A 65,098-nucleotide genomic window follows, 5' to 3' on the forward strand; every position below is an offset into this window, starting at 1 on the left:
ATTTCCAGATGCACTTGGACTACAATGGCCATGCTGTCTAGGAATTCTGAGAGTGATAATCTAAACCAGGGTTTCTCAACCTCAGCAACTTTAAGATGTGTGGACTTCAATTCCCAGAATTCTCCAGCCAGCCTGATCTAAATGTTTGTAGCTCGAAAGCTGGTACATGATACAGTGAGTGTCTAGGGGTCAAATAGATCCATAATCTGGATTATTACAGTGATCCAAACTGAACAAGATCCTGCATCAGGGGTATTGGGTGGCATTGACACCAGGAAGACTCAGGTTCACATCCACCTTCAGCCACAGGAGGTCACCCTCTCTCTCAGCCAAACCCATCCCTCAAGGTTGTTGTGGGGTGTGGGGGGAGGAGTGTCACACATATTGTTTTAAACTCCTGAAGGCAAGGCAGGATATACTTCTAATAAAACAGTGCTCACAAGCCCAAATGGGAACTAAAAATATCAACAGTTCTTCCGGCATTGCTGACAGGTAAGTACCTCAGAAGATGTGGTGTATTAGACATTGTCAGTTTGTAACTGTTCTTTCCTTTCCTTAAGCTGAGGATGTGTGGGAGGGTGGAAGGACATGCACACGTGCGTTATTAATGCAGATGCAAAAGCTGCTATGCAGTTTTTAAGTTTTCTTTCTCTGCAAAAGAGGCTTCTGTTTTTCTATTTTATTGTCACGGTGCTTTAAAAAAATGACGTTGGATTTCTCTTGGTAGGGTTTTGTTTTTGCTTTTTTCGTTTTCTTGCTGGAGTTGGCCCTGAGACTGTTTTCTATGTATTTCCTTCTATTACTTGCAAGTCTCTCTGGCTGATCGCACTTTCCAACCCTCCTACCTCCTCGCCCCCAACAGGCGTTCCCTCCTGATGACTTTCATTGGGATGACTGTAGAAAGACAGAGTCACAGACACACCAACAGACACCCCCCAAAGGAAGTCCAAGAATACCGATTCTCGACTTCCTTCCACCCCTGAGATTCACTGAAATTCTCTTCTCCCTACAAAGACATTTCGAAAGCAAGTTCTCCTTCATCAAAACGAATGAGATAGGGTTAGGAAAAACTGCAGGATTTTTCAACCCAGCACTAATACAGATGTGATACTGAACTGTGCAGTTTTAACAAGCATTCAAAACCACACAGCACTGGCAGTCCTCTCTCCCCTTGCAAATTGTCTGTCTCTTCCTTGTGGGGTGAGGGTGGGGGGGAGATATCTTCCTCCCAGCGTTGTCTCCCTTTCAAGTGAAAACAATAAATATATGTATTTCTAGTTACCCTCTTATCAAATATCTTTACAACAGTGACATTTTAAGTGTCTTTCCCGCTGGGAACCTAAACAGGGCTGGAAATGAATTGGTTTGACTCAGTCAGCTCAGGACATACTCTGCAGGGTGTGGCCACCTCTGTTCCAGAAAGGTTTACGTGATGGGCCAGGTCTTTGAAGCAACCCAGGGGGAATTTTACTGATGACTCACCTGTACTGCAAATAAAAGGATCCACAAGTTAATGGTACATTGCAACACCCAAACGTTTCTGCTGTTTTCATGACCAATATATATGGGTGGTTCCTGTTTATGAATGGGCTACCCATGGAAAGAGTGATCCCTTGGAAGGGGATATTGGAGACAGCAACAGCCCTGCCCCACCCCAGGAAAGCTTATTTACTAGCTCCTTATCGTCAGTCATTGAGTCCCACTGTGTAAAAAGAAAGTCCATTAAAACATTCCTCAGGAGATGGCTCTCCGCCATCTGCTTGAACACACATTTGGTGAAGGGTTATCCACAAGACTTCAGGTAATCAATTCTGCTGTTAAATGTTGGCTGCATTTTTCAGGGATGCTGAGAGTTGTAGCGTAGCAGCCTACGTTTGATTATTACCCACGATTTAAAAACCAGTTTGTCTGCTGATGGAGTAGCCAGTTGTAGTATTTGCCATTCTGACCTCCATGCCGTACTCTGACTCATATTTAGTTTGAGATCAGCTACAACTTCAAGGTCTATTTCACCTGTGCTGTTGCCCAGCTGGATGTCACCTATCCTATGCCTGTGCATTTAATTTTTTTTTCTAACTGAACTTTGCATTTATCTCTGTTTAATCTCATGTTTTCAGCCCACTTCTTCAACCTCTCCAGATCATTTTGAGTTCTGTTTTTGTCTAAGTATTAATTGGGGCTGTGCAAAGCAGTTGAAAAGCAATGTATGAGAATGCACGCAAAGCACCTTTTCTGTTAAAGCAGCCAGAGTTTGCAAGGATTGTGCAGCTGTTTCAGAAGCTGCTTCCTGATTGCCTCCAGATGCATGTATGTGCACAACCACACCTCTTCACAAAAACAGCCATGAACAGCTTCTGAACCAGCAGTGCAAAACATGTGAATGACATGGCTGTTTTAACTTATTAAAAAGAAGGGTGCCCCATTTTTCTGTGTGCTGCAAAGGCTTTGCAACAACTCTGTTAGCCCAGTTTTGTGTCATTTGCAAAGTTGTTAAGTGGCTCATCCAAATTGTTAAGGAAAATGCAGAAAAATACTAAGCCCAGGACCCAATCTTGTGGCACCCCCTGCTGCATTCCAGCTTCCTGAGGAACCATCAGTGAGCATTTGGTGAGCAGCTTCCAAGGTGCTCTGGATCTAGTAACATCTATCTGAGGTTGCTGTTTGAGGGCATGGATAACCATATAAACTTTTTTCTGCCCAATTCATAACAGCTGGTCACACAAAGCAATATGTTCCATGTGATGAGAATCCGAGCAGAATTGCAGCTGAGACTTGCCAAGCCCCAATACAGATGTTTGTGAAGTACTGACTGTGACTAAAGGAACAGAAAAAATGGTGGGTTGAAAGGCAGAAGCTAAAGGAACAATGGATGGCACTGATACAGAGGAGAGATATGGAATATTAGAAAGTGGAAGACCATAGTTTGGAAGAGCAGGAGCCAATGAGCCCTAGGAGAAGAAATAATAAAATAATAATAATAATAATAATAATAATAATAATAATAATAGCAGCAGCAGCAGCAGCAGCAGCAGCAGCAGCAAAGATAGTACCAATAGTTATAGGCGCCTGAGGTGCAATCCCAAAACACCTGGAGCACCTCTTGAAGACCATCAGCATTGACAAAATCACCATCAGTCAATTGCAAAAGGCAGCTTTACTTGGAACAGCTTATATCCTGCGACAATATCTTTAACACCATCAAACAACATCTGCCTATCCCAGGTCCTTGGGAAGGACTCGATAGGTGGATAAAAATGCCAGATCCAGTCTAAACAACTGGCTGACTGTGTGACCAATCATAACAACAATAATTTTATTTTATTAAATTTATTATGGCGCCCAATTCCCAGGGACTCTGGGCAGTTCACAACATTAAAACATTAAAAATAAGAAAAATAATAAGAGAAAAAAAGAAGAGTAAAGATAGCAGGATGACAAAACCAGATGGGAACAAAGGAAAACCACCCACATAGTCTAAAAGGAGGCTTCAGCGATCCTCGCCAAAGGTCTGGGTGAAGAGCCAGGTCTTCAAGGCCTTTGGAAACACCAGTAAGATGGGGGCTGTTTGGATCTCAGGGGGAACCTCGCTCCAGAAGGCAGGCACTGCCACAGAGAAGGTGCACTTCTGAGGTCATTGTTTAATCAAAGGAATGCTAACGTTACAGCACGGATGTGGCAATGCTAAGGTGAAAATGAACACCAAGAGCAATATAAGGAAGCTGAACCCCTCCCCATACTTAGGGGTATTTAGGCATGCAACCACCGCCCTCCAAATCAGTAACGGCATGAAATGGTACTATCCAAGGAATGCTTAGTGTATACCCTGATTGCACAAATACCACCTTTTGGCTGCTACTAAGCTAACATGTAAAACTCCAGCAAAAAACCCCCCAAAAAACGTCAACTTGCAACGTTAAATGCAAATCATGCTGATTTGAAATGAACATGCTTAACTTCTTCTGGTTAGATGCCTCTAATGTGTATTTTTTTAATTTTTTTTTTGGTTCAACTTGTTTGAGCATGTCTGCCTAGCTGTGGCAGGTTACTGTCAGCCTACAACTGTAGAAGCAATGATCTGGACAGACAAATGCCCAAGATCACAGTTCATTAATGCTCTCTGAATGGTCAAATGGATTATTGTCACATCAAAGCTTCTTTCTTCCTTATCAAAGGATGAATGAGGCATATTTTATTAGATGTTTTCTCCCACAGATGGAGCAGTGAGGACATCTAGTGGCTATTGCCCTAAAATTGCAAGTGTTTTGAATGCTATTGAGATTTCAAAATTATTTTTTAATTTAACTTTATTTCATTGGGCTTATAGGCTGCTCGAATCACAAGCAACTGAGCAGCATACATCCCAACCTCCATAAATTGGATTACAAATAATACAAAAAGGAACAAATCAGTATTATGCAACCTACAGATAGCATGATGAGCAATTATCTGTATCAATACAAAAAAAACACACACACACACACAAAACCCTTCCCCTACCAGAGGGGACAAGATCACAGCATTCTAGTTCCCACAACCTGATGAAATAACCATATTTTATTGGGCTTCTTAAAAACTAGGAGGGAAGGGGCCATCGGGCAGCATCTGAAAAGGCTCATTTCTCTGGTCCCTGGAGTGAGGCATTCCCTGTGTGAGGGGACTTCAGGTGAACAGAACTGTTTCTGTTCTAGGAGAACAGAAGTGCACAGGTTAGGCCCAGTTCGGAAAGACTAAAACTTTGGCTCTTTATACACAAAATGGTACAAGGACGCAATGTATTTGTGTGATGGATGTGAGGGTGGCCTTGGAAGACGCCTAGGGAACAATCAGATAAAAGAGAAAGGAGTCTGCAACCGAGTAACTGTCAAAGAAAGAAACTTAGGAAGGACCCACCCTAACTACTCAGGCGGTAAATAGGGAAGGTGGGAGATTTGTGCTTTCAGACTAGTAAGATTCTGTTAATGTAGCCTTACAATGAAGTAGAATCAGGTCTAGTCTCATTTCCTGTCTGGTTTACCTAGGGGGGCTGACAATTTGTCAAGTTATGGATACTATTATTTTAAAACAAGTTTCTTCTTCAAAATACTGCCACCATCCCAAGAAACCCCCAATGTAGAAAGAAAGGTCCTCAACAAGATTTTCAAGATGCCTTGACCAAGTGAACACCACATTATGCAAAATGGGCCAAAAATGCGGCGTTACATTTCCTTAATTTATAACCTGAGGATGGGCAACCTTTTGGCACCCTGGAGCCACAATGAACCTGTTTCAGGAGCCCCCAAAGCAAGGCAATGATGCAAAAAAGGTGGAGCTGGTTGTGCAACAATGTTCATCTGTTTTCTGTTTCAAAATGGTGGAATTTTGCAATTGTCCAATTTTCAGCAATAGTTGTCAAAGGAGCTTCCAAAACACAAAGGACTCAGCTGCAGGAACTCCACCCCTTTTGAAGAGGATACACTGTTTTCTAAAGCAATTAATCCTATGTCCTTCTAGACATGGATTGTTGGATGAGGGAGAAAATTGTTTAAGGCACAAATGGAACCATCCTTGGAACGCTGCCTAAGTACCTGAAAACACTATTAGCAAGAAAGAAGAATTTGATGTCAATGTGTGCATTTAAACACCCCCTCCCCGTATCAACAAGTCCTGTAATTGGGGGGAAAAGGTTATTCACATATTGCAACCTCTGTAACCTCTGAAGCTGACACCTCCAGGAAAACCTCAGTTAACATTGGGTAAGACTTGAACTATGATGTGAGTTCTGAAAAGGCTGCAGGGCAGATCAAGCTCCATGCCCCAGTGTGGTCATTCACATCTAGTATGAATTATGAAAGGTTATTTGGGACTGCCTAATCATTTTGCAAACTCTCTTTTAAAACAGCACCCGTATTTCAGGTCAACATGAAGATAAAGGCTAATATTCCTTCCAGTAACAGCAAAAGCTCCCATGATAAGCAAAGCCATACTTCATGCTATGTGGAATGTGGGCTGGGGACTACTTTAGAAATAATGAATGCAGGGTATGCTGCATTAATTAATTTCCGTTAGGGCTGTCACCTAATTAAACAAATCTTTCATTGATTAATGGTATGAGTTTTAATTGAATATTTAATCACAACTGCATACATCTGCATATGAATGACAGTTCTGAAGAAAACCACTCCTTGGTTCTTGAATAACAAATGTCTGTATGCTACAACCGAGGGTCTCTCAATATGGAAGCTGTCTTTGACAATTTTTGCATGAAAAGTAATTAACTCTTTTTTAATGTGTTACCTGATTAATTAGGGTACCTTTTACAATTACACAAAGGTTCCAAATTGTTCAAGTTTCTCAAAAAGGTAAAGCAAGACAGAATTAAGTGAATGAGGAAGAAGAGCCATACTGCAGGTAGGAGATTCCAAGATCAATAATCGTGCAGGGCGGTGGACTATGACTCCTCTTTCAGGTCATGGCTATCTCCTCGCCTCTTTACACCTGCTGATTGTGGGGCTGGAAAAAGCCCTCTCAGCCACTATACTGTGTTCTTCTGTGGCATCTACATCATCAAGACAATCATGGTAGAAAGCATGACATCAGAAAAGAAGATGCTGCAAGAAACGCTCACTATTGCTTGTTTCAATGACCAAAAGCAAACTGATTCAGAACTCCAGATTCAAAATGCAGCAAAAGCTGAAGTACATCACTTTTATCAGTGCTGAGATTTTTCTAATAGTTTTATTAACTAGAGAAGCATAATATTGCATCTGTCATACAGCCAATACATTTGCAACTTCTACTTGAAATTCTCTATACAAAGTCAATGCAAATAGATAGATCGTGGATGGGATAAATAGCTTAAAATAACCAAGAAGTATAAAAACAAGTTTGCCAGCTTGCCCTGAGTAGAAATTTTGAAAAATAGAAAATCTGGATTTTCAGCGGTACAACCATAAACATGATTAAGAAGTCTGAGATGGCACGCCAAGTTCAGTAAAGCAGATTCATACTATCCCAGTTGCTCATGTGTATTTAAGAAGTTCCATGCTGGTAAAAGTTAAAATCAGTTGGGAATGGTGAATAATACAGACATTTCGCTACTGAATTTAGCAGACAATTCTATTTGTTTCATGTTGCATTTAAAGTTGGTACCAGCTCTGAAGCCCATCCCACTTTTAGTGCATTTTTAAAATAATAGGCATACATAAAAATTTTACATTAAAAAACTCCTGATGAGACATGCCCCAGTGCCCAGTAGAGCAGAGCATTAGAATCCTCCCTTTAGAATAATCAACATGATTTTGCTCATTTGGGCTGGACTCAAGCAAGGACAAGTTGGGTGACTGCATAAGTGGGGCCCCACCTCCAGGCTCCCTGAAATGCATAGGATCATTCAGTGTGAACTCCCCATTATTCTGAGAAGCTCAGACTAATCAGTGAGATGTCCAAGGAACAGACAAAGCAGTGATCCCACTAAGATCACCATCTAAAAATTTCTGGCTGGTGACAGCTTTCCACAAGTAGCCCACAAAAGGTTTGAAGGTGTGAACTATCTGGAGTTACAAGTTCAGCTTCTTTCTGCTGAGAGCAAGGTGGCAAAGACATTTTCTCTTTAAAACCTGGTTAAGAGATTAAGCAGAATGGAAGTAAAATATATCTTCCTGTAATAAACAAAATGGTATTTTACAATCCACCATCCTCACTCCATCACGGCTCACAGCAGGACAGTCTCAGTCTAGGGGCTGGGGATCTGCAATAGGCATGGTGTGAAGAACTTCATCTAGGAGCTGCAGGGCACGATGCAGATGAATTTCAATCCAACATGGAGTCTCTTTAATGCTCTGGCGTGGGTAATCAGGTCCCCATCCTTTGACAAAACTCATCCTGAGGATGCACAAACGTCGAAGATCATCCACGCCAATTCCAGCAGCTGCTGACAAACCTAACACAGAACAGGAACATTAAACATCCTTCTTAGCAACATCTTTTATAAAACCACTCGCTGGCATCAACCCTATTTTTAGAAGAATATTTAAAGCTGATAGAGGGGAGAACAATAAAGTCCATTGGAGTTGGGCAGCTAATACATTCAAATAAATAAATAAGAAAAAAAGAAGACCTTGAAATTTTCAAGCATTTTAAATCTCTGTGTATGTGCTATATGTCCCAGTAAAGATGCAGCCTCTCTTAAATGAGATTAAGATGAGCTTAAATGAAGCTCAATTATTTGCAATTATATGAATACATATCTAGTTTTTTCAGCAACTTTATGGAAATGGTCTGTCACTTCTTCCAAAATATACCTCATAGTCTAGTCTACTGCCTTGGGATCCCCTGGTGGTCTCCCATCTAAGTACTGACCAAGTCCAACACTGCTTAGTTTTTTCTAACATCAGTCAGGGCTGGCTAGATGCTACCATATGTTATGACTTCTGTACCAAGAGTTCTCTATATTTTTGTAACGTTTATATTTTCTGTTTAAAAAAATGTACAATAAATATGAGGTATTAACTTGCGTCTCTTTATGTCTGCACTCTGTTGACAACTAACATCTATTTAACTGGGCCTACAATTCAGGGAGCATTTAAAGAATAATTCCTAGCACAGCTGTATTTCAGAAGTCAAGATCCCTTCAAAAAAAGAAGTTCCTCATGATGCTCCTTTACTTGCATTCTTCATTGATACAGTTCATTCTTTTTTTAAAAGAAGGAAAAAGTTATGACTAAACATTTAATCAAGACAGAAAGAGCTGCTGCTTCATTTCAGTTGCAACCTCTGATTTCTGCTTCAAAATATTTGAAACATTTATCAAGAATCGCTACACCCACTTGGTGCCAGTGAAGAAAAAAAATTGCAAACGCTTTCAAAGCCAGAACTTCCGCCAACTTCTCCTGGGCATGTGTTGCTGGAGGGAGACAAGGGCTTTGGAAGAGAGGAAAACAATTCCCTTTGAACAACACAGATATTCAGGGCCAATTAAATGTTAGCATGGGATCTGATTTGACAAAGCACACCTTATGAGTAGAGGACAAACACAATCAGAAGTGGGCTGCTTTGCAAATCATGGTTTGACTAACTATAATTATATCCAGTGAAGTTATATCCAGTTTACTGCATCTGAAGATAAGAGTGCTGGAGAAAGAAAACAGATAAACAGCTATACATCCCGGCTTACACATGTACAGTGGGGCAAAAAAGTATTTAGTCAGCCACCAATTGTGCAAGTTCTCCCACTTAAAAAGATGAGAGAGGCCTGTAATTTTCATCATAGGTATACCTCAACTATGAGAGACAAAATGAGAAAAAAAATCCAGAAAATCACATTGTCTGATTTTTAAAGAATTTATTTGCAAATCATGGTGGAAAATAAGTATTTGGTCACCTACAAACAAGCAAGATGTCTGGCTCTCACAGACCTGTAACTACTTCTTTAAGAGGCTCCTCTGTCCTCCACTCGTTACCTGTAGTAATGGCACCTGTTTGACCTTGTTATCAGTATAAAAGACACCTGTCCACAACCTCAAACAGTCACACTCCAAACTCCACTATGGCCAAGACCAAAGAGCTGTCAGAGGACACCAGAAACAAAATTGTAGACCTGCACCAGGCTGGGAAGACTGAATCTGCAATAGGCGAGCAGCTTGGTGTGAAGAAATCAACTGTGGGAGCAATAATTAGAAAATGGAAGACATACAAGACCACTGATAATCTCCCTTGATCTGGGGCTCCATGCAAGATCTCACCCCGTGGGGTCAAAATGATCACAAGAATGGTGAGCAAAAATCCCAAAACCACACAGGGGGACCTAGTGAATGACCTGCAGAGAGCTGGGACCAAAGTAACAAAGGCTACCATCAGTAACACACTATGCCGCCAGGGACTCAAATCCTGCAGTGCCAGGCGTGTCCCCCTGCTTAAGCCAGTACATGTCTGGGCCCGTCTGAAGTTTGCTAGAGAGCATTTGGATGATCCAGAAGAGGATTGGGAGAATGTCATATGGTCAGATGAAACCAAAGTAGAATGTTTTGGTCTAAACTTGTTGTGTTTGGAGGAGAGAGAATGCTGAGTTGCATCCAAAGAACACCATACCTACTGTGAAGCATGGGGGTGGAAACATCATGCTTTGGGTCTGTTTTTCTGCAAAGGGACCAGGACGACTGATCCGTGTAAAGGAAAGAATGAATGGGGCCATGTCTCGTGAGATTTTGAGTGAACACCTCCTTCCATCAGCAAGGGCACTGAAGATGAAACGTGGCTGGGTCTTTCAGCATGACAATGATCCCAAACACACCGCCCGGGCAACAAAGGAGTGGCTTCGTAAGAAGCATTTCAAGGTCCTGGAGTGGTCTAGCCAGTCTCCAGATCTCAACCCCATGGAAAACCTTTGGAGGGAGTTGAAAGTCCGTGTTGCCCGGCGACAGCCCCAAAACATCACTGCTCTAGAGGAGATCTGCATGGAGGAATGGGCCAAAATACCAGCAACACTGTGTGAAAACCTTGTGAAGACTTACAGAAAACGTTTGACCTCTGTCATTGCCAACAAAGGATATATAACAAAGTATTGAGATGAACTTTTGATATTGACCAAATACTTACTTTCCACTATGATTTGCAAATAAATTCTTTAAAAATCAGACAATGTGATTTTCTGGATTTTTTTCCCCATTTTGTCTCTCATAGTTGAGGTATACCTATGATGAAAATTACAGGCCTCTCTCATCTTTTTAAGTGGGAGAACTTGCACAATTGGTGGCTGACTAAATACTTTTTTGCCCCACTGTACTTGGAAACTAAAATATGCGGTTTGGATTCTAAACTACCAGAAATGCATGATTCTTGAATCTGAGGATATATGATGCGTTTCTCTGAATTTCCTTTTTCCTGCCGAAAGCATTTAAAAATAAACCGAGGGACTGAGGCGGACGATATATTTTATTGGGTACTTACTGATTGCTGGAGCAATTCCTCCCACGGATCCTGGCCCAGGGATGTTTCCCGCAACAGCAGCAGCTTGTGCAGCAGCTGCAGCTTGTGCTGTGGCAGCCTGCTGTTGCATCTGGCGGTGACACTGGCGTAAATCAAATACCTTAAAAAGAAGCAGCATTCATTGCAGGGCCATCTGCAAAAGGATGCCCATCTGAGCCAGGGGGAGAAAGGTCCTCCGCCTAAGGCTTTTATCCTGGGACAGCCACAGAACTCGGCACGTGGGCTGGTGACCTCAAAGCTTAAGTTAAAGAAATACCGATAGTGGTTTCTTTTGCTAGAACATACAGCTGTTCGTACTTTCTAGTCCTTTCTAAGATTAAGGTGCCATTGGCTGTATGAATTCTGTGTGTTTTGAGAATGAATATAGTGACCAAGAATCGAGCAGGAGTTATTTCAAAGCCAATAGGGTGGTGTTATCTGCTTGGGGTGGCGACTATTTCCATGCTTCTGCTACCTGTCAAGCCAAGAGTGGCTAGGAGCCTATTGATCAGCAGCTATGAATACGCCCACACGTTTATGCTGCTGAAGAGTGGGATGCAAACCTAAGTAAATCGACCGAGGGCCAACGAAAGTATGGATCTTAAGTCTGAACAAACATGCATAGGATTGTGTTGTGTGCAAAAATAAAAAACACCAGGATTGCTTCTGACACTGGCTACAGATGGCTCTCCTCTCGCAGGCTACTTTAGTTGAAGAATTACTGCGTGGTTTCAAAACGACCTTCCGTTCTCTGGGTCCACCATTCTACTCCACATGTGAGCTGCAGTATTTGGCACCCTGAGAATTCCAATTCTTTGTTATTTTGAAGAATGCTTAACTGCTTCTATCAGAAAATACCCAAGTTCTTGATTTATCTGAATCTTAAAAGCAAAGCTCTTTACAGCATTGCAAAATCCATTTTCCATTATTTGTGCTAAGCACAAAACTCCTACGCTTCTGGCTTCAAAACATACCCAGCCTTGACTTTAAAGCAGAAAAGGTAGACTGACCGCTTAGGAACCAAATTACATGAAACCACTTCATGAGAAAACTCTAATGGAAGACTCTGTATCTGTATAAGCAGGACATCAGTCCTGCTTTCCATACTTAACCCCACAATGTCTGAGGAGTATTTTGTGAGGAGCAGAACAGGAAGCCCTCTTTGAGAAGGCTGTCAACTTCTAGACAGTCACTCTGTGCACTTATCTGCAATGCATTTTTTCAATCTTTGTACTGGCAAGAAGACCCATGGGTTTAACAGGACAGATTCCAGGTTAACTAAGAATTGCACCCTTATTATTCATAATAATACACTTTTCTCAGAATTATTCTGTGTTATCCCCAATCATAACTTTTAAAGCCATTGACTCAAGTATTTACAGCCTCCACACTGGGTGATATGTACGTATCTTTTATGCAACAAATGATCTTGTAGGTCTTATGGTCCTCGTACATAAATAATCAGAGATCCCCAAAATGAGACCTGTACAACATTACCTACACCGCTGAAAAAGCAGCATGGGATCATATACTGCAGACCTGTAACCTCAGGTTGGAAAAGCAACATGGAGGAGAACAGAAAATGGTGGAGAAGCAGTTAGGGATTAGTACCACCAACACAGAACTAGATGGGTAAAATTATTCCTATTATTACTACTTAAAATGCAGGATTATTTTATTAACAAACCTTTATATAGGCACTAGGATAAATTTTATGAACTGCATCGCCTGGCGCCCGTCCTGCTTCTCGGTCTAAGTAGTAACTCTGAACAAAAACCGCATGATCGCTGAGGCACCGAACCCAGACATCACCTTCACCTTTACACTCCAGCTGCACACCTTTACCTATATGCAACCTGGCAGGGGAAAAAATGACATGAAAATGCCAAGATTCAGTAAAATGGGGAAAACTGAACAATCAACAAATCAACTCAAATTGGTTTCAACATCAGTCACTCTTCAAGCATTTGTGCAAAAACACTCTGAAGACTGAGTCTTAAGAAACAACTGCCAAGATCTAACTTTGTATAATTAAATGCAGGAAGACAGCATAGATTTAGCTAGTGATACTCCACTAGAACCAAGACTTAAAAGTATAAAAACCTTTCAAAATCAATGTGTCTGTTATAGTTACCCTTGGTTGGGAATTTTGATAGTTAGACAGTCCAATATATCTGCAATAAGTCATTTTGTTATAACCAGGAGAAAAACTAAGACTAAAATAAAAAAGAAACCTGTGTATTTACACTTCCAAGGAGTTGTGACCTAAGGCCCTGCAAGCAAGGCAGCTCATACCTATCATATTCTAACAAAGGAGTAAGCAAATAGTCAGAGGCCTTGAACAGCAGCTCTCAAGCGATTTCTTAGTAGTATTGCATACATAACAGGCTAAAGATAAGAGCCCAGTTCAGCAGCAAGACAAGTTATTTCCAAAGTTGGTGGAAGTATGTTTTATCTGAGCCATTTTTTAACTAATGACTTTGAGGAAGAGTGAACTCAAAACACATTCAACTACAGTGGGGCAAAAAAGTATTTAGTCAGCCACCAATTGTGCAAGTTCTCCCACTTAAAAAGATGAGAGAGGCCTGTAATTTTCATCATAGGTATACCTCAACTATGAGAGACAAAATGAGAAAAAAAATCCAGAAAATCACATTGTCTGATTTTTAAAGAATTTATTTGCAAATCATGGTGGAAAATAAGTATTTGGTCACCTACAAACAAGCAAGATGTCTGGCTCTCACAGACCTGTAACTACTTCTTTAAGAGGCTCCTCTGTCCTCCACTCGTTACCTGTAGTAATGGCACCTGTTTGACCTTGTTATCAGTATAAAAGACACCTGTCCACAACCTCAAACAGTCACACTCCAAACTCCACTATGGCCAAGACCAAAGAGCTGTCGAAGGACACCAGAAACAAAATTGTAGACCTGCACCAGGCTGGGAAGACTGAATCTGCAATAGGCGAGCAGCTTGGTGTGAAGAAATCAACTGTGGGAGCAATAATTAGAAAATGGAAGACATATAAGACCACTGATAATCTCCCTTGATCTGGGGCTCCATGCAAGATCTCACCCCGTGGGGTCAAAATGATCACAAGAACGGTGAGCAAAAATCCCAAAACCACACAGGGGGACCTAGTGAATGACCTGCAGAGAGCTGGGACCAAAGTAACAAAGGCTACCAGTAACACACTACGCTGCCAGGGACTCAAATCCTGCAGTGCCAGATGTGTCCCCCTGCTTAAGCCAGTACATGTCCGGGCCTGTCTGAAGTTTGCTAGAGAGCATTTGGATGATCCAGAAGAGGATTGGGAGAATGTCATATGGTCAGATGAAACCAAAGTAGAACGTTTTGGTCTAAACTCAACTCGTTGTGTTTGGAGGAGAGAGAATGCTGATTGCATCCAAAGAATGCCATACCTACTGTGAAGCATGGGGGTGGAAACATCATGCTTTGGGTCTGTTTTTCTGCAAAGGGACCAGGACGACTGATCCGTGTAAAGGAAAGAATGAATGGGGCCATGTCTCGTGAGATTTTGAGTGAACACCTCCTTCCATCAGCAAGGGCACTGAAGATGAAATGTGGCTGGGTCTTTCAGCATGACAATGATCCCAAACACACCGCCCGGGCAATGAAGGAGTGGCTTCGTAAGAAGCATTTCAAGGTCCTGGAGTGGCCTAGCCAGTCTCCAGATCTCAACCCCATGGAAAACCTTTGGAGGGAGTTGAAAGTCCGTGTTGCCCGGCGACAGCCCCAAAACATCACTGCTCTAGAGGAGATCTGCATGGAGGAATGGGCCAAAATACCAGCAACAGTATGTGAAAACCTTGTGAAGAGTTACAGAAAACGTTTGACCTCTGTCATTGCCAACAAAAGATATATAACAAAGTATTGAGATGAACTTTTGATATTGACCAAATACTTATTTTCCACCATGATTTGCAAATAAATTCTTTAAAAATCAGACAATGTGATTTTCTGGATTTTTTTCCCCATTTTGTCTCTCATAGTTGAGGTATACCTATGATGAAACTTACAGGCCTCTCTCATCTTTTTAAGTGGGAGAACTTGCACAATTGGTGGCTGACTAAATACTTTTTTGCCCCACTGTACATGAAACCTATTTCTAGTACACGTTCAGGACAAGATGCCAGTAGTAAATAAAGGGGAATCAGAAACCTATTACCAAGTGTATCTTTACTGGTTTACATAGGTGAAATAAGGCATAGGCATGGCCTCCCTGTTCTGTATTTCAAGACTGACAGCTAAGTATGTGTACCATTTCCTTGGAATACTGCTATGTCTGACTTACTTCTATCAATGGATCACACTTGCAATAGTCTACTCCTATACATAAGGGATTCATTTGATGCTGAAGTCACCAAGCGCTAACCGTGCCTGTGTAAAGCAGGTTTGAGTAGAAAAATGGGACAATAATTTATTTCATAACAAGATTCTATAATGAAAGTCTTTCCACTTATTTTGATCTTCATAAACTTTTCTGAGGTCACAGTTAGGCATTATAGGGACTCACTTAACAGAGTCGGGTATATCAAATGCATCCCAACTGGATTTTAATTAAACAGCCAGAGTAAGTTTCAGGAAATTATTGCAGGGAAAGGAGCACAATGTAAAGGATGCTGATTAAGGATAAAAACAAGTATTGTTTATCCATCACTGTTCTGGCGTGTCACCAGAATTCAACATTCATGCAATTCTTTCATTAAAATCACCACTTCAAACAATCAGCAACTGATAATTTTTAATTACATAAAAAGGCATCTCTTAGAGTAGATAAAACTCCACATATAACATATGATGCCCAGGCACAGATTCATATCCCCGTAACTTAACACATGACGATTGCAAAATATAGACTAAAAATGTCTGTGTGAAACAGACTCCATTTGGAATCTAATTACTTCCTCAGGATTCTTCCTAATACATAGATCTGTAGGACCTTTTGGAGCACCATATATCAATCTCTCTGTTCTTTAAGAACTAGGGGAGAGGTTCTGTTCAGAGGTTCCCTTGGTTCATTAGACAGAATATACAAGTGCCTTAAGCAGGCCTCTTCAATGATGGCACCAAAACTCTGGAATAGTGACCCCAGAAAGATCAACCAGGCAACATCATAATTAAACTGGCAGATGAAGGTATTTCTATTCTTCAATTTCTTTTAAGACTGACATGAGCTTAATGTACTTTTATACTGTTTGGATACATCATGAGAAGACCTAGCTCTCTAGAGAAGTCTATAATGCTGGGAAAGGTGGAAGGAAAGAGGAGAGGAGAAGAAGAGGACAACCAACAACAAAGTGGATGGGCCCAAGTACAGCAGCAATGAGGGCACTGTTGAAAGACCCGATGGACAGGCTGGGGATAGATCATCTTGAAGAAAATGTATCTATGTGGTCATTAAAAGTCAGTACCAACTTGATGGCACATAATCATCTGTCGACATTATTAATGGGAGATTTATTATTGATAAACAGACATAGCATGATAAATGACTGAACTTGAGAAAGAATATTCCAGAGTCAACAATGAAGAATATCTAAAGAAGACGCATACAGGTAGTCTCACTTAACAACCCTAATTGGGACCAGAATTTCCATCATTAGGCAAAACATCACGTGACCACACTGCTTAGCAATGGCAGTTTTGATAGTCCCTGTTGCAGTCGTTAGGCAAGGACCTCACGCTTCTCCTGCCCTGCCATGCTCGCCTCCACTTCAACTCCTCCCACCAGCCTATCTTCCCCCATTTCTGCCCTTTTGGCCAGCCTGCACTCCACCACCCCTGCCGCCCTGCACTCCACCATCCCCACGCTGACCTTCGCCATCTTCTTCCTCCCACTGCTGACAAGGCATTGCAAAGGGCCAGGCCAGGTGCGCTTCATCAGCAGCGGGAGGAAGAAGATGACGGTCAGCGGGGGGTGGTGAAGTGCAGGATGGCGGGGGTGCAGGGTGAAGGGTAGGGCAGCAGGGGTGCAGGGCAGCAGAGGCAGTGGAGTGCAAGACAGCCAAAAAGGTAGAGATGGGAGGAGACAGATGGGTGGGGGGAGGTGAAGTGCACCCTGCGGTCGTAAATGCAGGTGGGCTGCCAGGTGCCCAAATTTTGATCAGGTGACTGTGGGGGCACTGCAACAGCCGTAACTTCAAGGACCGGTTGTAAATACCATTCATTCAGTGTTGTAACTTTGGTTGCTGAACTAATGATTGTTATGCAAGGACTAACTATACACACAGACAGAAGAAAAGACCTTTAAAGTTTAACCGACAAGCACACCAAAATGAAGTACAAATCAGATGCTTCCTTTTCTAGAACTCACAAAACATACCTGGCTCTCTCAATGGCTTCTGTTCTATGAACATTGGAAAGCTGACCAAGGCAAAAGCGATCCCCACCTGAAGGATCCACATATCCATCAACAGTAACAACTGGACAGCTTGAAGGGACTTTGAATGTTTCCCCCACTTGAACATCCATCTCAAAATAGGCAATTGAACACCAGTATTCTGGAGCTGAAGTTTAAGGTAAGGTAAGGGTGAAGAAGAGAGAACTTAGTTAAAAAGATCAGCACTACAAAGACTAGATGAGTTAATGAGCGCAGGTAAAGGCTTCCTACACCAGATTTGTTCACAGGTCTGCAAATCTCCCTGTTGCTTTTAAAACAAATCTCCATTGACCACAATGGTTTTTAAAAAGCCAAACTGCTGATCATCGGTGCAAGACAGAGTTTGGGGGGGGGGGTGAAGAAGCAAGAGAGTGGAGGAGCAATAGGAGTACAGTGAATGGACTATTTGCCTTTCTCTCCTAAAGTGCACCCCCTTGAACGCCTCTCCCACAGCAAGCTGGCTTTTTAAAACCTTAGTGGAGTCTTTTTAAAAGACTAAGTGCTGCACTTATGGGGAAGGGATGCAACCAAGGAAATAAGGAAATCAACAGACTATGACTGGCTTGCAGACCAGAGTTCCCCCCTCCTTCTTTAATGTATTAGTATATATGGGTTGTTAAAATGGTAAGATAGATTTTAAAGGGGGCACAAGCTACCATTTGATTTTGTAATATGGAACAGCCATTTAACTGAGTATTCATTAATACTAATCCACTTACCAGGATGATTTGATATAGGAGGCTGGAATGCAAGTTCATTATGAACTGGCCCTTAAAAAAAAACAAAAAAAAAATCACACTTTTTATCCACTGTCCTTCCAAGTTTTCCAGGCTCTAAAAGAACATGTCCTATCCAAATCTAATAAATATAAATAGCAGGACTGTGTACAATATGGAAAATATGTTATATTTTGAACCCAAAACCCAGAGTTTTTCATAAGTTCCACCAAATTTCCTGGGTAAGTTGAGGCTCAGTAGAACCAAAACTTAGAACATTTTGTTGTGCTGATTTTCCATTAAACAAATCTAGAGGATCTTTTGGGGCAAGCAGGGCAAGGCTGATGCATCCTGCCTGCCCCCACCTCCATGGCCTGTGCACTGGTTTACCCACTACCTCAGCACCCTTCTTTCCCTACCTCCCCTTAGTTGCCTAGTATCCTTAGCTTTAGTTGCCTAGTATCCTTAGCTTTAAGCATGGCATATCCAACCAGCTCACATAACCATGTCTCCCCAAATCAATGTTTCCAGGATCTTCCTTTCTTTATTGCTACTTAGCTCCTGCCAATGTCCCTTGCTTCAACCAGCTGTCTGTCCCCCATCCTGACCTTCCCAGGATCTTCTTTAGCTACCTCCTGTTAGTCAATGATATCCAACCATCTCACCCCCACCATCTTCCCAGCAGCTTTCTTTTCCTACCTTCTCTTAGCCATTCTCAGTATCTCTGGCTTTAAGCTCAACACATCCAAAGTGCCCACCACCCCTCTCCCCACTCTTTTCAACACCTTTTTTCCTTAACTTCCCCCCAACTCCTCTTAGCCACTGCTAATGTCTTTGGCTTTTTCCAGCTGTCAGCCCAAAACATTTCCATCTAGAATGTTTTGGTCTGAATTTGGGCCAAACATGCATGATTTGGACAGAGACTATCTGAAACTAACTCTTCTGTGCATAGAACATTTTTATATCCATAAAAACAAACAGGCAATATAACAGAAACTAGGATGGTGTGTGTGTTTATATCTAAGTGTCTAATATTAAATATATTCTTTAGAAATAAATTCAAATTTGGCGTGAAGATTGCTCAAATATTTAAAGTAAAAATTACTTGCAGACCAGTATCTTAATCAAAGAGCTCTGCTTTTATATAAGTTCTACATATTCCTAAACAGAAAAATGGGGGATTGATAGAATGATATGAAAGAAGCACCAATATTTTCTTTTTTTTAAAAAAAATGTTCATATTTATATCCCAATTCTTCCTCTAAAAAGTTCCAAGTGCCTTTCATTAAGTTATTCTATTTGTACCCTGTTAATATAAAAGGCAGTAATTGGGTTCACATATTGCTCTATGTCATGATTTAACTATGGCTTTTTTGAATAAGCCATAAATGGCCTAATTCACAGTAAGTCCTAACCCAAACCACATTATGGCTCATTATGATATATGAATCCAGCCAGTAACTTGCCTGAGATCAGTCACAGAGTTTCTTAGATGACCAAATATTTCTTCATTGTTTCAGTTCAGCGTTACATCTTGCTGTCTCTCTGGTAACCATTATTTTATTTCACAAATTAAGCAATTCATACAATAATATATACGTGCTTACAGTAATGTCCAGGATGGGGCATAGGTGGGTGATGTTGAAGGTGTCCATTTTGATGGTGAGGGATAGTAGGTGTGTAGGCTGCGGTTCGACTACCAGTCCAAGTTGTTGTACTATCTAAAAAAACACAGAAAAAAATGCATTTATTCCCATCTCTTTGCAAGGAAAAGAATGCAAACTACACTAAACCATGGAATGGAATACAAACACTTCACTTACTGTGGTGGTAAGTAGCTGGCTGAGCTGTAAAGCCGTTCTGCTGTGCCCCTGGCTGAGGCCCTGAAGGGATCTGTAAGAGTCCATCGCTGTGGCTACCAGCCAACATACCGGTGGGTTGGCCTGGCAAAATGTGAAACAGTTCACAACTGCTTTAAAAAATGAATGACTACTCTGTTAGAAGACTGAAGTTTCACAGCGCTGCCATTTGCTATGATTACAGTAATAAAACCACAATAAAACTCTATTAGCACATTTCAGCATATTAATATAGCTGCTTAATTCTAATGGCACCCAAAATAAGACAGTAGATCTTGTTTGCTCCCTTTTTGTTTGATCTACTTATGCCCGGACTAAAGACACAAAAAGCAGTGCTTGGCACTCATGCTCTTATTATACTTGTAGATGCACGGACTTATTTTCTTGATCTAAGGAGTCTTTTAGAATTATGCAAAGTAGGAGACGCTGCTGGTGAACAGCTCTGTTTAACTGAAATGTAAAAAAAATAAAGTAAGGATGAAAAAGAGCACTGCAAACTATTGACCATCTCCCTAAACACTGGTCTGTTTTCTAATTTGCTTTCTTAAGATAATGTACAGATTTCCAAGGTTTTCTTTGTGATCTTGAGAACTAAAAGTACTTTCAAATCTAGGAGTTAAAATCTAGACTTTGCACCCAACGTGAGATACAATATATATTTGTATGAATACCCATTCCCCCCTCCCCCGGCATGCTATCTGTTTTATGTAATGAAGAACTGTAAGCTGCCCAGACACGGATAGACTGAAACAGCACATAAATGAAATAAATTAATTAATTAATCTGGATTCCAGCTTTTGCTCCATAAAAGGAATCAAATTATCTTTACCATTATTCAGCTTGAGAGCTAGTTACCCCACAGAACTAAATAACATATTAACTTACTCCAACAATTACAATGCAACAGAATTAGCAATGCATGGAGTTAACGGCAATTATCAACCAGGATTCCATGGTTTCTGTATTCAAGTCATTTGTTTATCCATTTTTACTAACGGTTTGATTATTCACAGCCAGGTTTTTAAACAAGTGGAACACACATCATGCATTTTCAAATGGCCATTATTATCTTACTTGTGGAAGGAACAGGAATGTTGGGGAAGTTGGTAGTGCTGGTAGTGCTGGACTCAGAAGAAGCTAACATAGCTGGAGTACTATAGGATTCAGTTGATGCTCTGTTACTTGGGGGATGCTGAATAGTCTGAACTGAATGGCCTTCAGCAGATGAGAGTGATGGCTGACCTTCAAATTCATGTACATACTCATCTTTTACTAACATGCTGGCAGGTGCTGTGATAGAAGAAAAGTTTAAAAGATTAAGGGGGAAAAATACACAAACAACTACTGTAAACATCCAGAAGGAAGAAAAGCTATTTTCACTTTAAGCACAGATAGAGAAGTATTATTTTAAATTACACAGAAGCACACAGAAGCACATCTGGGATAAATGAATTTGGGAAAGTTTTCTAACTAAAAGAGCAGGTTGATATTAAAAGTACATGAAATAATCATACACTTGAGATATTCAAAATAAAATGGAAGAATGCTGTCAGGATACACAAACTTGAGATACAATAGTTCCAAGTGATAAAAATATCCTTTTTGAAAGAAAAAAATAATTATTTCTGATATATGAATATTAAAATGCATTGTACTGAACCAGAATAATCCTTCTCACATCCATGCTCTTGGGATTATATCAAGAAACTCTAGCATCTCCATGGAATTCTTGGACATTTAAATTATTCTGGACCCTACAGATCATACTTAACAACTATTTATTTATAACAATCTTTATCTTGCAATAATTTATATCATTCCAAAGGACTTTAGGCAGCATATTACATCAATAAAGGAAAACAAACATACACACACACACCCAAAAAAAAAATAATCACAAAAAGCAAAGAACACCCGCGAGAGGTGCCCACAATATCAAAATGATACAGACATGTTTTGCAGTTTCTCTAAGAACTACATCTGATAAGCCAATGATTGGCAAGACAACAAAAGCAACCTGTAAAGGGCACAGAATATTGTTGCTACAATACATGTTGAAACTCAACACTGGATGAGCAGAAATGGACTTTCTCCTCCTCTTTCCCCATTCCCCAAAGGAGATTTTGAGGGTGCATGGGAGAAGCTGAAAGCTCTTGCACATCAGCAAAAATCGATTCCATTAGCAGACATATCCAACTGACTCTTACATATATAAATTCAGAGCCAGCGTCCTTCCCACACAAACCTATTATGAAAAAAGGAAGTCATTTAGCATACAGGGGACTTTTCCAATGTAATCAATGGAAATGGAGTTAATTCTAGTTGGTGGATAAAATAAAGTCCAGTTGGGATTTAATCCCAGCTTGGAAAAATAAATCCAAAATCAATGTATACACGTTCAAGAAATGGCACATAGAAAGCAGCTAAGATCAATTAACTAGCCAAGTAAATCACAGTAGGATGGATCCAGACTTATTCAATGGATTTATTCCAGGCATAAGTGTATCTATCCCAATGCATTAGTGAACGCACAGAAATTAGAAATTTATGATTTCAGATACATGCAATATCTCATTCAGATTGCGAAACTAATTTTTTTTTTTTCCGTTCTTGAAAAGAGACTTTTTATTGACTAACTCCATCAGGTGGCAATGTTAATCACATAAAATTAGTAGCCAGTTAAAGGTCTCAAAGAATAATTGGCTATACCATTATTTTTCTTTATTCCTTTAAGAACAAAAACAAGAATAATAACCACAATGTCATCTTTTTTCTTTCTCTGCCATTCATGTAATGGTACAGAACTTCCTTGTTACTCATATAATTGCACAATATAATACTTTGGTATTTTTTCTATTTCAGAAAAATACTTAGTTTTCCCAATGTTTATATAACTTTAAATTTAAGATTCCATGTTCTGTTTATAATGCATAGAATTTTATGTACAGCTTACCAGAACTTTGCAGAGTTAATCCTGAAAGATCTTTAAAGAGGAAGAAAAACACAAGTAATTAGTTCAGTTTCAAATGCCAGTAAATAAACGTTTTTACCATCCAAATTTATAAACAAAAAATGAACAGAAACATACAGATATGCCTTTTGAAGACCTAATTGTTTCCTTAGGTGTTTGAATCAGGAGGTTAGGTGAGCTCTGCTACTGTTGATGAGTTTTTTGTGACTGGGGTTATTGCATTATCCTTGGTACTGGGTGTTGTATGCTATAATTCCTGTTTTGATCCTTGTATATGACCCAGAGTCACTATAGTGAGGTGGGTGGCCATTAAATAAATATGCCTATAAAGTATTATTAAACGATGTTCTTAAATTCTCATTTTGGCAAGTTTTTATACCAAAATGGAGAGCTGTCTTTCTATGGTACCATTTCTGGAATATAATTCCATGATAATATTCCAGAAATTGAATATTTCTTTCCTGCCCAATTACAAAAAATACTTTTAAACAAAAGCTCTTCAAAGCTGGACAAGGAACCAATTCTTCCTCTCCACCAAGGCAAACATCCTTTTACTATTTATTGTCAGACTCTTTTCCAATCCATCTTAAAGGAATGTTTAAAGGACCTTCTTCCACATTCAAAACAAAGTATTGTCCATGGGGCAAAACAGTTTTCAAAAGTCTTCCAGAAAGAACTATGAAATCTATGAGCAAAATCTGCATTAACTGTAATACAACCTTGAACTGAGCTTGACTCCTGATGACTACATAGGCAGGTATGTGGCTTTCTTAGCATTAACACAGAAGTGTTTTGCCACTGCTTTTTTCCAGAATGTGTTTTTGATTTCTCAGCCTACAGACATGGGATTTCTCCCATCTAAGTACTATTCAGGTCCAACCATGTTTAGCTTTTCCAAGGTCAACAAGGCTAGCTAGCCTAAATGCTGGTTAATACAGTTCAATTGTCACAGAACCCACCTTGACCATCAACAGCAAAAGGATGCAACATTACAACCCACAACTATGAAACAAAAGATCTCTTGAATGCTGCAAGGCAAAGAAATGGCTAAGCAAAGAATTCAAGAACACTGAAGGAACCGAGGCTATAAGGAAATCAAAAGTGTCCATCTATATGGAGCTCTGGGAGAACATTTCTTTCAGAAGAAATAACTTGAAGAATTTTGCCTAGTTCCCCACTACAATGGCAGAAAAGAAATAGGGTTGTTTTACTGGCAGAGATGCTGTTCCCTCCTTGCATATATCCCAAGCATTTTAAGTTTCTTTCTTTTAAAGAAAAAAATAATAAAATAAAAGCTGCAAGCATAACTAATGCTGCATCTGAGCACTGCAACCTTGTTTCTGACTGTCAGTGTTCCTGGTACATCCTTCCTACAAAACTAGAGAAGCAGGGGAAAAAAATACAATGATGGATGGTCCCTTGACCGACCTCAAGAATGTTTGCTAACTGTCTAGAATCTACTGCCATGCAAGGTAACCACAAATCATAAAAGCCTACTCAGAATGTAGGGGGAGTGAGGAATCTGTTATTAAAGTTAACCTAATTTCTAATTTAAATTCAACAATTCACATGGAATTATGAACAGACTTACCAATGCCAGGTGACACAACACGCTCATAATGATATGGATTCACGCAGACACTGTCACATTTCAAGTCAAATGCATACTGGCAATATTTGACATGTTTGAGTTCATTTTTGTGAAGATCAGGCCACCTCCATAGCCGTGCATAAATTACATGAGGAAAACCCTTTCGACCAGCCACCTAAAAAATTTGAAAACTATGAAAAATTCACTGGAAAATTAGAGCAAAATTATATTTTTAAAAAAAACCTAGGATATGAAGGAAATATTATTATGCTTTTATGTTCTACTGAATGCTACAAAAAAACCACTCATCCATAGATTCCAACCATTTCTACAGGGTCACAGGCACGTTACATATGACAATTTCCATTCTTCTATACCTCTTTGTCACCATATAAGATAAAGAACATTATGGCACCAGATAAGCTTCTACTAACCTGAAGCCTTCCATCCAGTGTTCTCTGAATTGTAACACATTTGCTAGGATGAGCTCCATTTGTGGTTATGGCTGTAATCAAGGAATCCAGTTCATCTTTTTTCTCCTTTAGTTTTTTAACTAAGCTTTCAATAGCTCTCTTTGCAAATGTTTCACTCTCCCCTCCTTGTCGATGGCACATCAAACTGTGAACAATGCTCAGACAAGCATCATTACTTGTTGGCGTGTTAGTAATAGACATATTGTCCATTGGTAGAGTTTTCACTTCAAGACCAAAGATCCCTGCCAACCAGTGGGTCAGAGACTATATCCAGTGCAAGTCTACAAGAAAGGAAACAACCAAACATTACAAGAGCGGCCACTAAATATTTTTGGTCATATTTTTCTCTTTCAATATAATTGTGTTCCCTCTTTTTCTCAGTCTGTAGTACTTTAATGAATTAAAATGAATTGTGTAGAAAAGTATTCCAACTCAAACACATTTCTTTCCCACAGACATCTAGATTTGGAGATTTTTTTATCAAATGTGTACTCTTCCCCCTTCCAAGTATGTCAAAGAGCATACATCAGATTGAATCCTACTATCCTTGCAAATCCAGTGAATTGTATATCTGAGCATAGATTTGAAAACAAATCTGTTTTAACCATCTGCCTATACAGTGAATGGGCACACTCCCATTCACTTACACAAAGCATGGCAAGCCCTTCCCTCCCCACGTGCAACAGAGCCACCTCAAGATCGACAGCTGATTCTCAGTCATGGAATCAATCTCTTCATCTAGACCAGGGTTTCCCAAACTGTGGGGTGTGCCTCCCTTGGGGAGGTCCAGACACAGTTCGGTGGAGGTGTGAAGAATCTTTTAGTTACATTATTATAATAAATCCATCTTCCCCAAAGGTTCACTGTCTTGTTTTCCTTGTTAATTTGTGTTCATTTTGGTGTTTGGATTTCAGGGGAGGTGTGTACATTAAGATTACACTAAAGGGAGGTGTGATGGCAAAACATTCAGGAACTCCTGATCTAGAAACAAATGCAATGGCTAGGAACATGTGGGTGGGCAAGAGAGACAAGTCCAGATTTGCCCAGGTAAGACAATAGGTTTTACTTATCAGCTTAAAATCCAAACTTCAAAATGGGGATGTGTGGGGTGTGGAGGAAAAACTTGTCTGGACTTGCCCAACAGGTTCTCATCAGTTCTACCCTTACTGGCAAAAAAAAAAAAAAAAATCTCTTGGGAGAAAAGGAGGTAAACGCAAGACATATAAGGGGTAGACAGATCACCTGGAAAAAGGAAAAAGAGCATCTGGAAAAGGGAGAGAGATTGCTAGAAAAATGAAAGCAAGATGGGGACTGTAAACAGCCACATGGTGAGCTAGTTTCCCGAAGAAGCAGAGAGCTAAGCAACAGTCAGGTAGGAGGAAATCTGATGGGAATGAAGCTGAACTTCTCTGGGGTTAGAGGTGAGGGAAGGTGTGACCTGGAACCAAGAAAATATTCAATGAGCAGAGAATTAGGTCTGCTTTATGTGTGGAGAAGGCAGAGGCTCTAGATGGACAAAGTAAAGCCTAAGACCTGTGGGAAGAACAGAGCTAAGTGTCTCTGGGGTGGAGGTGAGAGAAGATGCTGTATTGTGACCCAGAAATCTCTAGGGAGTCAACAGGAGCTAACAGGAAGTGCTCTTAAAGTTTTGAACAAAAGTTGTAGTTTATGGAAGCGGGAATTAGTCAGGATCATCTGGCTGGAGAAGCAAACTAGGAGAAAATTTCCCCTCAGAGATAAAGTAAAAGGTTTTCAGATTATTCTATTTTCAGGTGTGCTAGTTTGGTTTATGGATTATGGTATTTGGAAATTGTTCACTGCTTCAAAGAATCTGCCTTTGATTTTTATATTGGAAATGTATTGGGTTTTTGCTAACTCAACTCTTGTATATATGGTACCATTTTAATCTATTTGAGCCAGACCCCACTTACAAGTCTCTTGACTGTTGTTTGAGATGTTGTTTTTTTTATCAGTGCTAAAAGCCTTATTGAACTCCACTGTAATTGTTGGAACATCAGGCTTTACTTTTTTTTTTCTTCTTATTTGCAGTAACACTCATCCTTAAATCATAACATTGAGGCTTTTGTGTTCATCTCAAAAGAAGGTAAGGCTCCTGTTCTCTGCCCACATACCTCAAAGCAACTAGGGCCAGGAAATAAGGCTTCAAAGTTCATTTTCTGCTGCTGCTGCTGCTGCTGCTGCTGCTGCTGCTGCTATTATTATTATTATTATTATTATTATTATTATTATTATTATTATTTGCAATTTACAACTAAGTTGCACAGGCTGTGAGAGCCCTATCACTCTTTCAAGTTGGTATTAAGGAGAAGGCTGCTCAAAGTTTTTCCATTCTCCAGAAAGATGGTGATAGCAATAGAAGTGGAAATTCAACCCTCCCTCCCTCCCTCCCTTCCTTCCTTATCCCAATTTGTATAGCTGCCCATCTCAAATTCATGATTCTGGGTAGTTAACAAGTAAAAACAGCATAAAAAACACAAAACAGTAAGAACAAGAACACACATAGAATCCACAGGCAAGCTAAAAACAAAATTACCCACAACAATTCAACATAAGCTTCATCATGCCCCAGGAGGGCAGAAGGCAGAGTCAAAGGACCCCTCATCATCCAGCAATGTTCCACCTCTCCTCAGGTTATTCACTACAGTCTGCCTCACTTCTCATAAAGAACAGCCCTCCTAGAAGTATCACAAGATATTGTCGTCACCATCATCATCATCATCATCATCATCACCATCATCAGATTTATATATTGTCTTCCACCAAGTAGAACAATCAAGATCTCCCTAACCAAAAAAAGAAAAAAAAAAGCTGAGAGAGAAAGAAAATGGAAGTGGAGATTCTGAACAATTTAGCTTGGATCCAACAATAGTTGTGTAACAGAAATTCAGCAACAGGCCATTAACTCTAAACAAGCCATAATGCTGGGAAAATTGCTCAGAAAGATAAATATATCTACCAGTCAACCAAGTGAAAAATATTATTCTACCACACATGAATAAACATTGGACCTCAGAGCACTGTGGTGCTAAAATAACAAATGAAACTATGGAATTGGAATGCAGTCTTTCATCTCACCTGGACCTGAATAGTTAAGAGCATAGCTGCTCTACAAAAAAAATGCTATCACTATGAAATGTTTAGTGTCTTTCCATAACAGCCAAAGCAGTACTGTGATGCTGCCGCTGCTGAAAATCTTTAGCAAGTGTTCAGGCACATAAGCTCTGGGAGAGGGTACAAATGGCCTGTTGCCCACTCTGACTTTATACAAACATACATAAAACAAATTCAATTATATTAAATATACTTTAAGAGAGTTCTTGAAATTTAAAATCTGAAAAAAATCTGAGAAAAGGAGCAGATCATATATTTTCCACCAATAATTAGTAGAAAGCAGCAACTGCAATGACAGATGCAACAATAAGCAAAGAGGGAAAGACAAACTGAACATTAGAATAAAGCTGGAAACATTGGGTTAAATTATTAAATCTGATTTAAATTCCAAATAATCTAATCAGGCAAAAATGTATTTCCAAGCATGCAGTCAAGGTAGCACCTGTCTGCAACACTTGAAAGCAGCCACACCTTTTCTTGGCATCATGCAGCTGTTGTGCAATCCTAAGAAAAGGAGTTAGAGATAGGCACTACATTTGCAACCCCATGTACTCTGAAGCACATTTTGCCTTCAAATCTAAAGCACTACATAATTCTGTTATAATTATATTTTTTTCAAAAAATATACATAAAACATGCGCATACAAAATTATGTAACAGTATCAGTAGTAAAAAGGGCACAAAGGAGAAAAATCAACATCTAGCACACTGTGCTTCTTTTTTAAATCTGTTTCACGGAAGTTTTGGTCTTTTTAGGCAAGGCTCCAGATGATACCAAGAGATGCAAGATGAAGCTACACATTTCACTCAAGGCAAACTTGCATCATGAATTACTTAATGTTCTTTCATTTCAAGAACATAAAAGAGCAAAGGCTTATTTTGTCCAGCATCCCATTTTTCACATCATTCAATGAAATGCTTAAAGGCAGTCAGCAGGCTTCCAAGTTTTTTCCAAGTACCCAAGTTAGTTAGCTGTCTAGGCTTAAATGCTTAAGCTTACTGGCTTAAAGGAAGCCAGCAAGCCTTTTTCCATAATTTAACTATCCATGGATCTGTTTAATCATCCTTTAGACGTCTCAAAGCTAGTGACCATGAGCACATCTTGTGACAGCAAATTTTATACTATATGAATAATTCTTTCTTTTCATATGACCTGAATCTGCCTTATTTAATTTTCTTGGATGACCCTAGATTCAAGAATTATAAAAGGGAAACAAACTCTTCTCATTGACTGGCTTCACACCATACTCACTTTATGTACTTCTGTCATTATTTCCGGTTTCCTTCTTTGCAATATTAAAATGCTAATATGCCCCAGATCTTTCCCCAGCTCCAAGTGACAGCCACAAATTGAGCAATGGCACCTGGGGAGAGAAAAGTCTGCACATGTCTAACACTCTAGGATAGGAAGCTTAAAAGGCAGTATTTCAATCAAACCTATTAAGCACACAGACTTTCTTGCACCAAAAGCCCACACTCAATGGGAAAATACTGTGGAAATGGCTGGAGGAAGTCACACAACCCCCAAAAGAAGCTAAAGTCTATAATAAATCCAGTCATGGTGTGGTCAGCCCTCACTAAGCCCAAAAATAACCTCAGTAATGTATCACCTTTACATGTACCTATCTTCTCAAAAAAGCTAGGAAAAGCATAATGGCATCATATGTTTAATAAATTCCTTGCTTCTGTTCAACACTGAAAACCTAGTGAAGGTGACTTTTATATTCTGATAAAGATACTGATTAAAAAGGATACTTCACTCTCTTTCCAGATAAGAGTTAATGTCCAATTGACATTTAACATTCAAGATAGCTGGGAAGTTACAAAATCATTTCCAAGAAAGCATTAGCAATACACACGTGTTTGTTGAATCACAGAGCCATCATCAGAATATCCTTTTTGCATATGTGGCTTCAGTCTGTCTCCATAAAATGCCAATCTAAGCTATCAACCCAGTCATCTTTTTAACAGAAGCAACGGAATTCAATGAATGACAGCTTTTCCAATTAGGAGTGCTATGCTGGTGCAATGTACTGCCTCTTTTCATTCTTCAGAATATTTCTGTCCCAAAGGGATATTTGAACAATTAAGAGACAGCATTTGGAAGCATGCTCTGCATGCTTTAAATATCATTACAGTCTTTGCATAGCTTGCATCAGTAACTATTATTTACCAGTGTTTAGCTCCATAAAAGCAATACAGATGGGGACATGTAAAAACTCACAGGGAATTGTTAATGTGTGAATTAAAAACTCCCTCTTTCCTTAGATTCTCCAACTTCCATTTCTACTTTGTTGCCAGAGGGATTTCTGAAGGGGGAGGGACACATCTGCAAAGCCTTATCGTCCTTTAATATTCTAGCTCATTCCTTTCTCTGGACACTGGCTAGTGTTTACATAGTGCCCTCTACCCAATCATTAAATTGTGGGGAAGGGGCCGACACCTTGCTCTTTTTCCTTATAGAGAAGAAGCCTTGCCAGTTCCTGTGATCAGTTCAGGGCTAAAAAGAATGCACAAAAATGCTGGTTTTTGTCTAGAAGAATGTTTCTATCCTTTAAGTGTTCATGTATCACTGAAGACAGTTGGATGATTGCTTTAGTTTCCCATCATTAATCAGCAAGTCTGAAGAAGATCTGTTTTCACTATTGCTGCCCACCCCAGGTCATCAAGATTGGGGTAGCATATAAATACTGAAAAATAAGTAAATAACTATACAACAAAATAACTTTTCCTCCTATACCTGAAGGGGAAGTTTAATATAGAGAAATGATATATTTGATATTAAGGAACCGCACAGAATCTAAAAATACTATCTTTAATACAGAAACACAAAAGGAGCTTCAGCACCTGATTCATGAGCCCTGCCTCTCACCATTATACTCTACTAATAACGAATAACTGGAGGTTTCAAATGGCCCCTTTACACCAATCTAAGTTGCCAGTTGGCTTCCAGGTGCAATTCAAGGTACCAGCTGTCACCTTTAAACCCTACATGGCTCTAGACCTGTTTTCTGAGGGACCACCTTCTCCCGTATTCCTCCGGGTTCTGTCTATACGAGAATGCCATCTGGTGGGGCTTTGGAAGCAGGTATTTTCAAACACCACTCCCATCCTCTGGAATTTCCTCCCCACAGAAATCCCATTCTTCCCTTCTGAGTTCCAGGACAGCAGTTAAGATCTGGTTATTCCATCAAGTGAAGCCAAACCCGAAATTTTCAATCCTATAAAAGTTAACAGCATATGCTGAAAAATGAGACTGAAGACTAAATAAATATTAAGTGACAACATAGAAACTTTAAAAATGACCTAATGGATCCAAGTGCTAACATCAATGCTTCTTCTTGCCAATAATATTGTACCATAGCTACTAAGCAAAACATGTGACATAAATTCAGTAATCACTATCACTGACATTTGAAGTCTAGTGGAGAATCATTCAGGAAGTATGCATAGTGATAATATGCTTAGGAAAATTAAACCAGTGGTCACCTGGAAGCCAGTGAAACATTTACCAATTAGAGGCTTTGGAAATAATATCCTGGCTTTCGATAGCAGCATTAGCAACTTCTGTTGGCTATCCTAGAAACAGAAAAAGTGTTTTCAGTTCAAATTAATTTGTTCAAAAGTGTAAAAGTGTTAAAAAAAAAAAAAGAACCCTTTGGGAGTTGAAAAAGCAGAAAACCATTTGTTTTCTAGTTTACAAAATACAGTGCAATGGAAGGTAATGCTGGCCTTTGTTAACTCATTTCTATCCATAGAATCAAGCAGTTTTCCTTCATTCCATTCTGAAAACTCTTCTGGAGAATTAATGAGAAGCTCAGCGGGAGAATTCTCTCCCCCTCCAAGAGAAGACAGGCCTTCATTAATTGGTTTCACTTAAATAATGTTAAAGTGCAATGCATGACCATTATCCACCACTTTCAGCATATTATACATTTTCTCATGCTGATCTAGTAGATGTCTGTTAACTATTACTTCTGTAAATATGAAAGGTATTTGGTCACAGACACTCAAAAAACTGAACTATTTAAGTTCACATATTTTAAATAAGACATGTACCAATTTTTATTGTTTATTATGCTCAGCTTGGGTACCATTCTAGTAATCGGATCTGTAAAATAACTGGCCTATGACTAATAATTCGCCACTGAAAATGATTTTCACTAACCTTACAAACATTCCCTTTAAATTCAAGTCCATAAATACTAACATTTATTAAAACTATTAAATATATTTATTTTAATAATAAATTAGGATTTATATGCTGATTTTTTGTAAATGTTCTGAGGTAATGAACAGTAAAAACAGTTGAAACACCGTATCAAAACTAGTAGCAAGTAAAGAAAGCAAACAGAATACTCTCCCAAATGAAACAGAAATAATTAAAAACACAAATAAAATAAGAATACATTTAAATAATGCATTAGTGTATTGTGACTGGAGTGTCACATACATCGGAGTAATAAATCAAAGTAGAATTACCCTAGGTTTGAAAACAGCTACTTGTCAGGTTGCCTGGTATAAGAATTGCCTCTACGTATCTCAAAAAGACAACTCTTTATAAACCAGGACCATTTGTGTATCTGTATGTTTCCTTTTAATATGTTGACAAAAGATCAACAGATCAATTCATGCAGTTCTAAGCATGCATACTTTCAAGTCTTATATTAATGGGGTTACTTTCCCAGAAGAATCATGTAAGATTATAATCATAGGCATACTAGTAAAAGAAGCCGGAGAAAAGCACTTCTGTAGTGGTGATGATGAACATTTCTCTAAAGGCAGCATTTCCTTAGGCAAGGGTTGTTCTCAGCAATTTGTCAGAGCCAACCCTATGATTTTTTTTAATAAGTGCAAATACCTCTTTCATTCTTCTTTTTCCCCAAACCCATTTTTCTTTCTTTTAAAAAATCCTTTTTTCATTGGGAACAATAGAAGATTAGCTGTTGCAGCACCTAACCAAACTTGGCTGATCTTGGAAGCTAAGCAAAATTAAGTCTGCTCAGTAGTGGGAGGGGGAGCCACCCTGGAATTCCATGTATGTTACCTAGTTGGGGAAGTAAAAAAAAAAAATAGAAAGAAGGCAACAGCAAACCATTTTCTTAATTCTGATGCCAAGAAAATTATTTGGATGAATCACAAGAAATTGAGTTTTATTCAGGGATAGCTTTACCTTTTAACTGCTGGGTGGAGTGATCTGCAGGGGTGCAGTACAAATACATGGCTAAATGTTGCAAGGGAAAAGGAGAAGCCTCAACAGCTCAGATGGGTACACATGCCACTTACAACTCACAGACTGACAGTTCCCTACCCATATTCTATAAATTATGTGATAAACTATATCTACTTGTCTTTACTGCTTCAAATATAAATAATACTTAATAGATAACTAATATGATTATTTTTTAGAGAAAAAATAAAACACATCATTGCAACTAGAGATTTTATGTGAAGATTTAAATTATTGTTAGGATTGGTGATTTAAATTTGTTTCAGTAAAATCAGTCTCCAGAAAATAGACTTAGGCTCTTTTCATACCAGCCCTCTACTTATTTCAAGAAATGTATCCCCTTTTTTTCTTTGCATAACACATGCAATTATTCTAATCAGTAAGGAGGTTCTTTTTTAAAAATTCCATAGGATAGCAGGAAATGCTCATCAACTCAGCATCTCAATCCATTTGATTATGTCCTTTCCCTTAACAGATATAAAAATGTTATTCAACACTTTTCAAAAATCTCACTTTGTTTAATTAGTAAAGAAATTCTATCCTGCTTTACACTTTCTAAGGCACCAAACTATTTACAAGAATTGTAACAATAAGAGCACCATTACAATAAAGAAAAGCCTAGTTAACAAACCAAAGGCCTGAAAAACATGCACCATAACAAGAAAGAAACTAATTAAAAGATGCTATTTCAGAAAGCTTTATCTCTGCAGGCAAGAAAATACTTTAGAGTCACCTCTGAAGATTTTTTAAAGACAGATGAGGAACATGTGGCCTACCAAGTACTGCAAGTTAACAATTCCAACCTTGACCATTGGCCATGTTGATGCGGGCTCACAGGAACTGGAGTCCATTAACATCTAAAGGGCCACATGTTCCCCACTAAGTCACTTTAAATGTATGATGTATTATTATTTCCAATGGCAGGTTCCTCCATATCAAAGGAACAAGACTCCCAGAAAAAGAATACATATATAAGCATGAATTAAAGGATTAAAAAGTAACATTTCACAGAGTATAAAACTGATGATTAGATGGAAGCCAAATCCAGCTGCAGGAAAATAATATGCCTAAGTGATGTTATTCTCTACACACATTTGTGCATATGTTTAGATTCTTAATCAAATAATATTCAAAATACTTAATTGTCAAAGAGAAATTCAAGACAGACATACTATACAGAAAGAAAAACAAAACAAAGAGTCATTTACAATAACCTTTGTGTGAAAATACAAGGTTTAGCATTAAAACAAAAGGATAATAAAAACACTGAATGTAAATAGAAAGGCTAATGTTTTAAAAAATGGTTTCAGAAGAATAGCATAAAATTGTCAATTATTATAGAACAAAGGATAAGCTAGGGTCTGAGAGTCACTACCATTGAATTCAATGGGACTTACTTCTAAGTAGATTCATATAGGGCATGCACAAGACACATGAACCACAAAGCAGCCAAGCACGTTTAATCTAGCATGTTGTGCAACCTCAGCCCATGTAGTTAGTTTATGGTTAAGTGTGTTGTGCAAACTCAGAAAACTGGGTTAAGTTAACCATGAGTATGTACATCCTTATACACTAATTATAATGCCACAGAATTATAATCCATGACATATACATTTCTGTTAGAAGCAAACAACAAAATATGAATATTAACAGGAAATAACCTTTGCAATGAGATCTCATTTTCTTGATTGTCACTTAATAGTGGGAAAAGTACTTTTAAGCAGAGTGGGAAGAAGATGGCTAATCTGAAGAATAGTGGGAGTGTTTATAATGTACAACTGTTTACAAAAGAAGAAACTGAATCTCAGAGATATCCTCAAAACTGAAGACATATAATATTAAGAGTCACATTCAAATCTGAGGTGATTATTGAGTACAGCAGTACTGAAATAACATGGGGGGGAGGGTTAGTTGCAAGAGGTTTAAAAAGATTTAAGGGTTTGTTTGTTTTTTTATTAGCAGGCAGAATATTGCTCTAATTCAATAGAATCCTTACTAAATTAATTGAGAAGTTACCTAAAATTGCCCATATGGTCGGTTGGAAATTCCTATCCTATCTACCACTCATAAACAAATTTTGCAAATGCTTTTCTGAAAGAGAAGTATCTAACCTTTTCTAACTGCTATTGGGCTTCATCTAGAAAAGCAAATTTCCACTAATAACAATGGAAATTCTCCTTTGTCTTTCCCTTTTTCCAGCACTGCAGAAACCAATCCAGAGAGTTCTCTAACTCTCTAGAGCAATACAGAGGAGAGAGAGAGAGAGAGAGAGAGAGAGAGAGAGAGAGAGAGAGAGAGAGAGAGAAAACATACATTCTATTGTCAGCAGGCCAGCACTGGACAGAATAAGGGTGTGCAAAACATTTCAAATGATTTTAGGTCAAAACATTCAATTTCAAGATTGATTCTTTTCCCCTAAGTCCAGATTACGTTTTTCTTGCCATAGACACAAGGCAGTTTGAGCTTAAGACAATTCTGGAGGGTCAGAATAATCTATTCTGAACCTGAAAGAGTAATTTTGAACTTGAAATAGAGTGTTTAAAACTCAAAACATTTCAAATATGAAACATTTTCAACACTCATAGACAGAATCCCACATTTTCTCCTGCTCCATCAATTCATATGTATGTGATATCAGAGTCTATGGGGGAGGGTATAATAAATTTAAATAAATAAATACTAACCAGATGTAGCTACTCTGATTGTCAACCTAATATATGTGTAAACATGGCAGATAAGTATACTGTATTCTAAATATATATCAAGAAAACTGAAGGAAAAAAAAGTGTTTTTAGCAACTCTATGCTTAATGTGTGAAAAACGCCTAATATGTGAAGAAAACAATCCATGTACACTACTACTTCAACTGTCATTTATACCAAAGAACGTTTAATGTCAAAGTAATCATTTATCTTCACATATCTCTCAACCACCCAAGAAGACCAGGCATCCATAGATACTGGGAAGATTTCTGAAGTGGATAATAGCTAACAATATCTGTAGGCAAATATCTTGGAATCCATACCCAATATCAGTTTTCATTTCTACAGTATTATTCAACAGTGCTTTAAATTTTACTAATACTGAAAACAAGTGGCATAGAAAGACACATGCAACAGAAACGAATCAGCCTACAATCATGATGGTTAGTACTTCACAATTCTCGTAACAAAGATAAAATCTTATGTTGATTGCACATAATGTACCTACTTATTACCATTGATTCAGGAAATATTATTGATTTCTAAAGTAGTTTTTTTCCAGTGGAACATGGAATACTTTACCCCTTCTATATTTAAATTCTGGAAAGATTTATTATGCAAAAATCCATTGCAATAAACATTTAAGGCATATATTCAGCAACAAGTTTTAACGCAGCATCATTTAAAGCACACTGACAAGCAATTATTTCAACATTTCCCCCCCAACTGGAAAAACAGATATAAAGTTTGCAGTCTATTAAATATCACTCTGCTGCATTCATTTCACAAACGCCGTGAGCTGCATTATCATCCGCCCAAAAAGTCAGGCAAGAATTTAAAAACGAAACGCACGTGGACTGGAACCCACTTTGTCCGAGGCACAAGGATTCGCCACGCAGTAATCCCGAGCCTCTGAGTTAGTTGTCAGAAAAAGTGAGGGCAGCAAAAACAAGGAACCCAACAGGCTAGCCCTGCCGAAAACCACCGCCACGGTCCTGCGGCCCCCGAGCTCCCCCTGGACCTGACAAAGCGGTTCGCCCCATCAATTCGCCTGTCGCAATACACTTGTGCATTTTTCTCCCGGTGCCGCCGCCCCCCCGCCCCGACTTTCGGCTCTTCTCGCCGCACGCGACAAACGAAGCGCAGCTGCAGCCCCGAAATCTGCGCAGCTCCATTTTAGAAGCAGGCGCGCGGCGGGCGGGCGCTTCTGCGGACGGCAAGGAGCCCGCGCGGCCGCTGCCCGCCGCGGCTTCCCCGGCGGAGGGCGGGCGGCGGACTCGCCCCGGCCTCGGCGCAACTTACTTCTGAGTAAACATGCCCTGTTGAGTCTTCCGGGGGAGGAGGCCGCCAGACTCTTTGTTCTTTTCGCCCGCCACAGACCGAACGCGGCTGCCGCAGCCTCCCCGAACGGGCGGCTTCCCGAGCTGTGGGGCAACATTTCCCTTCCCTCCCAGCAGGCTGGGGACGATGGGCGTTACAGTCCCTGCCGCCTACAAGGGCCGGCCGGGAGGAGGCTGGGCTGCAGCCCCCGCGACCGCTGCCCCGAGAGGGGGCGAGGGGGACCCGGGCGGGGGCTCCGGGGAGAAAGCGAGGCGGAAGGGGCGTTACCTGGGCCTCCGTCGGGACCCCGCCGGGGGCTGCGCCGCCGCCGCGGCCGGCCTGCGAGGGGCCCGAGCGCCCCCTCCCCTCTTCCGCCGCCGCCGCCGCCGCTCTCCCCTCGCTCCGCCTTCCCGCCTCCTCGGCCGCCCCGAGAGAGGAGGGGGAGGGGCGCCGTGGCCGGCGGCGCCGCTCCCTCACGGCGCGCGCGCAAACGGCCTCCAGGCGCGAGGGAAGGACGTTCCAAGCGACGGCGGCCGCCGCCTGCGTCGTTGTCGTGTTGTTGTTGCTGCCGCTGCCGCAGACACGTCCAGTCAGGCCCCGCGGCGCATGCGCTACATCCGGGTTTCCCCTTCTCCCCCTCCCTGGCTCCCGTTCTCTCTCCTCCCCAATGGGTTCCGCAACACGATCGCCCCAGTCGGACGAGCGGGACGCGCATGCTCACACTCGTCCCATGACGCGCTGGACGATTTCCCTGGAGAGCGACGCGGGAGGGCGCGGCCAAGAACTTTGGGAAGAGTAGCGGGCCGATGTGTTTTCTTAGTTTCGAAGTTGCCGCCCGCCCGCAAAGAGAAAGGGACGGGTTTAGGGCAGACTTGGCTTTCGTTCTAGCGGTATGTACCGCGCACGTACCTCTAGGTAGAAATACACACACAGTGCGTGTCGCATTTACCCACCCCCTCCAGCAAGTAAGGATGTGCACGAAACAGCTGCTGGGGAAAGTTGTTTCGAGCCGAAACAGCCCCTCCACCCCTCCCAGCAGAACCGGAACATCTGGAACAACATCTGGAGGCGTCTTATGGGGCGAGTTGGGAAGGGTGCTGCGCCTGGCCCCCTCTCCCCGCCATCTCCCAACGCCTGCCTTTCCCCAGTTCCCTTTAGTCGCCGTCCTGATGGCTCCACTTTTTCCAAGCCCGCGTGTTTTGCAACCCTGCCCAGGCCAAATGTGCGTGCGGGGGCCCCTGCCTGCCCCCGCACCCGGAACCTCCACCGGTTCGAGCACGGAACGTTTTGCACCACGGAGCGATACCGATATCGGCCCTGATGCACAGTTCGCGTTCACACGGTCCAGACGAACGGCGGCAGTTGGAAGCGCTCTTCCGATCCCCGAAAGGAGAAGAAGGTCACGCGTGCTGCTGTTCCTGAATGAGTTTCAGTTCCAGGAAAGCAGATCCTGATGGAATGTTACACTAATCTATAAAAACAACCTTCCTATCAATAAAAGCGGGTGGACAGGGGACTTAGGCAGACGAGGGTATATCCCCCCTCACCCCTGGAGCAGAGGATGCGCAGTCTGACCTTAGTCTGGGTTCCGGGGTGCAGCAAGGGGTTGGTCTCCTTGACCTCAGCAGGCCCCTCCAGCTCTGGCATTCTCTGGGGCAGAGCTTTGGGGTCTCAGGCAGAAAAGCATCTTTCCCATCCTTCAAGCCTTTTCACACTGGAGACGCCCAAGGTCAAGCTGGAAGGGTCTGCCCACCCGTTTGTTTCACTACAAGGGCACTCAGACTTCCCCACCCGCTGCACTGCAGCTTCACTGTTTTTTGTTTTGTTTGCTTTCACTTAATAAAAGAGAAGAGAGAAAAGTAAAAGCAAAACATAAAAAAGGAAAAAGCTATTCAACATTGCGTGTGTGTGTGTGTGTGTGTGTGTGTGTATCTGTATGTATGTATATGTATGTGTTGGATGGATGGATGGATGGATGGATGATGGATGGATGGATGGATGGAGGAAGGAAGGAAGGAAGGAAGGAAGGAGAAGAAAGAAAGAAAGAAAGAAAGAAAGAAAGAAAGAAAGAAAGAAAGAAAGAAAGAAAGAAAGAAAGAAAGAAAGAAAGAAAGAAAGAAAGAAAGAAAGAAAGAAAGAAAGACCAGCATCAAGGTATATGGACTGGAGAAAGTCTATCTACATGGTCGCTAAGTCAACAACAACTTGATGGCACATATTCAAAAAAAAATGTGTTTATATAACAGTTTCAATAAAAAAGGACCATATTTCACTCTAATCGTCCAACTCATTCATAGGCTACAAGTAACAGTTTTGTTAGCACCACATGCTAAACCATAGTATTGCTTATCCATGGCTGTCAAAACCACAGTTGGCTAGGTTTGCACAACACACAAAGCCATCAATCATGGTTTTCAAACCACAATGACTGGCTTTCTACAACATGCTAAACCAAAACCAAACAAACCATGTTAGGATTTAGCATGTTGCCTCAACCTATCGATTGCCAAAGTACTTCGACACTAAGAACTTCTGCTTGCCGCTCCCTGCAGCTGTCTTCACCATAAATCTACCTTTCTATTGTTCTCAATTTTTTCTCACCCTTCTTATCTGGATGCATCCTGTCAGAAAACTGCAGATTCTTAAAGTGATGCAAAATCCTTACCAGCTCTTTCTCTTGCCCTGCTTCAACTGGTTCACAGGATGATAAAATGCAGATGAAAAAGGGGGGCTCGCCTGTGACAACTTTTCAGATTTCACAGTCCAGAATTCTAGGTTGACAGTCGAAAAAGTGTTTCCCCAAGACCTGCATCAAAATGGATGAGTGGCTAAGTTGTATAGTAAGGAGAAAAGAAAGAACTCTCCACGATTAGTTACAGGAAATTTTATTTGGCTCATGGCACTGAACAGGAGGAAAGCTTGGGTAAACTGACTCAGTCCCTGCTATTTAAAAAGAGGAGAAGGGACAGAGAGACTCTTCCACCCAAATCATACTCCGATTCTTTGAATACGGGAAAGATGCAGCCTCTGTCCCTCCTGTGTTTGCCGAGTATAAAATCAGATCAAGGGTATTTGAGTTCGGGTGGGACCACCACAGTGGCAGAAGCATTTTTAACTTCTGGATGCACTCGGATGGAACAATAGAAAAGAAGGCAAGCACATGTTATCTTAGAAGAGGATAAACCACATTTCGCAATGTGCCTCCAGATTCCTCAAAGCTCTTTTGCTGTGCCAGCAAATGGGCTGAACTGCCCCAGTGAAACATCCACCCTTAGTTGAGTAATGCTGCACTTCTTGCCACAAAAAAAAAAAAAAAGCAAGCCCAAACCAAAAAATGCTACCAAAGCATTTCAAAACCGCAACTGGTTTTCCGTAGCATTTATTTCTGAAATCAATTAAGTCTCCCCATCTGGATTGCATAAACTAACCCAAGTTATCCAATCTTTGAACAGATCCAGTCTCCCTAGTGTTGGCCCCTATATTCTATCTCCAAGTTCTCTTTCTCCTACTCTCCGAGGTTTTGGAAAATGATTGCATTTAAATTCCAACTGAGTTTGCATTCAGCACACTCCCACTCAACCCCTCAGTCCACACCATTCAGTTCAGCTAACAAAAAATACAGCTTGATGTTTATTTACTAAAACTCAGTAAACATCAAAAACAGTTAACTGGCAAAAATGAGTGAAAAGGCAGGCAAAAACAGGGAGAGCAACAGGCAAGAATTTACCTTATCTCTATATTCATAGAAGGGTATACAGGGTGTCTGGGGAGGGGTAGCACCTCTGGTGGAGGGGCCTGCCATGCCCTTTCTAGGGCTGCTCGTTCACCTTTGGTCCCCACCTGGCACTCAGCTCTCACCTGCGGCTCCAAGTAGCTGTAACACGCGCAGCGGCCCCACCCCAGTAAACCATCTTGGCAGACGGGCCAAATCAGGTGAGGGTAGCTGACAGGTCTTTGATTCTCAGTGAGATAGGGGATTTGACTCTCCCAGTTTGTGAAGTCTGGTCCTGGCAGACTGAACAGAGGAGACTGATCAATGGTCCAACAGTCAAGAAGGCAGGCCCAGTAGGCACTGTGGAGCACTAAGAGCGTGGCAAGAATCTTAGATGTCCTGGTCATCCACTGCAGCAGGCGAGGTCTTCAGCTGTAACAGATCTCTGTGCCACTGGATTAAGGTCACTTATGCCAAGAGAGTGGGACTGCCCCTCTGCAATGGCTGTTCCACTTAAAACTCCATCATGCGCAGGTTTCTGTTGTGCAATTCATCTTCATCTACAACTTCTCTGCAAATCATCTCAGCCCAAACCTAATTCATTGAGCCCTTATCACCATTGTCAGCGCCTACACACCAACTCTCATGAGTCCAGACAAAGACAAGGAAGGTTTCTATGAGGACTTGGACCAGATTATTCAAACAACCCCCACTCATCATTCTGGGTTACTTCAATGCTAGGGTGGGGACAGACAGCAACAACTGGGACAGAGTCCTTGGGAGATATGGGGTGGGAAAACTAAATAGCAATGGCCTGCTGCTTCTGAGCAAATGTGCTGAGCACAACCTGTGCATCACTAACATGATGTTCAGACTTGCAAATAAGTACAAAACTACCTGGATGCAACCAGGTCCAAACACTGGCACCTACTTGACTATGTCACAGTACGTCAGTGGGACCTTAGAGACATCACCATCACCTGAGCCATGCGAGGTGCTGAGGCCTAGACAGATCATAGGCTCATCTGGTCAGTCCCCAACCTGAACATAGCCCCTTTACATCGTAAGCAACCAAGGACTGTCAGAAAGTCATTCAGCATCGGCAAACTGCAAGACCCAGGCCAAGTCCAACATTTTCAAGATGTACTTAATAGAAAACTCTCCGGCACTTTATCACTTGTAGGAACCTGTTCTGAAAAGTGGACAGAGTTTAAAGATGTCGTTATGCAGACTGCAACAACTATACTTGGACTGAGAACCTGGGCGCATCAAGACTGGTTTGATGAAAACCACGAGGCCATTTCTGCAGCCCTCCAGACCAAGAACACGGCCTATGCAGACTGGCAGAACGATCCATTATCTCTCTCAAAGAAAGACAAGTTTAAGCACCTGCAGTCCAAAGTACAGATGGAACTGCGAGAAATGCAGGACGAGTGGTGGCAGAGAAAGGCTGAGCAGGTGGAACTCTGTGCAGACATGCATACCACCAGAGAGTTCTTCAGCACCGTAGTCAGTTTATGGTCCTTCTAAATCAGGATCCTCCCCCCACCCCCGCTGTCATCTGGTGGGTCAAGCTTGATCAAAGACCAGGAAGGACTGAAAAACCGCTGAACACTTTTCCAACCTACTCAATAGGCGTCCACAGTTGATCATGATGTCTTACAGCAGGTTCCTCAGCTGCCAGTCTTGGATGCTCTAGACCTGCCTCCCTCTACTGATGAGCTCAAGAAAGTGATCTCACAGATGAACTCAAATAAAGCAACAGGACAGGATGGCATTCCTACTGAGATCTATAAAGCACTAGACCCAAACGCCTTACAGGCGTTCCAAGAATCTTGGAAGACATTTGGTCCACAGAGGAGATGCCTGACAACTTCCACAATGCCCTTGTTGTGGCTCTCTACAAAAATAAGGGAAGCAAATCAGACTGCAGAAACTACAGGGGGATCTCACTGCTATCCATTGTAGGCAAGATTTTTGCCCGCATTCTCCTGAAAGAGTTGTCACTGTCATGGAAACAAACCTCCCAAAGGCGCAGTTTGGCTTTCAGCCAGAACAGAGTACAGCAAGCATGATATTTGCCATGAGGCAAGTCTGAGAGAAGTCATTGAGCAGACTTTTTACTCTGTCTTCATTGACCTGACAAAAGCATTTGACACTGTAAACAGGGAGGCTCTCTGGATGAACCTGAGATGTTATGGATGCCCAAGGAAATTCATGAAGTTGATTCAGCTATTCCCCAACAGAATGACAGGACAGGTTCTTTACAACGGTGATACATCAGCTGCATTTCCCATTTCCAGTGGGGTAAAACAAGCCTCAGTCCTGTTCAATCTGTTCTTCACTTGCATGTTGTCACATGCTGTCCAGGGTCTGAAGGAAAGAGTATATATCAGGTACTGATTGAATGGCTCGCTCTTTGACCTTTGCCACTTGAACGAAGTGCCTCCATAAAGTTATCCAAGAAACTTTCTTTGCTGATGACTGTGTGCTCCTGGCACGCAAAGTCAGCAATCTACAGTTGATGCTGCTGTGCTCTTCGGCCTGACTATCAGTCTGAACAAGACTGAAGTACTTTACCAACTGGTGCCAAACACCAACCCCATAAAACCAAAAATCAGTTGACGACACTCCGCTGACAAATGTAAACAGCTTCAAATACTTGGGAAGTATCATCTCGAGTGATGGGTCTTTGGACAAAGAAATTGACTCCAGGATCAGCAAGGCACTGGGGCGACTGTGTATCAGAGTGTTCAATCAACACAACATCTGTATCTGCACAAAGCTGAAAGTCTACGGAGCTGTGGTTATCCCTTCTCTCCTATATGGATGTGAATCCTGGATTCTGTACCGAAAGGACATCAAACAACTGGAGAAAGTTCACATGCACACTCTCTACTCCATCCTTGGCATTTGTTGGCAGGACCATGTCTCCAGCCTGAAGATTTTGGATCATGCGGACTCCACCAGCATTGAGTCCCTGATTATCAGAGCCCAGATGCAGTGGGTGGGACACGTCATCAGAATGAATGGCCACCGTATGCCTCGCCAGTTGCTCTATTGCGTACTGGAGTCTGGGAAGAGACCTTGAAGTCAACCACGCAAGTGCTACAGACGCTGTGAAAGAAACCCTATGCCCTTGTGACATCCAGCCAAGGGAACTAGAAGCTGCAGCTGCTGACAGAACCTGCTGGCAAGCCCTCTGCTATGAAGCCTCCGCCAGCTTTGAAGATAGGCGCTGCCAAAAACTGATAGAAAATTGTGAGCAGTGTTACAGAAGAACACCCAGTTACCACAACAATGGACTTCCAGTGCCTCCATTGTGCTAGACTCTGCGTTTCCAGACTGGGACTGCAGAGCCACCCCCATGTCCACAGATGAACTGCACAACAGCGTGTCTTCTTCGAACCCGAAGGACTACCATATATATTCATATAATTATATCAGAAGGTATAAGAACTTCCCAGAGACCCTGGAAACAAGACTGTGGGTAATTAACCCAGCCTGTCCCAAAGGGAGGGCCTTTTGTTATTTCAGCTTTACATCCACAATAGCAGCAGAAGAGAGTTGGAAAGTAGGTGATCTCTCTTCTATGATGCGTCATAAAGGGACTGATTTAATGGATGGGGATGATGTATCCGATACTCAGAATATAGCTACAAAGACTTTGGTGTCTTTTAAACTGTACGTCCCACAACACACTGGGCCAAAGGCAACAGACCACAGGGCTTGCTGTGAACCCAGTCACTGCGAGCTAAAAAAGCCAACCAGGGCTGGGCGTATTTTGTGAACCCACTCTTACTTTGAAACTACAAGCATGCTGGCCTTGCTAGTCCACTTAGAATAGGAGTGTGTAGTATTTGTCATGCGCTTATAGCTAGGTGTAGTACAAGGAACAATGAAAATCACAACTTAGTGTAAAACCAGGATGAGGAATGTAATATTTTACATCTCGAGGAATTTCCCCTCCAGGCAGCTTATTGCTTAAGTGCTAGCAAAGAATTGTGGAATTATAGAGTTGAATGGGACACAAAGATCATCCTAGTCCAACCTCTGCAATGTGCAGGGAAACCAATTAAACCAGTGTTGTTCAAACTTGGCCACTTTAAGATGAGTGGACTTCAACTCCCAGAATTCCCCAGCCAGCCATGCTGGCTGGGGAATTCTGGGAGTTGAAGTCCACTCATCTTAAAGTGGCCAAGTTTGGACAACACTGAATTAAACCATCCATGAGAGGCAGCTGTCCAGCCTCTCCTTAAAATCTCCACAGATGGAAAACCCACAGCCTCTATAGGCAGACGGCTCCACTGAGGTACAGATCTTACTGAAAGAACGTTTTTCCTTACACTTAAATAAAATGTCTGCATAATGCTGTGGCTTCTGTAAGACATCAAATATACTTCTAGAACCAATTTTGAATGGTCCACAGCCTCGACAGCCTCAACAAGTCATTTACAAATTATTTGACACAAATGTAAGTACAAAGGTTGAAGGAAAAATAACCCTCACACCTCCATAACTTTAGTTTAAATAGGGATATTTTAATAAATGAAACAGGACAATAATCATTGCACTAAGCTCTTTTGTTACATGTTATTTTGTTCTCCACATACAGGTAGTCCTCACTTAACGACCCTAATTTCCATCACTAAGTGAAGTGGTCATTAGGCAAAACATCATGTGACCACACCACTTAGCAACAGCAGTTCCAGTAGTACTGGCTGCGGTTGTCAGGCAAGGCCCTCACACTTCTCCTGCCCTGCCACAGTTGCCTCCGCTTCAACACCTCCCACCCACCTATCTCCCCCATCTCTGCACTAGGCAGGTGGGGAGAGTTGAAGCGCGCATTGTGCGGTCATAACTGCAAATGGGCTGCCAAGCTCCCAAATTTTGATCACATGACTTTGAGGACCAGCCATAACTACCATTTGTTCAGCACCATTGTAACTCTGAATGGCTGAACAAATGGTTGTTAAGCGAGGACTACCTGTAATCACCACCATCATTTCTTACATACTTCTGCCAACAATGGACAACATTTTGTCTTCAGCCAGGTCCTGGCGGTCCTTTCCATCTCTTCTACTCAAGATTTTGTGATACTGCGATATTCAAAACTTTGAAGCAACAATTGAGCAGAGTTCAGAAGCACAAGATGGACGTTTTGTTGCAACGTGACAACACTAGGCTTCACCCCTCACAAGGCACCCAAGAGCCACTTGCAAGCTTGGATCTCCTCATCTTAACCCATCTGCTTGACACCATGTGACTTCCAACTTTTGCCAAAATTGAAGGAATAATTTTGTGGGAATTTGACTTAAACAAAGAGTTGGGAAAGGACTGTCAGGACCTGGCTGAAGAGGCAAAGTTCTTTTGTGTCCACTTTAAGAAGCTTGTCAACCCTCTATTTTATTGCATTTTCAGAATAAATATACTGCATTTAGAAAATGCTGATTGCTCAAATTCAGTCACATTGATGATTTAAAAAAAAAAATTGGCTACAATCCTAGCATACCAATATGCTCCTTGCATTAAGATGGCAACTCTCTCAACTGAGGAGTCCTTGGGGTTCTCTGAGCTTGGTTGTTTTCTTGCAAACATTTCATTACCCAGCTAGATAACATCTTCAGTGCAGCACTTCAGTGAAGATGTTATCTAGCTGGGTGACGAAACATTTGCAAGAAAACAACCAAGCTCAGAGAACCCCAAGGACTCCACAGTTCAACCCTGAGCTACACATATTCGCTTCTATTGGTCTCTCAACTGAATATAGTCCTGTGCATGTTTCCTCAAAGCATATTTTCTATCTACAACTTCAATTATTCTCAAGTATTCCTAAGCAGGTAAAAAACTGCAATCTTCATTCATGAAGTCCTCAATTCCAAATAGAGATAAGCATGTAAAAAATTGCAGCCTTCTTTCATTCATTCAATTCCAAATAGATAATGCATGTAGAGTTTGCCTTACGAGGAAGGCATTGCTCTTGCAAAGGCCTAGCACATAAGGCACATTTAATCCAAGTCAACATTACAAATGCATCAGAAATATGTGATGCAATAAAGAACCAACGTTCATAACAAGGGGCCCATCATAATTCAAATAGGGCTTCCTTCAGCCTCTTCCAAGAATATCACCTGAAAGCAAGTCACAGCTGGAGTTTTAGCCTACCCACCAATTAATTTCTTTTTTGTTGTCCAGTAATCCTATTTTTGCTTTTTAACTGGAATACTAATAGTCATAAAATCCTCTGCTAATACAACATCTTGTCCATTCAAAACTAGCTCGGCTTGCTTCTTCAGCTCCGTGACGTCGGCGTCTCCTTCACCTATCTGATTCGCTGGCTTATACCTTTGACTGAAATGAGAGAGGACCAACTTCCTTGCTTTGCACAGTTTGGCAAACTCTGCTGCCGTTTTTGGAGTGCTATGACCACGCTCCTTGGCCTTGTCCATCTGGCTGTCATCCAGCGTAGCTTCATGAACCAAGATATCGGCTTCAGAGCAAAGAGTCGAAATTCCATCTCCAACAACACCAGAGCAATCTCCTAAAATACAAATTTTTCTTCCAGGAAAAGGGCTTTCTAAGACATCCACAGGAGAAATGATTGTCCCATTTTCCAGAGTAATTGGAACACCTTCTTTCAATTTTCCATATAATGGGCCTGGTTGAATCCCTAGAAATTCAAGAATAGGAATAAAATTAACTTTCAAGCAGTTTATTTTTCAATTTTTTTTTTAAACATCTGGTTTCAAGAACTCTGGCACAATAACTCCATGCCCCTAAATTTCACCAAAACCTTCCCTTTTTAAAGCAATCAAGTTTCTAGATCTTATGAATGCTTGTGTTTGAAACTGTGCAAACAAAATCTAAACCATTTTTTCTCTCATGCTTTCACTTTTGACGCCTCACCCACAACCTTCCCTCTTCCCTCTAGTATCCTTTCTGAAAATTTTAATATTTTCTTTGGGGGGAAAAGAAAATATTAACAAGTTCAAGTATGAATTGCACATGAAAACATCTTTTTTTCGATTCCCCAAGAAGTAAGACTAGTAAAATCACATTATTAAGAATTCTAAACAGATGAAATAACTTGACAACTAGACCAACTATTCACTGAGCAAATAGATTATCTCTTAAAGTAGGTTTTAAGCAGATAATAGAAAGTAACAATTTCCTACATTGGCAGAGCCCAGACAAAATGACCCTAATGATCCTGTACTGTAATACATAGCTTTATTTTCTCATCAAAATAATATGATTTGCGTTCAAGGAACATGGAAAAATAAATTGTTTTCTGCTTAAGACAGCAATTGGGACTGGCATTTCCGTCGCTAAGTGATGTGGTTGTAAAGCGCAAATGCATCACTTAGCGATGGCGATCCCTGCAGTCCTGGCTACTGTCATTAACCAAATCCCACAGTCGTTAGGCGAGGCAACTTTCTGCTAGCTTCCCAAAACCAAAGTCACTAGGGAAGCTAGCAGGAAGTTGCAAGTCCCAGGCAGGCAGGCAAGTGGCCGCTGCCGGGTGGGGGAGGGCGCATGAGGGTGCGAGGAAGGTGGGGGAGGGTGCATCAGAGGCGTGGCATGAGTCAGGAGGGGTGCACAAGGGTCTGTGAGAGGTACAGCGTGAGTCAGGGAGGATGCATGAGGATGCAAAGGGATGTGCGGGAGGCATGGTGTGGGTCGGGAGGGTGCACAAGAGGTGCAGTGTAGGTCAGGAAGTCTGCCCAAGGGTGCAAGGGGGTGTGCGAGAGGCCTGGCATGGGTTGGGAAGGGTGTGTGAGGGTGTGCAGCAGTCTGCGAGTGGCCAGCGCGGCACAACTGCAGAGGAGCTGGGGGGGCACACGGGTGGGGGAAACTTACCCCAGCACTTGCAACCTTCCCTGCCAGCTTCCCCATTGACTTTCTGGAGAAGCTGACACAGAAGGTTGTAAATGGCGATCGTAATCGCGGGGCACTGCAACTGATTGTAAGCACAAACTGGGTGCCAAGTGCCCAGATCATGATTACATGATTGTGGGGGTGCTGGGACAGCTGGAACTCTGAGGACCATTTATTCAGTGCCGTCGCAATTTCGGTCACTGAACGAATGGTCATAGGTCGAAGATTACCTATATGTAAAACAAGCTGGGAAAGATTGAAGGCAAAAGGAGAAGAGGACGGCAGAGGATGAGATGGTTAGATAGCATCACTGAAGCAATGAGCATGAAACTGAGCAAACTCAGGGAGGCAGTGAAGGACAGGAAGGCCTGGCACAATATGGTTCATGGGGTCACGAAGAGTCGGACACGACTTAACGACTGAACAACAAAAAAAAAACAAGCAGACTTCTAAAAAAACTCACAGTAATAAATCAATTAATCCCTAAGGAACTACTACATTCTTAGTTTTATGGGGAAAAGCACTTTCATCTGCTCGGAAAGCTATTAGTCACCAAGCCACATGTCATAGCCATGCATGTGATATCACCAGAAGTGCTGCAGAATTTCAGTTCAGTTCAGGTAGTGATACAGAGATGGAACTGCAAAACTCTCTTTTCATACTTCCCAGAACAGAATAATACGGGTAGTCCTGGTTAGCAAGTGCCTCATTTAGCAACTGTTCGCAGTTATGACAGTGATGAAAAAATAACTTTGTGACCAATTCTCGCATTTATGACCTTCACAGGTCCAAAAAGCAAAGGAAAGCTGAAGTCAGATCGTAAGCACAGTCGCAGTTTCACTTGGCAACCGCTTCGCTTAATGACCAAGTTGCCAGTTCCAATTGTGGTCACTACACAAGGACTCCCTGTACTGACCTACTATGTAGGGTGGTTTTAATTACAGATATATGGAGTATTGACCATATACTCTGAAGATGTGATGCACAAAAGCACATACATTGGTGAGTCTCTATTGTTAACCTGCAAGATCTTTGTTATTCCTGCTGCCAAAAACCTACATGGTTATTTTTCTGGGCACAGATACAATGGAAGATATGAGATGTAGCCACAGGGAATGGAAAGTGTCTGTGTCACACCAACTACCTGCTTTGTTTGATCACCAATACAGTCCTTTTCTCTTTCGCTTTTCTTTTCATTATTTCCTTTCCCCCACTCAAGAACAGCAGCAAAGTGCACTTATAATGTTGCTCTCATGAACTGAATTCTGATCCATGCAGCCACATTTCAGGGTGGTTGAAGGTAACTCAAAAGCTTGTTTCTACTACAAAACGCCGATAACACTACCCTTCTGGAAACGTTGGCTTTTATACTAATCAGCAAAGCTGGAACTGCTCCTACCTAATTCCTTCAATTTCTGAGCGTTGAGTTTGCCAGTCCGCGGCTTTTCTTCCACCAGAAACCCGAAGGAAGGTATACGATGAAACAATCTGAAAGCCTTTATCACGACGGGTCCGTTGTCCATCAAGAAGTATGAGTCCTCGGCAGGATTCAGATAAATAGTGTCTCCCTGTGGCTCTAGAGAGCTGACCTCCTCTCTGTTCATGGAAAACACTTCCTTCCATTCTTCTGCAGGGCACTGGTTGGAAGTGGGAACCAGTTCATGGACAACATAAGGGAAAACGAGCTGAGAACGAGAAAGCTCCATGGTTCTCTGGAGAAAATCCTTCAGCCCAAGGGGCCCATAAATATCCACCGGCAGCTTGTTGGGGTCAGGACTACACTGCAGGCTGATTGTACACAGGAGTCCAGGAAGGCCAAAGAAATGGTCCCCATGCAGATGAGTTATAAAAATCTTGGTAATCTTTCCTAACAACATAGCAGTCATAAAATAAGATTGATAGCGTTAAGGGCAACACAGGATGAAAACTAAAAACAAATGGAAGATAAAAGCAAGAGATCAGGGACTTGAGAGAAAGTTTTAAAGCTAATCTGAGTCAAGATATTTACTCTGTGGTCAACCTTATTTCTAGCATCACACCTTAATACAGAGGCAGGTGACCTTTTTGGATTGATGGGCAGAGTTTACATTAAGCATATAATGGGCACTCTCACCAGGATGGGCACAGCCAGTGGCAAGACAACAATTTACCATAAGGCTTCCTGCAACTCCTTCTAGGCTTCTTATCTCACCAACGTCACCCCTGGACACAACCAAGGTGGCTTTTGTCTGTTTTTCTGGACAGACAGACAAAGGCCCCAGAGGTCATTTTCTTAACACAGTCTATAAATAAAGAAGATGCTAGCGCAGGGTTTCTCAACCTCAGTAACTTTAAGATGTGTGGACTTCAACTCCCAGAATTCCCCAGCCAGCACTGCTGGCTGGGGAATTCTGGGAGTTGAAGTCCACACATCTTAAAGTTACTGAGGTTGAGAAACCCTGTGCTAGAGGTTCACGCATTTTTCAATTTGCTTGCTTCCCCCCCCAAATGAATGATTCTTAAACAAAATGTCAAATACAGCAAGTCTAGTGGATCTCAAGGGGATGCATTTAAGCAAACGGATGCCACCCTCCCCGTGCCAAGCCCTTTGCATTATTTGCCTAAAAGAAAAATCCCTTTCTAATTCTGCCAATGAGCAGGCCCTCCCAACTTCTCCCAGCCTCTGGAAAGTTATTTGCAACGTCTGAAACTGACCTGCTTTCAGGTGACTTTTCATGAACTGTGTCTGCGTTCCCTCGCCGCAATCAAACAGCCAGCATTCTCCTTCAAAACGGACCACTGTAGCTGAGGCCCCTCTCGTTGGAGACGGGTACGCAGCCCCTGTCCCCAAAAACGTTACATCCATGGACATGTCACTCGAAGGCACAAGAACAGCTAAAAGAAAAGAAGGATACCTGGAAATCAGATCTGGATGGGGTCTCCCGGCTTGATTTTTAAATAAAACTACAAAAAACAGTTGCAATTCTAAGCGCACTATGTGAAGATCCATGCTGCTTAACAGGACTTACTTCTGAGTAGCAATCCCGGCCCAAGAGTTTAATTAATTAATTAATCAATTTAACTTAATTAAGAATTAAATTAATTTAATTTAGTTGATTTAATTGAAGAATTGACCACGTTTTCTCTCTATATTCTTCCATCTTCTTCCTCATCCCTTTTTTCTATTTTCTTATTTTTTTTCTCACTGCAGCCTTCCCTAGATCCCCCGGGCTTCATCTCCTCTAATACTCAACCACTGTGGCTAAAGGTTGTGAATTATGGAAATCGAATCCACAACAACTGGAGAGCACAAGATTGGAGAAAGCAGTCATTTAGATTATAAGCCTGGGTTTTATTATTATTATTATTCTACTTGATCTCACCTAAGCCATTCCAGGAACATTTTCAGCTAGGAATAAAGTACTTACATCCAATTACCCACACATTACATTCTGCAAAATGGTATTCTTATAAAATGTATTTTGCCATTTCAGTCGTAACCCTTCCCTTAATAAAGGTTAAGGTTAATAACAGATATTTTTCTACTTAACCATAATATGTCCAAAGAACTAGCTTCAACCAGTGGATATACACAGTGGAGCAAAATTAGACATTAAAACCGGAGGATTTAAAACTCATGACATTCACACCATATATCTAACCTGGTTATTGAATAAACCCATATTCTGGGTTTGTACAACATAATGACTCAGAAATTAACCCAAAGGCTGGATTTGCACGTTATTCCACAAAAACAAAAACAAAAAATAACACTAATCAAACTAGCATACTAAGCAAATACACTTGCTGTGTGTTTACTTGATCTGGTTAAGCAGATGTGCAAACGCAGCTTGTATGCAGAAAGTAAGCTTAACTCTTCCCTGAGACACAATGTTTCTTCATGCAGGGAAATCTTCCACCTCTGAGCTGGGCAATGTCTAGGTACATTCCAGAGAAACTCTTTTGCCTTTCAATAATAACTGAATATGTAAATAAAAACAAGTAAGTATGCACATAAGCAGAGTCTGATTTGCACATAAATACCAAATCTTACACTAGGCCAATTCTTTTATTAAACTTAATGCAAGTATGCTTAATAAATAATTTTTGGGTTCTGCGGGTCTCTTCATCCAACAAGATGGAAACAAAGTAAAGGATATCCAGTGGCAGAGAAGAACGCAACAGCAGCACGAAGCCTGGATGTATTCACATTTAGTGAATTTACTGAATATGCTGCAGAAAACTGCAAATGTTGCAATTAGGCTCTGCCATCAGATTATCCTCCGAATCTATAAAGCAAAAGTATTAAAGCCACAATGTTTGTCTGGGAACTAACAAGAGACAGAAGCTTACGCTGAACTGTTTTAGGGGGACAAAAGCACTGATACAAGGGTGGAAGGACCCTCCTTTTTCTTGCAATTAGACGCGGGCCTAAAGAACCCATTCCTCTGTCTTTCAGCTAGCATTTTAACACGCGGGAGTCTCGAGGGGGAAGGCTGTTTGGACATTTGCACCGAGTATCCCAGATTTAAAGCCTACTTTCTTTTTTTCCCTGTTCGAAAGTAAAACCGTCTTAAATGTTAACAATTAACTAGTGCAACCTGACTTGACTCTCTAGCTTCGCTTCTTACAAAAGGGCTGTACGGGAGTTGTTGTTATCCCTTTTTTCTGCCAGTTAATTAAAACAATCAAACACAACTTGCAAATCCACTCGCTCCGGAGGTTTCCTGCCCAGCGGGGCTCCCCCCGCGCGACGTCTCCGCGGCCCGTGATGTCTACGCCGTGCAAAACGCAGCCCCGAGGCTTAACTCTTCGGAGAGGAAACTCGCCCGCCCGGCCCGGGAAAATCAGATCCCAAGATCGAGTCCGGCGGCCGAGGAAAAAGGCAGGAAAAGCCACTCAGGTTCCGGGGTTGAGATATTGGCGGGGGCGGGGGAGGAAAGAGGGTTGTACGTAGGTGCACTTCGTGGTAGGAGGAGAGGAAACGGCCGGTAATTCTTTCCTTTTCCTTTTTCTTGCCCGGGCAGGATCCTGTCCCTTTAAGACTTGTACACCAGGCAGCAATGCACCACGTAGCTAACCAGCACGTTTTGGGGGGCAGGAATAAGAAGAGGTGGGGGGCCATATGCCCGGGTGGGGTTGCCCTTTCTTATTCTTTCTGAGCAAGAATGATGCAAAAATGATGGAGAAGTCCCCCCCCCAACTGGACGGGAATAGGGGAGCCCGGGGGTGGGGGCGACGCCAGCCCAAGAAAGATCCAGCTCGGACAGAGGCTGGATCCCGCGAGGGGCTGCCGAGAAAGACATCTTGCAGATCTCCCCCCCACCCCGCTTTTTTTTTTTTTTTTCCTGGCAGAGGCGCGTGGGCGGCGCTGCGGAACGTTGGCGACGGCTCCGTTCTGGCCCCTCCCTCTCAGCTCCGGGTCCGCCGTCCCGAGCGGGGCTCGGCAGCCGCGCGCGCAAGGATGCAACGCCAGCGGAAGTAGAAGCGCGCCCAGGCCCGACAGCCACGCGCCCACCTTAGACACGCACGCACGCGCTCACACAAACTCGGAGGCGCCGAGGTGGTCTTGTCCGGCTGCAAAACCGGCCGTGCCAGAAAGGGGTTGGAAAGAACTCCCACGAGCGCTTACCGTGTTAGGCGACGGGAGCAAAAATAGCAGGAGTCTGCGAGCTTTTTCTGAAGGTTTATGAAAGGCGTCAGCTTTGGTCAGCTGCACTCCCTTCATCAGATGCCTCGAGGGGCTAGGCTGATGTAGGATTTAAATTGGGGGGAAGGGAGAGAAGATTGATTGATTAGGTGCCACGACGTTGGTGTTGACTCTTAGCAATCCCGTAGGTAGATCTTCTCCATGGCCATCTGTCCCTAACCTGCTCCTTCAGGTCTTCCAACGGTGCCCCCATCGCCTCTGTACCTGAGTCCATCCACCTGGCTGCTGGTCATCCTCTTCTTTCCTTCCACCTTTCCCAGCATCAGAGCCTTCTCCAGAGAGCGGGGTCTTTGCATCATGTGTCCAAAGTAGGATCATTTGAGCCTGGCCATTTGTGCCTCGAGTGAGAGCTCTAGTTTGATTTGTTCAGTGATCCATCGGTTTATTTTCTCGGCTGACCACGGTATTCTCAGGAGTCTTCTCCAACATCAAAATTCAGAAGACCCAATACTTTTCCTATCCTGCTTTTTCAGAGTCCAACTTTCACTTCATAGTGTCACAAGAAGCCAAAAACCAACAGGTGCAGATTTTAGTTGCGAGGAGCCAGGTTGTTCCTGTTAATTCACTTGTGTTAAGGCCATCACAGCTCTTTTCTCCCACCCAAGGGGTAAGTGAAGTGAGACAGCAGTGTAGTCAGAAGGCCCTTTGGTTTACAATAATAGTGGGGAATGTTAGAAAAATAAGTACGTACAGTATATCCAATTTAGAAATCCAATTATGGTGGAAATGAAAAAGATTGAAGTTTTGCTTTTGACAGAGTATGGGACTTTAAATTTTTACCTATCACTTCGAATAAATAGAGGTTAATATTACATGTCATGCAATATTTTTATTTATTTAAAATAATTTTTATTTTAGCAGCTCATTATGAGGGAATAATGAATGTAATGTATTATTATATGAATTGTCTTATTTACCATGGTTAACTATAAATGCATAATATTTAAAACTACTGCTGTTGCAATGAGATAAATTGCTGAAATAAGTTCAAAGCTCCTTTGTGCTCTTATTATTCCCGAGAGGGTTTTATGATCATCAGTGTTTCAATATACAGTGGTACCTCTAGTTATGAACTTAATCCGTTCCGTGACTCTGGTTGCAACTCAAGTTGGTCGCAACTCGAGGTAAATTTTCCCATAAGGTTCAATGTAAATACAGTTAATCCGTTCCGCCCTCCGAATTTGGTCGCACCACGAGGCAAATTTCCCCCATAAGGTTCAATGTAAATACATACGGTTAAACAGTTCTGAAACATGCATTTTATTTTTAAACCACAAAAACATGAAAATAGTCGAGATGGTCGACTTTGCCATCTTGTACTCCAAGGCCAGATCAGTCACACGAATACCACAATCGTGCTTTTCTATAATGTCCTTCTTAAGTTCGATCGTCACTTTTTTCTTCAAAGCCTTATTCTTGCCAAGCCTGCTCTACATTTTCTTTGGAGCCATGCTGACAAGCACACCAAACACCTTCCAAACGCCACAAAACACACCACAGTCCTCACACAAACTTCAGAAATTTAGTCATCAAACCCATGTGTTTTATCCCATTCACACCTTACCTTTTGAAGTATATGCCTAAAACCTCTTGGGTGCACATCTAAAAAAGTGTTTGCTGCCTGAACGCTCCACACCTTGGACATCTGCTCGCACAGGGCTGCATCATAAAAAAATGGCCAACACACAGAAGGTTGGATGCAAATTTCTGCTTGGATGAGACTTCAAGAAATAGCTGCCGAATTCCTAAGCAGCTTCCCACAAGCATTAAGCTTGCTGGTCTCAGAGATTCCCAACAATGATCTCATCCAAAGATGTGGACAAAACATTACAATTGCCACAGTAGGGCTCCATACCACCGATGTCTCTCAGCAGACTTCCCAGGTTTAGGAATACCTGAACCAGCATACACTAGTGTTCGTTCATACGGTTCCTTTATGAAAAGGTAAAGATTGGTTAAGTTGACCTTTGTTCTCAAGGACTGTGTCCCTGCTGTTTTCCTGGTAACATTATGGAAGTGGTTTTCCATTACCTTCTCCCAGGATGCTCAGCCTAGCCCAGAATTCCCTTGTCCCAAACTCCTCTTCCGATCAATCTGCATTTCCCTGTAGTATTAATGCACCATCAGGGGTTGTGCAATATGGAATGTGAAGGTTGTGTTTTATGTGTGTTGTGTGTTTTATGTGTTCTATGATTTTTATATTTTTAAAGCTGCACTGGAGTGGCATTTAATTTCGTTGTACAAGTAGTACAATGACAATAAAGATTACTTTGACTACTTTGACTTCAGCATCCTTTGCTTTGTGCTGACTCAGCACATGGGGATATCGGAGGAAGCGGAACAGTTCCATGAATGCAACCTTCCTAGCTTCATGCTCTTCCAGAGCAGTGGGACTACACAGCCCACCAACTCCAGCAGGTGTGCTTGCTGTAGACAAGGCTTTTGCGCAACTCAGCAAAATAAAACAGCTGGACACATAACTGTAGGCAAAAAGGAAAAGCTTTTACTATGAAAATAGACAACCGTGGCCCATCTCTCAGTACAACATTAGCAGAAGAGGAAAAAACAAATTTGCAGCTTAGAAACACAGTGTTTGTTTTCAAAGGCTCCCTTTGCAATAAACAATATTCTAGGAAAAAAGTTAGATCCTGAGAGTTATTTTGGTTTTGGGAGAAATACTCCCACCAAGGCATAATTTGCTTTAAACTGCCCCAAGAATCTTTGTACCAGCCTGCTCCATCCAGCAGCCCTGCAGGAAGTCACATTTTGAAAGTTACACTCCAAACACATCCAGCGGAACAGATTAGGAAGGAAAATTTTGATGGAATAGAACGATCAATGGAATTTACATGTATTACTTAATCCTTATTAATTTTGATTCAGATGATGTCACCATTCCCCATTCAGACTTTCAAGATTACAGGCAAGGGTTCTGAAGCACTACCCCTCATTTGTCTTTATTTCACCTAAAGGAAACAGGTCCCTTTTTCCTGTATATAATGTCCTCAAATTAGAGTCAGTTCCAAGGAACATACCAGGAACTCCAGAGTCACGGCTTTATTCGTTTCCAGCTTGTGTGAACCAGTTCTTCCCTGAACTAGATACATGATGTTAAAGGAGATTTGGGCCAAGTTTACAAATCAGCTGTGTTCCAATTCCGCCCAGTCTTCTTGGATTCAGAAATCCAATCCGACCAAAGGAATTGTGACCTTTACTAAAAACAATCCATCCCTTCGAAATGACGTTCATTTTCCATCATGTTCACAAAGAGGTCTCGAGAGAGATCATTCAACACAGCTGTTAAAAGCAAACTGCAGCGTAAGTTGACATCGTTTTAAAAAACCAAATTAATGGGAATGAGCAAGTAGAAAAATGCTATCAATAAAACCATGTTTGAGGCCCAAACAAAATAAAACAATCTGATTGAAACAGACAAGATGCCTATTTTCCAAACAATAATACATTGCAAGGGACATGTTTTAAATTAAAAACATTTTTAAACAGCGTAGTTTTTCCTAAGGTATACACCAGGAAAGAAATGCAGAATTCGGCAGTTATTTATCCAGCAAACTTCCTCAATTTGACATTATGTTATTTTCTAAATTTCTAATACCTCTACTTAAATTGGGGGGGGAAGGAGAGAAAGAGTTGTATGTGCTCATGAAATTATTACTGTAGATTTGACTAGAAGTGGCTCATACAGGCTTAAGTGCCCCCAAAAGGAAGATCTTATGATTAAGAACTGGTATACTTTTCCAACACACACACACATTTGTTTCTGAGCACCCAGAATTTGAAAAGACCCTCCTATTTTTTAACAACAACAACAATAATAATTATTATTATTATTATTTCCCAGCACATGCAGAACTGAAATCAACAGTTCAAGGCAGCTTTCTCTCCTTGTAGGGATTTTTATGTCTCAAGAAGTATCAGTCAACAAGAGACACATCATCTGACAAAAATATTTAATTCACGTACTTTGCTTCAATTCAGCCAACTACATATTTATTGAGTGTCAACAGATCGTATGTTCAAAGCTAGCTATCCCAATTAAACACTGCGGATAGCTATGTTCTGCTGTAGGTGTTTTAGATGTTCAGCTTAAGATATCCAGGGCCTTTCTTAAACTTTAACCTCCTTTAGATGGACTGAACTTTGACTCTTAAAATCCCAGAACCAGCATAGCTGGTGGCACAGTCCAGACTGGGACAACCTGATTGTGAACCTTGTAGGCGCATATGGGATAAAATATCATTGTGCTTGAGTTTATACTGAAGTATGCAGTCTAACAAATATTGCTAGCATTTTCTAGTATGAATTCCCGTCCACTAGTGGAAAGTCATTATGAATTTGTCTAAAAGGTATGTGCTGTCCTCATGAACAACATGACCCCATGTAGTTGACTCAGGCACTGGTCAACTACACCATTCATATTCATTTCTTGGACCCCTATAAAACGTTTTCTTAAGAGCACACAAGCATCTTCCACAAGTACATGATTGTAAAGCCATGCACGCAGGGCAAGAACGGAGCATAACGTCAATCTGAAACTGAATTCTTTCCCAATTATTTCTCAGATACTTAAAGTCTTCTGAGAATGTTAAAGTTCTCCAAAAAAGTACCCCATATTATTCCTTATGATTGCTTAAATTACAAATAGACATCATCCCATTGGGCAGTTATAACTGATTTAAGTATGGCGCCGTTGAAGTGCCATATATAAAATGCTACAGTTTCACTGATATTTCTACACTATATGGAAGAGGAAAGCAAAGGAAAATTGCTAATGGTGCAGGACACTTTTCTGAAAGAGTCTGTGAGAAAACAGGGTACAAAGTCACCATTCAGTCCCTTCCGAATTAACCAAATTGAAAAAAAAAAGGGGGGGGTCCAAGTAAACTTCTATTCAAAATGTTTCAGTCCAGCACTGTAAAACAAAAGATTGCAAAGTTTCTAAATAGTTACCACACATAGTTGAAGTGTAGAGTCTCCCCCAGCCTTTTCCAATCTGCCGTCCTAGATGCATTGAGACTACAATTCCAAGATTCTGGGCTAAATCTAGGCACAGGAGTCTCAGTCACCCTATCTGGGAATGTGGCTGGTGCCAAGTTCATGTGAAAATTCATCCTGCTACCTGAAAAGACTGCACTGCGCCCGTTCTTACTTTAAGAGGCACCACATATCTAACAGGCCTCACCCTTAGGGTGGAATTATGTCAGGTAAATGTCAAAACGCACATTAAAATCCTTTTGCTCCGCAGACATTTCATGGAGGCAGCAAAGGGCTTTAATTATGAGGAGCAGTGACATTTTGAGACCGTCTTCCTTCCTGATCATGTTAAGCAAGATGCTTTGGGGGCATTTCTGTCAGCGACACTTGCTCTGCGCTCTTCGTGGTTTTGTGCTTCCTTGAGAAAACAGAGGCTGGGCCGCTCATCCTGCGATGAATGAAGTAAAAAGCAAAACTTCCACCTTTTCACACTGCACTGTCACCTAGCACACCTAGCACACCACGGGAGGAAATGGAGAGGTTATTGTTACTGTCGTTTTTGTTGGACAGGCCAACTGAAGATTGACTTATCCAAGAGGGCAGCTTTTACATTCTTAACGGGTTCCCAGAAACATAGCAAGGTCAATGGGCAAATAAATAAATAAATAACGGTAAGAAGATCCCAGATCTAACATATATAGGCATGTCACAAACCAAGGTTAGCTGGAGATAAAAAAGAAATACTTTTCGTTGGAGTGAGGTGTGCTTCGTTTAGGGCACAGAGTGGGGCAATGAAGCACATGTTCCCCCCCCCTTATTAGATCAATGAGACAGAGACCGGGGGGGGGGGAAAGCAGCAGTCATGGGGTTCAGATTAAGGAGTGTTGCAATCTAAGTACGCAGAACAAAAAAAATCACTTGAAAAGACAAAATAGAGGGGGGGAAATAGCCCCTTTGTATAACAAATGTCAGGGAGGTGATATGTAGCAAGTGCCAATACCAAAGTTGCATTATTCACTGCAGAATTCAGAGACGCCAGCACACAAACGCACACGGATCCTGGAGATGGCAGCATTGCTTGCTGACAATGATATTTCCCAGAGCAAAAAAAAAAAATTCAGAAAAAACCTGCAGAGCTAAGTAGGACAGAATTATATGTTTGAATCTAGGGAGGAACAACTCTGTACAGAGCAAGGAAGCTGGAAAGCCTCTCTTTTCAGCAAATCTGGCTTCGTGCAACTCATGCTACAAAATTCAGCACATAGGACAGAGGCAGGAGCCATCAAGGTTGCAAACAGAATCGGTATAAAAATGGATGGCGTGATTTGGTCATCAATTTATGCTTCCAGCAGAATGAAGAAGTGAATTTTTTTCTAGACTACAGAGGGAGGAGAGCATTTCTGGAGGCTTCTCCCATGAAAAGGGACATCTCTGGAAGTAAAAACAAAATAGCAAGAAGAACGCTAGGCCAACCCTCTCTCCTCGACTTGCTAACGTTCTGTCTTCCATGAACCTGGCTCAGGGGAAGCATTCAGTGAGGTAAACCCATGCAGCTTACAGCCTGAAATGGGACAGTACAGAAAAAGCTTTAGCACACAGCAGACCAACAATGAAAGATAAAAAGAATTAAGGGGTTTCCCATTTTTGTTCAATTAGCTTCCTGGGAAGAATAGAAAATGTATTAAATTTCAACTCTGTTTCAGGCAACCAACTTGCCCATAGGAATGCACCTCAGAAGAGAGGAAATCCAACATAGGAAGTAAACCAAGTGACAGTTATGTGCCTGGCTCAACTGTTTAGCACAAAAAGGAAGTTTTAAGTCTCAGGCTGTCCTACTTCAAATTTTGTTCTGGAAAGGGGTTCCCAACAGAATTTCAGATACCCCTCGGGGATGTTGCATGCCTCTGAGCAAGTCAGTATGTGTCTGATGAGTAGGATGTAGACACTGGCCAGTCATACACATCTGGCAGAAAGGATTCATACTCATAACTCCAGATTCTTGATCGTATGTACTGAGCCTTGTCTTCAGGCTCTGGGTAATGGAACGCCATGTGGTTGGCATATAAATATTTCATGACCTAGAGGAGAAAAGGAAAGGATTCAATTGCAGCAGCTTTCTCCAACCAAAGTCTTGTAGATGTGCTGAACTACAACTCCCATCAACCTCACAGCCACTGCAACAGCTTTCAGGAGCATAATGCATCTGATGAGCTCCAGAGAGACAAGAATGGGAACCTGGGCCCTCCACAATCTTGTTGAACTGCAATTAGAATTCCTGCACTGAGCAAAAAGCTGGTCTCTACAGTCAACACGATCCTTTCCAACTGTAGGATTCTAATTCTCAATATCTCTTGCCTTTGCTTTAACAAAGAGGTGGGCACTACAGCTCTTCAGACCCTTGAAAAATCTTAGTGCCAAAAATTCAACAGGAAAAGAACAAGTTTCAGGAATATGGCTTTTTTTCTGTCTTTTTTTTTTTTTTTAATAAAAGCAGGAAAAATAATGCTATCTGGAGCAAGCTTCTCCAAATCCCAGTGAAAAGGTTGGCCACGTTACTCCAATTATATCGTTGGCTCATCTCAACATCTCTGCAGTTTCCAGAACCTCCTCACCACAGTAATAGCTCTTGCCAGAAACAAGTTGCCCGCGGCTCTTTTAGAGGAGCCCAAGATCCAGCAGGGACCCCCCAATTTCAGAGATGCACAAGCAGGCCTTCAAGATGTGGCTTATCCCTAGAACCTGCATCCAGACTGCCTTCCAACATGGGAATTTCCACATTGCAGTCCTCCAACTCTTGTTCAAGCAGCTACTGGAGACTGTTTTGTTCCAGACAAGCATTTCCAGTTCCTGGAGTATCAAACTGCCTGCCTTGGCAATCTTTCGGAGCATGTATTTCTTGCTCCTCCTGCCTTTTCCTGAAATGGGTCCTTACCTTTATAGCAATGTTAATGGAAACTTCTCTGATGTTGGCTAGTGCGGGATAAAGTCTTCCCTCTGCCAGCTCTTCCTCGCTCAGCTGCTCTGTCAACGTCTTTTAACACAAAAACAGGGAGGAGGGAGGAGGAGGAGGAAAAGAAGGCATCTGTAAACCTCCCAAACTGGCCGTGCAACAACAGAGTTAGGGCACCCAGGATCAGAGAACAAAGCCTTCCCAGGATCAGGCAGTGGAACCAAAACTCTTTATAAAGTTGAAGAAGCAGCTTAACTTTTATACAGCGTTTTTGTTTTAGTTCTGTTTCTATCAGGGTTTTATCCTGTTTGATGTTACGGAAGTCATTTTGGGAACACTGTTTCCCTTAGATGCAGGGCAGAAAGTTAAAAGGAATAAGAAGCCCAGCTGTAGTTGTCCTGAACAGACACTGCACATCGTATACAAAACTGCACCCAAGAGAAACCTCTCTTCTTGGAATACAAAGCAGAGCCTCGCTTAGGTATCATGAATACATGTTCCCTCAAGAATAGTAGACCACAGTTCCCATCATCCCCAGTCACTATGGCAATGTCATTTTGGATCTACATTCAACTGGTCACCCCAAATCTCTCCCATATAACCAGAAACTGCAATAGTCCCCAGGTTAAGAATGCCCGGTTTAATGACAACCCATAGTTAAGAACAGAGCCTACTGTAGCAAAATTTGAGTTAAATCCACAATGATTCAAGTTAAATCCACAATGGTTCGAGTTCCTTACACAATATTACTTATACAGAATTATAGAATAATACTGTTCTGGCTTACGTACAAATTCGACTTACAGACAGACCTTGGGAACGGAACTTGTTTGTAAACTGGGGACCACCTGTATATCTCTGTATTCCAAATAGCTTTCCCCCAACCTAGGGGATCTTGGGGGATCCAATCTTGGGGGATCCAATCTTGGATGCCCAGATGTCTAGGACTATCACTCCCATGATTAACAACCATAGCAGAAAAGACTCTGCTCAGTATCCCAACCAACCTACTTCATTTACCTTTGCAGCTTCTAAGAAGACTTCGTCACTGATGTGCCGAACACCACTCAGGACAACAGCAAGAGCCACACCTGCAACATACAGAGGAGGGTTCTAAGTAATCCACAAAGTCGTTTCTATGGTTCATACCAAAGATGCCTGCGGTAAAAACTTTTAGAAAATTGGGACACAGCCGACCACAGGAATGTAACAACAATACCTAAAAATGAAGGTGAGCACAAGGTGGCCTCAGGCAGGGAACACCGAGCCTGCAGGACCATACCCAAAGTTGCTCTAGTCCAGTGCTGTCTACCTCAGGGGACAATCCAATGCCTTGGGGAGCCCACAAAGAGGGCCCAGGCATTCTGCTTGCCTGCTCGGGAATTTCCCAGCAACTGGAAATTCAGAGGCTTACACTCTCTGATTCTGCAGTAAGCTTACACTCACTAGCTCTTTCAGACCAGGCCATTAGGTCTGAGAACCTAATCTGGAGCTTCCAGATGACCAAAAGCAGCGTTGTGCCATCGCAATTCAAGCTCCACCGCTTTCATTTGTGTGTACGACATCACAACACATGTACAAAAGGGGTGGAGCTTGTAATGCGTCAGTGTGACAATGCTTTTGTTATTTGCCCCACTTGACACCATACTGAATTCATTCTGGACTGAACCGTACATTGTCTGATCCTACAGGTTGCCTGATCCATTACACAAGATTTATTAAAACAGAAAGCGATTTGTCCCAGTGCTGGCTATGGGACAGGCACAAACGGAGTGGGATAAAATTTGCAAACTAACTAGATCTTTATGATGAGATTAAGCATGCCACATTTTACTGCAATCAGCACAACAGCTTTCGAGTTGCATTCTTTTAAATCCCTTTAAAAAAAAAAAATGGCTGCAGTGCAGTCACTTTGGAATAGAATTCAGTGAAATGTATAGGGAAAATAGCCATTTCCCTGGGAAATGCCAGTGCCAAATACCAAGACAGACAAATCTGAATTATTTGGTCGAAAGGGAAGGACGGTCATAAGGAATTAGAATACAACCATTGCAAGCCTCCTTATTCTCTCTCTCGGCAACCAACCAGCTGTTCAGCTGACCGGGGTTGTCCCTGCCAGTCAGCTGAACAGGTAATCTGCCTGCTGCTAGGGACGAGGGACCTGGCCTTCCAGCCAGGGAGACAGCACTGCTGCAGGGGCTGCCCCTTCTACAATCAGGAACTACAGAGTCACATTTGGGAGATGGGCAGCTATACTGAAAGGAAGCAAGCAAGCAAGGGAAAGAAGGAAGCAAAGGAAGGAAGGAAGGAAGGAAGGAAGGAAGGAAGGAAGGAAGGAAGGAAGGAAGGAAGGAAGGAAGGAAGGAAGGGAGGGAGGGAGGGAGGGAGGGAGGGAGGGAGGCAGGCAGGCAGGCAGGCAAGGAAGGAAGGTAGGAAGGAAGGAAGGAAGGAAGGAAGGAAGGAAGGAAGGAAGGAAGGAAGGAAGGAAGGAAGGAAGGAAGGAAGGAAGGAAGGAAGGAAGGAAGGAAGGAGGGAAGGA

The 65,098-nt window shown here is 41.7% G+C and overlaps 3 protein-coding genes across 10 annotated transcripts in view; all 3 read right to left on the reverse strand.

Annotated features, from left to right (window-relative positions):
• Positions 1-6,695: 6,695 nt before the first annotated feature.
• On the reverse strand, positions 6,696-37,986 carry SMAD4 (SMAD family member 4). Of its 2 annotated transcripts, none has more exons than XM_088152985.1 (12): positions 37,627-37,986; positions 24,916-25,235; positions 24,482-24,656; positions 22,873-22,902; positions 20,994-21,209; positions 19,884-20,003; positions 19,668-19,781; positions 18,064-18,114; positions 17,288-17,471; positions 12,629-12,797; positions 10,924-11,062; positions 6,696-7,918 (listed from the first exon to the last, which is right to left on the reverse strand). In XM_088152985.1, the coding sequence occupies exons 2-12, from the start codon at positions 25,162-25,164 to the stop codon at positions 7,707-7,709; spliced, it is 1,659 nt and encodes a 552-aa protein (XP_088009111.1). In that variant the 5' UTR covers positions 25,165-25,235; positions 37,627-37,986; the 3' UTR covers positions 6,696-7,706. The 2 variants fall into 2 exon arrangements, with proteins under 2 accessions (XP_088009111.1, XP_088009112.1); XM_088152986.1 differs by lacking the exon at positions 37,627-37,986 and adding an exon at positions 37,321-37,599.
• Positions 37,987-45,554: 7,568 nt separating this feature from the next.
• ELAC1 (elaC ribonuclease Z 1) lies at positions 45,555-53,839 on the reverse strand. 6 transcript variants are annotated; one of them, XR_015798295.1, is made up of 4 exons: positions 51,623-53,837; positions 50,328-50,795; positions 46,774-47,720; positions 45,555-46,609 (listed from the first exon to the last, which is right to left on the reverse strand). XR_015798295.1 is itself a non-coding variant. In XM_025167352.2 (4 exons), the coding sequence occupies exons 2-4, from the start codon at positions 51,777-51,779 to the stop codon at positions 47,251-47,253; spliced, it is 1,095 nt and encodes a 364-aa protein (XP_025023120.1). In that variant the 5' UTR covers positions 51,780-51,802; positions 53,611-53,839; the 3' UTR covers positions 46,650-47,250. The 6 variants fall into 6 exon arrangements, 5 of the variants coding, with proteins under 5 accessions (XP_025023120.1, XP_007429379.1, XP_015743749.1 ...); XM_025167352.2 differs by lacking the exon at positions 45,555-46,609 and having other exon boundaries at positions 46,650-47,720; positions 51,623-51,802; positions 53,611-53,839; XM_007429317.4 differs by lacking the exon at positions 45,555-46,609 and having other exon boundaries at positions 46,650-47,720; positions 51,623-51,802; positions 53,607-53,839.
• A 3,263-nt stretch (positions 53,840-57,102) lies between these two features.
• ME2 (malic enzyme 2) overlaps positions 57,103-65,098 on the reverse strand; it is a 44,781-nt gene continuing 36,785 nt past the window's right edge. For both annotated transcript variants that reach the window (XM_025167351.2, XM_007429315.4), the window contains exons 14-16: positions 63,580-63,650; positions 62,542-62,640; positions 57,103-61,687 (exon numbers count right to left, since the gene is read on the reverse strand). In XM_025167351.2, coding sequence (XP_025023119.2) covers positions 61,523-61,687; positions 62,542-62,640; positions 63,580-63,650 — 335 coding nt within the window. In that variant the 3' untranslated portion in view covers positions 57,103-61,522. The remainder of the gene's footprint in view (positions 61,688-62,541; positions 62,641-63,579; positions 63,651-65,098) is intronic.

This window comes from Python bivittatus, unplaced genomic scaffold, assembly GCF_059951505.1.
Source record: "Python bivittatus isolate LINGU-HERP-01145 unplaced genomic scaffold, Pbiv_v1 ctg000570_np1212, whole genome shotgun sequence".
In the NCBI taxonomy this organism is placed as follows: domain Eukaryota; kingdom Metazoa; phylum Chordata; class Lepidosauria; order Squamata; family Pythonidae; genus Python; species Python bivittatus.

What these genes read in the sequence shown, in the direction of transcription:
- ELAC1 (XM_088152954.1), bottom strand. Translation starts at nt 51,917, where the DNA reads ATGGATCTTCACATAGTGCGCTTAGAATTGCAACTGTTTTTTGTAGTT. An exon ending in GAAAAGTCACCTGAAAGCAG is followed by an intron (nt 50,796 to 51,622) that starts GTCAGTTTCAGA and finishes CTATGTTGTTAG; the next exon opens with GAAAGATTACCAAGATTTTT. An exon ending in TCAGAAATTGAAGGAATTAG is followed by an intron (nt 47,721 to 50,327) that starts GTAGGAGCAGTT and finishes TTGAATTTCTAG; the next exon opens with GGATTCAACCAGGCCCATTA.
- SMAD4 (XM_088152985.1), bottom strand. Translation starts at nt 25,164, where the DNA reads ATGGACAATATGTCTATTACTAACACGCCAACAAGTAATGATGCTTGT. An exon ending in GCCCCATCCTGGACATTACT is followed by an intron (nt 18,115 to 19,667) that starts GTAAGCACGTAT and finishes TTTTTTTTTAAG; the next exon opens with GGCCAGTTCATAATGAACTT. An exon ending in AGGAATTGCTCCAGCAATCA is followed by an intron (nt 7,919 to 10,923) that starts GTAAGTACCCAA and finishes GTTCTGTGTTAG; the next exon opens with GTTTGTCAGCAGCTGCTGGA.